Source organism: Equus przewalskii, chromosome 14 (assembly GCF_037783145.1).
Source record: "Equus przewalskii isolate Varuska chromosome 14, EquPr2, whole genome shotgun sequence".
In the NCBI taxonomy this organism is placed as follows: domain Eukaryota; kingdom Metazoa; phylum Chordata; class Mammalia; order Perissodactyla; family Equidae; genus Equus; species Equus przewalskii.
Window position 1 is genome coordinate 18075633 of NC_091844.1, and position 71619 is coordinate 18147251.

The 71619-nt window shown below is 44.6% G+C and overlaps 1 protein-coding gene across 5 annotated transcripts; it reads left to right on the forward strand.

Moving 5' to 3' along the window:
* Positions 1-8981: 8981 nt before the first annotated feature.
* ST3GAL5 (ST3 beta-galactoside alpha-2,3-sialyltransferase 5) lies at positions 8982-56019 on the forward strand. 5 transcript variants are annotated; one of them, XM_008529260.2, is made up of 7 exons: positions 8982-9945; positions 34177-34300; positions 37168-37279; positions 44941-45284; positions 48838-49024; positions 50275-50433; positions 54780-56019. In XM_008529260.2, exons 2-7 carry the CDS (start codon positions 34179-34181, stop codon positions 55023-55025), a joined length of 1170 nt encoding a protein of 389 aa, XP_008527482.2. In that variant the 5' UTR covers positions 8982-9945; positions 34177-34178; the 3' UTR covers positions 55026-56019. The 5 variants fall into 5 exon arrangements, with proteins under 5 accessions (XP_008527482.2, XP_070429801.1, XP_070429800.1 ...); XM_070573700.1 differs by having other exon boundaries at positions 9238-9949; XM_070573699.1 differs by lacking the exon at positions 8982-9945 and adding an exon at positions 10293-10491.
* Positions 56020-71619: the final 15600 nt, after the last annotated feature.

Consider the following 71619-nt stretch of genomic DNA (forward strand, 5'->3'; position numbering starts at 1 on the left):
GATTGTTCTTCCTCTTCTTGAAAGTTAAAAAAAACCCACAAGGCTATCAAAAGACATGAGCAGGAACCTTCGCAGCCTCACTATTTGTTATAGTCTCCAACTTGAAACAACCCAAATGTCCATCACGGGGATAAAAGAATTGTGATATAACCATATTATGCAGCAATGAAAATGAACAAATTTAAGCTGCTTGTGGCAACAAGGATGAAACTCACAAACCCAACAGTGAGTGAAAGGAGTCAGACGCAGAGAGTTCATACTGTAGGATTTCTTTCACATAAAGTTCAAAAACAGGCTAAACAAACCTAAGGAGTGGAAGTCAGAAGAGTGGCTACAATCTCAGGGGGAGGATGAGGATGGCGACCAGGAGCAGCCATGAGGCAGGTTGGGAAGATAGGCAAAGCTCTGTTTCTTGACATGGTGTGTTCACTTACAGATAATTCATTGAGCTATACCTTCATGATTTTTGAACTTTTTGGTAGATCTCATCTTTAAGTAAAATATTTTAAGTGAATAGAAAACGGAAAGGTGTGACTTTTCCTTGTTTACCCTAGTGAAATGGCCACAAAGGATGAAGTGCCCCTCTGGGCTATGCAGACATGACATGTCCCTGATGATCAAAGGCTTGGTTACCTCTTCCATTTCCACCAACTCCCTTCCCCCACTCCCCTCTACTTCCATTCTTAGCAGAACTCCTGCCATCCACAAACATTGCACAGATGCCCACGGGATTGGCAAAACAGTGCTCTTATCTTCTAAGTCTGGTTATGCCTGGTTGACTAGGTGACTGATATTAGTTGGTGTTCCCTCCTCCTCCTAGTTGATAGTAGAACTCTAGACCCTATGTGGTGCCAGGAAAATGGGTCAGGGGCCTGTTCCTTGGCCCATGATTGGTGTCGTTGTTACCATTTACGTTTACGTCTGGTTCTGGACATTTGTTATTCCAGGGTCCCCAGAGATGCCACACATAGCCCAGCCATGGTCTGACCACAGTACCTCCAGCTTTCCGCACAGCTGTGTCATTTAGTGGTCAGTACCTGGGCATCCATGGACATTCCTATAAAAGGTTCTCCACCTCCTGGGGTATTTTTGAGGAACTGGCGATAGGTCTCAGCCTCTCTAGGAGGCCATCCAACATAGCTTGGGCAAGGGAAACCCAAATCCCTAGGGTACAGGCATCCTGAGCAGGTGGAGGGAGGAGACAATACCTCCACTTCTTTAAGAATGAGACTAGGGGGAGGGGGAAGAACAGAGCTAATTTCTTATCAGGTTATTTGCCCTAACCTCTAAAGCAAGGCAATAGGGTCCATCCTATGGAATGTTCACAGAAGACGAAGTCCCTGCCTGCAAGGACTCGACAGCCTAGCCGGGAATATAAAAGAACCCTTGAGTTAAAAAAAAAAAAAAAAAAGAAAGCAAACCTGACCAGACAAGGTAATTTTGAAGAGGCAGCAGAGATGCAGGGCTGACCTCTTAGGCTGATTTTGCACACTCCATCATACTACGTTTCCGCTTCATCACCTATATCGGTACAGAGGTCATAGACCTTCAGGCCCTCCGTGTGGAAGTTTCATTGCACCCATGCAGTGTCCATCTGCCCTGCAATTAAAAATAAATAAATAAATTTGTTGCTAACTTTTTAAAACGGAGAGAATTGACCTACAAATCCCGATTTCTAGCCTCTCTGGAAAAATCTGATGATCTAGCAACACAGGGTGCTCAATTCCCACACAGCAGCGATTCCCAAGAACTGAGCAGTGACTGTCCCCTTTAGATGAGGCTCTCCAGGGGCACCCCATAGTCCCCACCTATGGTCCCCACTTCCTATTGTCTCACAGCCTACTTCACTCATTTAAGTGACCTGCTTGGTGCCCCCAGGCATCTAATCTTATCCTGTTTTAAGATAAAAATTTAATATCTCCCTCCTGTCAGGAGAACAAAGTCCAGACACCTTAGGCTGGTAAGTCTTTCAAAATCTGGACCCAATCGCATCTTCCATTGCTTCCCTACACACGTTTTTCTCCAAATATTAGGGTCCACATGAATGATTGTCCCGGTTTTGTGCATTTAGCTGGTTGTGTTCTCAGAATCAAGTTTCATGTTTCAACTCTTTGGCTTGTGCTTTGATTGACACTCTGCTCTGGCATCTTAGACCTTCCAAGATCACCTTCCTCATCTCTAACCAACATCCTTGAGAAGTCCTCTTACTCAGGGTGTGATCATCGGTTTCTGTTGTCAGAAAATGTTTTCCGTTTGCCCTTGATCTTGAAAGATGATTTCCTTATTTATACAATTCTAGGTTGACAGTTATATTCTCCCAGAACTTTGTAGATACTATTTCCCTGCCTTCTGGCAACTTCCAGCATAATTACTATATCTCCGTAGATAATCTGTCTTGACCGTCTGGTTGCTTTTAAGATTTTCTTTGTATCTCTAGTGTTTTGCGGTTTCACTGTGATGTGTCTAGGATTTCTGTTAATTTTCTTGCTTATGGTTTGTTGGGGTTTGTGATGCTGAGGATTGTGTTTTTCAACAATTCTGGAATAATTTTCAGTCATGATTTCTTCCTTTAATGCCTCTGTATCATTTTCTCTATTTTTTTCTTTTTGGAAATCTGCTTAGGCATGTGCTAGACTTCACTCATTCTATCCTTCATGTCTCTTAATCTCATTAAGTTTTTCCTATAACTCTTTTCTCTTGGTGTTGCCTTTTAGGTAATGTGTTTGTATCTATCATTTAATTCACCGGTTATATCTTTATCTGTCTCTTCTATCATTTGACCTGTTGTAATTGATAGTCTGAGTTATAATTGACAGTCTCCTGCTTTTATTTCTTAGTCATACTTTCAATACCTTCTTTTATTTCCATAAACATATTGAACAAACTTATTTGATATTTTGAATCTCCTAATTCCGTTCTCTGCGGGTTTTGTGGGTCTGAGTCTTCATTTTATCATTTCTGCTGACACTCACGTGGCTTGTTTCCTTGTGCGTATTGGGATATTATAAATTGCAAACTCAAATTCCTTGGAACTTTGTGGGCATTATCTTAGGCTTGAGTCTAAAGAGCAGGTCCCTAGAGGTGATTTTCTTCTTACAAGTGCCTAAGAGTGCTACCAACCTAGAACCACTTTAAAAGGTTTTTGGTCACAAAGGTGATAAAAATTCCAGCCCCAAACCTGCATGAGTGTGGGCTTTTGCTTGAGAATTCTCAGGGGAAACATTTTTCTTTATTTTGGTTCTACCCTGAACTAAAATCAGATATCTTGAGGCAAATAACCATCTATTACAAGAATCCTACTGTTTCTCTGGGGAGCAAGATCTGACTACACCCACTGAAATTTCCACCCTTTGAGGGTTCTGGGCGTGCATAAGGCTCTCCATTCCAATCTCACATTCTGCTTCAGTCTAGGTTTTGTCCCCGACCTCTAGCCCCAGCCTGGTTGTCCCGTTGGCCAGAGTTAACAGATGGCCCCAAGGAAAACTTTGGCTCCTGCTCACCTGTCTAGATTCATGCTTTCTCGTAGTTTCTGCCTCAGAGGGGTTTCCTTCCATTCCTGCCAGCTCAGCCTTGCTGTAAAAACAGGCTTTGAATCATTTCCCCAGCAATTTAGGGATTTTTGACTTGGTGGATTTCTCCAGAATCCACACTGCCATGTTGCTGGAAACATGGCACTCATTTTTCTATCGTCATTTTCCAGCAGTCTCCCAGAATCCTTTGCTCATCCTATTTCCTCTATCTTCCTCATCTTCTCCATTTGTTAAATCCTATTGTGGTAGGCAGAATTCTAAGATGGCTCCCCAGATTCCTAATCTCTGGTGTATGCACACTTTCTGGTGGTTATTCAACCAAACACTAATCTAGGTGTTGCTGTGAAGCGATTTTACAGATATAGTTAACATCCCTAATCAGTTGATCTTAAAATAAGGAGTTGTCTGGGTGGCCCTGACCTAATCACATGAGGTTTTTAAAAGCAGAGAGTTTTGTCTGATGGGGAGCAGAAGAGAAAGCAATGGAGCTGTGCTCTGGCTGGCCTGGAAGAAAGCAAACATCCATGATGCGAACTTCCCATGGGGCCACTTGGCAAGGAGCTGCGGGCAGCCCCTAGGAGCTCAGGATGGTCCTTGGCCAACAGCTAGCAAAAAAATTGAGGAATTCAACCCTGCAACTGCAAGGAAATAAATTCTGCCAAAAACCAGTGAGCCTGAGTGAGGACCCCGAGCCCACACGAGAAATGCCGCCCTGGCCAACACTTTGATTTCAGTCATTTGAGACCCTGAGCAGAGAATCCAGTCACACTGTACCTGGACTTAGACTGTGAGATAACAAATTCGTGTTGTTTTCATCCACTAAATGTGTGGTATTTTGTTACACAGCAATAGAAAACGAATACAGCCCCAAACTGATATCCCCACCAATACAGCTACCTTATCCTTCAAAGTCAAATTCAAGTTTCATCCCTCCAAAAAGTGTCCTTGAGCCCTGAGGCAGGTCCAGCTGTGGCCTCTTTGATGCTCCCATGGCTTTTTGTTAATGGTTCTTCTCTTACATCTAGTTGTGTTACTGGTTTTGTTTTTTCTCTTGTTTAAAAGTGTATTTCTCTTCAGTTAGATCATTTGGGCCTTCAGGGCGGGGACCACATCTTAGGTGGGCTCTGGAGTCTGATGGCCTGTGTTCAAATCCTGGCTTTGCTTCTTCGGAGCCATGTGACCTTGGGCAGGTTATTTCATTTCCCTAAGCTTCTCCAAGCCTCAACTTCCTTAGGTAAGATATGCAAATAAGAAGACCCTACCTCAAAGGGGTGTTGTGAAGACAAAATGAATCATGTAAAGCACTTAGCATCATGCCTGGCACATAATAGGCCCTCAGCAAATGTTTGTGCAATGACTATTTGGTGACGGATGGACAGAATGAGGGCCTGTAGACATGCCTGCATCTATCAATACGTGCCCCACAACTTCCAGAAGGATTCAGTCCAGGCGGAAGTGTCTTCTCCACCTGAGCTGCCCTCTGCCAGCCGACAGCCTTCCCCAGAGGTTTCTGTAACGTCTCTTTCCCTCCTTTGTTTGTTTGATTCCTGCTTCTCCCGTGATTGCTCACAGGAAACATTCCTAGAAAAACCTCAAGGGACAGACTCCCTTTGTGCTTCAGCGCAGCAGACAGAGTCTGCGTTCTGTTGGCTGCAGCTGTGCTCCAGCCCCTGGGGACTGAGGGTGGGGCGGCACCTCAGAAGGACACGGATGGGAGTTGAACAGACGGTAAAGCCTACCAGGAGAAACAGACCAAGACAACGCCTGGGCTGGAACCCCGACAACAAGGTGGTGGAAGGGGGCGAGGGATTCTCGACCCCCCACCTCACACACATCCTTAGTCTTGGCTGCTACAACTCATTTCCCTACTTTCCTTCCGGCCACCTACAAAATAGTCACATCAGCATCACTCCTAACAGCTTCAGAGATGCCAGGCCCTGGGGAAGGCCCAGCTTCTGTCTTGGTGTCAGATGAGAGCCATTTGGCAGGAGAAAAGAAACAGGCCATCTGGAGAGGCCTCACAGACCTCAGTAAGTTGAACCAATGACTCCCCTCATTTCTATTTATTGTAAAAAACAACATTATTACAACATGAAAGGACATTTCTTAAAAAAAGAAGAAAAGATTACTCATGATCACACCACCCTCACACCACATCTGTTTTCTTTTTCCAAGTTTGCTTCCAGTTTTGGGCCACATGATAGAAGTTTGCAAACAATCTATGTCCTCTTTTTTGTTTTCACTTAATATTATATCTTAAGCCCTTTCCAGTGTTGCCATAATCTTCACATTTGCCTCTCTTGTATAAACTGCAAATATTCCAGCCAATTTGATTGAGGCATAATTAATGATGCCTTAACGCTTGGGGATCTTGCTTATCCCTTTGAATCTTTGAGGTTGGCTCCTGGCAAAGCTGTAAATGAAAGGAAGTTTGTTTTCTGGGCCCATGTGTATCCTTTACAGATCTTCTTTCTTCCCTGCTGGCAATTTGAGCCCAAGAGTTTTTTTGCCATGAGAACAACCTGCTCTCTGATCCCCACCTGCTTTCTAAGGTTGTTCCTCCATTCAGCGGGCTATTAAAAAATAATAACATAGTTTTATGTTTGCCTCAATATAAAAGCAATATGTGCTCATGTTGTCCAACTTGAGAAATACACAAAAGCAAAAGGACATAAAAAATCTGCTATAATCTTGCTATTCAGCATCACATGCCACTGTTCCTTATTGCTCTTAAAAGTGTTTTTTGGCACTTTTCATCCCACTTGCCTGTGCTAGGCCGTTTTCCCCCCAGACCCTGCTCTGCCTTCCAACTTCACTTTAGAAGCTAACTTTCATTGCAATGATGAAGGCTGAATGAGTAAACCCTAGAAAGTATAGTATCCTGAGGCCTCAGACACCTGTTTAGGAAAAAAACATGAACAAACTGGACATAATGCGTCGATTGAGGCACCTGAGCTTGGCTAGTGTAACCCACAGTGGAATTCATTGGATCATAAAACTGGAATGTACAGAGGTAGGATGGGCTGCAGGGCTGGTTTGATCTAGCAGCTCAAAAATGTCATAAAGGAAATGCTTTCTTTCTAATCTTTCTCTCTACTTCCCACAGCATTATTTTCTTCACAAGCTAAGCTCTTCTGTGGTCTCAAAGGGCTGCCTTATCAGTATTGTCTGAAACTACTTACTGCCTGGTTCCTGTCTAGCAGGAAATAAGAGCATCTCTCTCTCACCATCCAATAAATTCCTGAGATTTCCTCTGATTGAATCAGTCTGCTTCCTATGGCCACCCATGAATCAATCCTAGCAGCAGGGAGGATGGCATGACTCTGGGTGGCTTATACCAGCAGGTCTCAAACTTTGGTCTCAAAACCCTTTTACATCCTTAAAAATTACTGAGGATCCCAAAGAATCTTTTTAATGGAGGCTTTATCTATTGATACTTGCCAAATTAGAATTTAAATACATTAAAAATAATAAAATAATTCCTTAAAAATCTTAAAATTACATGTTAACATAACATATTAATAAAAAAAATAAGTTTTCCAAAACAAAAAGATGGTGAGAAAAATGGCTTTTTTTTCTTTCTTTTCTTTTCTTTTTTTTTTTTTACATATTTACAACTCTAAGTCTGACTTAATATAAGACAGCTGGATTTACATATCTGCTTCTGGATCCCATCTGTTGCAAATTGTTTTGGCAAAGTACATGAAGAAACCTTGCTTCACGTCGATTCGTAACTGGAAAAGGGAAGAGTATTTTAATAGCCTTTTAAGATAATTGTATATATTCTTCTTTAATACTACACCAAAACTCTACAACATGTAATTGCTTAAAGGTCGTTGCGCTGTGGAATCTGAAATCTCATCTATAAATTTTTCATACTCTTAAATTAAAATCCATTGTCTGCCTTGCATTTAAAATGGATATTTTACCTACATACGATTTGGTGACATCACGCGTTAGCCATTTGGAAAATAGCGATTTACTGAGCAAATGCAGGTCTTCCAAATGTTGGCACATCATACATTATCCAATATCCAAAAATCACATGTATTAATATCACCATCAGAAAAGTCCTTAAATATTGAGAACTTGTCAAGCTGATCATGGTACAAGTTTTCCAAAATTCTAAATTTCTTTTGACACTGGGAATTTTTTCATCATTGGCAACAGTCAACTGCGTTCCTTGAAGAGAGAGGCTGACTTTGTTCATTTTCAAGAAAATTCCTACCAAATCCCAAGTCAAAATAACCATAATTTGACAGTTGTTTTCTCGAGTGAAAATGGTGTTCCATGAAAAAAAAACCCCAAAACAGCTAGTTCAGCTTACAACTGAAATGATCACCTAAGTCCTTTTCCTTAAACACCCATCACACCTCAGTTTGCAGCAAAAGTGTTTTCTGTGCAGTTTCCATTTTGTCATATAAAATATTACAAAGATGCTTACTCAAGGGTTGAGATTTTAACAAAGTAATAATTTTTTACTGCTCTATTAACAACATTCTTAAGTGAAGCTGCATTTTTTTTTACCACGAGTGTGTGAAGAATGTATATTACTACAGTTTGGTGCCACTACCTTGATTGGTGAAGGCACCAACAGTTTTGCACACCTTCGCTTTTGCACCATCAGTGAGAAAGGTAAATAACGTCTTAGATTATTATGAAATAATTTTGATGTCAGAGATGTCCTGAAAGGTCCTCAGGGAACCCCAGGGCTTTATGGATCGTACTTTGAGAACCACTAACTTAGAACAAGCAGAGCCCACTAGCAGAGCTAAGAGTGAGCCAAACTTACCTAAAAAGTATGCTGCATCACAGAGGGGGAGGGTGGGATGGACACCGGGGGCAACCACAATGCCTGCTGTCAGAATGATTTAAGGAACTGTAAAGAATTACAAAATTATAGTGACTGTCCCAGATTTACAAATCGTCTGACAGCTTTGCTACTCTGGGTCCAGAAGCTTTTCTGATACCAGCTTCTGACTTGCAGAGATACAGGTAAGGCTTTGAGATGTAGTGACTGATCCAATCTACTGTTTGGGGATCTCTGTCTTCATCCAGAACAGTAGCTAAGGCTGGCTCCACAGATAGTGAAAAGGATGTTTTAGGGCAGGGCTTATCTTATTGGACAAGTACGTCATCCTCTCTCCCCTCCAAATGTGAGTGGAGTGAATGAGGTAGTGGGTACAGGGTAAGCTAAACAGCTGCCCTGTTAGGGTGGGACAGGCAGCAGCTTCAAGCTCCCTTTCTTCCTCACCTTCACCTTACACCCACTCTTCCAAGCCAAGATACTGCTGACCCATATGCCAGCTGTAACGCTTTCAGGGCCTGGCTTTGTGGACAAGGAGTGTCTGGGAGAAAAGGCATAGAGCAGCCTAGGCAAGGAGACATGGAGTGTCTGGTCAAGCAGGCAGGCTTTGGGCTGGTCTCTGAGAGAGAGGGGGTGAGGCGCTCAGCATTCTCCTTGCAGCTGTCACTGCCTCAGCAGCTGCTCTGCCTGGCCAGCCTTGGCCAACCCACTGGATTTAGATCTCCCAGTGACAGCTTTTCCTCTAATATTTTCAAAATGCTCAATTGTCCTCACCTTAGAATAATACAGAAACATTTTATGTTTTATGTTCGCAAAGGCAAAATCCCTTTGCGAGGTGTGCAGGCAGAGTCCTCCCACTCTTTCCTTTCCAAGATTTACCTCCTGACTTTTGTCATCCAGATACGACATTTTTTCCAGTACCCCTACCCCACCAGGGGAAGAACACAGACATCTCCAAACTGTTTGGAGCTATGCACACCCTCTGGAAGCTGCTGCAAAGAAGACTGACAAGACTCTGGGTTTACTCAAATGTATTTGGCTCAGGGTCTGGGATCTGCTTTTTCATACCGGAACCTGCATCACAGATGCATGATCGTGATGCTGTTTTTCAACCAGAAATTCTGGAGGCAGACCAACTTCACCGACTTCACTCAAGAGTCAACAAGTCCTAAGGCACAGAAATATCACACGCACTTGGCCGTGTTGAAGAAATCACATCAGTGCTTTAAACTCTTTTTAATTCCTGAGTTTGGGGATTCACTAATGTTTATGCTTTTAAAAATTGTTTGACATTTTCTCTCCAGAATCAAGGGGGACTCGGGAGGCATGAAAATGGGCGCTCCAAGCGCAGATTCTGATCCTGGCTCTGCCACCAAATATTCCAACGATTTAGGGTAACTCACTTCTGCTCTTTGGGCTCCAATTACCCATCTGGGAAACTAATGGGTAATCAGCGCTGTCTCGCTTTTCTCCGACACGTGGAACAACAAAAGGCTTTTCTGCAAGTGCCCAGACACGCCCAGGCTGCTCTCTAACTGCCCTCGAGGGCGCCAGGAACTCCGGACCAGTGTCAGCCCGGGGGGCTGCTCCGGCGAGCGAAGTGCATACGTAAGTACGTAAAGCCCCTTCATTCCGGCTCCGCATCTACGAGCCTCTGCGCAGTAAAAGCCTACAACCGGTCTAAATACACCTTCCGTACCTTCCGCCATCTAACCGCACGCAGAGTTCGAGAGAGCTGGGGGCACTTGGGCCCCGCGCCCCAGCCGGCCCAACCCCCGGGGCGTCCCGCTGGGGGCGCTCTGCTCCCCGCTTCCCCAACCCAGCGGGGCGGCGGGTTGCGCGTCTCAGGAGCCGGGCCGCCGCGGGAGCCCCCGCGCGCTCCGATTGGTCTGTCGCGTCCTCGTGACGCGAGGCCCCGGCCCCTCCCCCGTCGTGGCCCCTCCTCCCCCCGCCTCCGCCTCCGCGCCGGCCGCGAAAGGTCCGGGACTGAATGGGAGCGAGCGCGGGACCGGGGGCGGGCGGGGGCGCGGGGCCCGGGACTGGTAGCCGGCCGGCGCCCCCTCCCTAGTATGCGGACGAAGGCGGCCGGCGGCGCGGAGCGGCGTCCCCTGCAGCCGCGGACCCAGGCGGCGGCGGCGGCACCTGCCGGCCGAGGTACGTGGCGCAGCCCCCTCCTCGGCGTAGCGGGGCTGGCGGGCTGGGGGCGGCGGCGGCCATCCTCCTGCCCTCCCCTGGCTGGGCCCGGAGGCTCCGCCCCAGCCCCCGCGGACAGCGCCCAGGGCTCGGCGCCCCCAGACGCGCCTCGCGGGGGCGCGGGCTGAGAGTCGTGGCCTCGGGGAGCGGGGCGCCGCGGCCCGCACCAGTGTGGACGCGGTGGAGTCGCAGGGGTAAACGGCCGGGATGTCGGGTGGCCGCAGTGGCCCCTTTCCCCCAGCTTTCCGCAGCGCCTCGGGGTTTAATTCATTGCTGGAAGCTTCCGAGCCAGCAGAGCCGAGTTAACTCATTTCCCCGGGACGGGATCGTGACACCCGCCACAGGGTAACTAACAGCTTCGGAAACTGTCTTTTGCATCCATTGAGACGGCGTGATCTGGTGTCTGTAGGTAGACATTTGCCAATGACCTTTCTTGCCCCCTCTCTGCGGCCAGCTTGCGGAAGAGACAGGTTTTGGTGACCTTTGGTTTCTGAATTGTAAGCAGTGACTTGACGTAGGTATGCATTCATTATGCTCCTTTAGTGAGTAACGCAAGGTTTTTGGAGAGCATCTCCGAGGAGCCGGGCAAAAAAGGAGAGGGGGCGTCCTACCTGTACTCCACACCAGCTAGGTGACCTTGGCCGACTGATTCCCCTGTGGGGCTCAGTCTCCTGGTCTGTACTTGGAGGAGTACAGACCTGCTGATGGCCCAGGTCTCGTCCAGGGACCTGGTTACGTGATTCTGGCCGCAAAATGTGTTTACAAATGAAAGGGGTCCTGCAGGATCGCTAGCTGACTTAAAAGACGAATTTTGTGTTCTCATGTCCTAATTAGTGTATATGGCCTTTGTTTAATTAAGTATCGTCCCTTTAAAAGGGAAAACGGTTTTGTGTCCTGTGCTTCATCTGGTACCCTTGGCTTGCCTGCTCCTGGTGCCAAGCAGGTGCTGGGTTTGGGGGTTACAAAGAGGAAGGAGACTCACCTCCTGCCCTCTGCTGTTTAGCTGAGCCCTCCTCATGGCTTCTGAGTGCTAATCCTCTTCCACAGAAGGATGCGTATCCTGAAACTGTGGAAGAGGAATCCATGTCTGTGGAGTGAAGGGGCACAGACTCAGAAACAGGGTGGGTTGTGGCTTCAGGTGTGTAATCCTGAAAGCTTGACAGTTTAGAAGAGTGTCATATTTCTAGTGGTAGAGCCAGGGATCACTCAAATTCCAAGCAATACATGGCCAAGGAGAGATTGATGTGAACTGGAAGAGCGCTAACCAGAATGTCCTGAGTCTTTTCACAGTCTGCCCATTAGAGGAGTGCTGCTGTTTCTGTAGGATGAAGTGAACCTTGGTTATGATTCGTAGCCATTTCTTCCTCTAGGGAAGAAAAGAAATGGGTGAAATGGGAAGGCGTGAAGGGGTTTATGGAAGGAAGAGAAAAGGCTGACAGGCATAAGTTCTAAAAGCTTGCGTTTATGACTGCGTGTTTTGAAAACGCTTATAATTTTGGCACAAACTGCCAAATTGTCACATGCTATCAAAATAGATTGGTGTTGAATTTTAAGGATCTATTCAAGGCAGAATAAGAACCAACCCTTTGTTCTTGGATTGGCCTCCTCCAGTTCTTCCCTGCTTCCCTAGCTGGGCTCTTTGGCAGCAGTGAGCGGAGTTTATCTAGCAGGTTGGCTCTTGTAAGGTGAACAGACAATAGCAAGAGGTGCGGGGTCCTCTGTGGGAGTCCCTCCCAGTGCTGGGGGGGCCCAGGGGCGTGTCTTGGAGACGGCAGTCCCTGGGAGAAGGGACGAGGCTCGCCTTCCACACCCTTCTAGCTCCTGAGGGGCGACTTAATCCGAGCTGCCTGTGGAGACGTGGAGGATTGAGGTTGCTCCCAGAGGTCATGCTCTGTGATTTTAGTCTAACTGGGAAACCTTGGCAGAAATAAGACAACTGGGAATGTTCACACATTAATGATGGTATGAACTCCGCAACTGCTGAAAGAGAAGCAAGGACCAGATCAGTGTGACTGACCTAAGTTAGCAAAGACTTCCAAAAGGGGAGTGAATCACTGGCTTGATGTGGGAGGAAGCCATGAATGTGGATCGGGACGTGTGAGCTCTCCATGGGGAGAGACCCACCTTAAGCACATGTGCAGAGAGGGAGCGAGGAAGACGTGTAAGGGAGTGGGAGAACAATGAGGTTAGAGGGTACAAGAATACTACCAGGCTTGTCTTGCCTGGAGAGCTTTTTTTTTTTTAAGTATAGCTTACCTAGTAGGAAAGTAGACACACCATAAGTATACCATTCAACACATTTTCCAAATGAAACGCACCCGTGCACTCAGCACTCAGATCAAGAAGCAAGAACTCCCCATGTGCTCCCTTCTAGTCAGTTCCTCCTGGAGGATGACCCCTGCCTGATCTCCCACGCCTGTATCAATGAAATCCTCCAGTGACCATCTTCCTTCCTTATGAGTTAGGTTTCTGAGATTCGCTCGTGCTGCCTGTCGTTATGGTGTATTCACTCTCATGGCTGATGTGGCCATTGGGTGAATAATATAACACATACAGTCCTGTGCCACGTAACGACGTTCCCGTCAATGACAGATGGCATATACAGTGGTGCTCCCATAAGATCAGTACCATATGCCCTAGGTGTGTGGTAGGCTATACCATCTAGGTTTGTGTAAGTATGCTCTGTGATGTTCGCACAACAACAAAGTTGCCAGCGACGCATTTCTCGGAACATATCCCTGTTAAGCGATGCATGACTGTATTTATCTGTTTACTATGGATGGACATTTGGGCAGTTTCCAGTATTTGGCTGTTACCAGCAATGTTGCTGTGACTGTTCTCCTACCTGTCTTTGGTATACATATATGCGTTTATGATGGGGGTGCACGCAGGGGTGTGATTGCTAGACCATGGGTGTGTGTATCCTCAGCTTTGGGAGCTACAGATGAAGCTATTGTATTCCAATTTGGAATAACTACATTGGTAGTTCCTTGCTACTCGGTGGTGAGTGCCGTGTTGACTTTTCACTGGGGAGACTGAGGCAGGAGTTCTACCAGGAGTCACGATCAGTTTCTACCTGGCTGTGCCCCGTATGTTGTCGGCACGTGCAGTCACCTCCAGGCCCTCGTCTTTCCTGGTCAAGCAGCCGGACAGACTGGACTGTGTGAGGAAGGCTTTAGCTCCAAGAGCCTCTGTTGTCTAGGGGGGTTTCTCTGGCCTCCCGGCTCTCCTTTGTCTCAGCTCCCACCCTTCTTGCTGCAAACACTCCTGGGAACCTCTCCTCCCTTAGCTTTCCTTACGTCGTGCTCTCTGTACTTGCTTCTACCTCCACCTGCCGTCCCTGCACCTCTGGATTTCTGCTTACAAAGTCCCCATGTCCTAGAGGAAAAGCCCGTTTCTTGTTTGGTCTTTTGAGGCCATACAAGACATTTTTGTTCTCCTCTTATGGCATGGAAAAGTATGCAGGATTAAGCTGTTGGATGGTTCGCCAGCTCCTGTACCCGTGAATTCTTCCTCTTTTCCCTTCAGGTTTTTAATATCTGGAATCATAATAGTTAAGTATCATATAATATGATTTGATTAATTCAGAGGGAAAAATTGATAAAAATAACAAAAATGGTCTACTTTGATGGAATAGTAGTTCTGTCTTTTGAATATTAAGGCTGTTTATAGGATTAAGTGTCATTTTCATAATTAAAGGCTTATATGTGTTGAGTTCAGAGCAGAAGCAGTTTTTCTACTACATGTGTAGAGAATGACTTCTTCCCTGGCCTGCCTCTCTCCTCAGCTTCTGCTTTTTCATCCTCTTTGGATTCTTTACCTCCTTTCTGTTGTTCACACACATCTTTGTTCCCTTCTAGACTCCAGCAGCAAGAGAGGAGGACAGTGTGTGGTACTTTAACAGGGCCTCCAATACTCTCCTCTCTTTGCTTGTCATTTTCTGCAATCAAGTCGTTATTCATCTCGGACTTGGTGGGTGATGCAGGCTTCTTGCTTTTCCTTCTTCTAGACCAGCACTGTTCAATGGAAATATAACCCAAGGCACACATATAATTTAAAATTTTCTAGTAGCTACATTTAAAAAATCAAAAAGAAACAGATGGATCAAAGTTTCAACTTCCCAGGAAGATAAAAACCTCTAAACTCTTACGCACCTAATAACATAGCTTCAAACTATATAAAGTAAAAACTGACAAAATGACAAAAAAAGTCCACAAATCTGCCATCATTTTTAGCATCACTCTTTCAATAACTGTTAGAACAAACTGACTAAAAACAAATAAGGGATTATTCCAACAAACAACACAGTAAGCTTGATCAAATTGATTATATAGAAAGCGTAGTCCCAGCAAATTAAGATTATACTTTTACAAAAATTGAGTATACACCAGGTCATAAAGTAAATCCTAACGTATTTAAAATAATCAGTATACAGACCAAGTTCTCTGAACACAATGCAACTAAATTATATATCAGTTTTAAAAGATAACTGGAAAAAAATTTGAAATTTTGAATTTTAAAATATTTAGATTTGAAAGATAAAGAAGTAATAATAATGAAAATATATATCATAACTTGTGAGATGAATTGTATCCTTAAGAAAAAACTTGTGGATGCAACTAAATTAGTATTTAGAGGGAAATAGCAGTCTTAATTGCTCATATTAGCATGAAAAAGCAAAAATTAATGATCTAATCTGCTAAATTAAGAAGTTAGGAACATATCAATTAAAATAGATCCAGTGAATTAGAAGGAAGGAAATTTTTAAAAGACAGGTGAAATTAATTTTAGTAATATATCGTAGTTAACTCAGTATGGCCCATGTGTTATGAAATCAATATAAAAATTGTTTGTGAGCTATTTTACATTCTTCTGTTTATACTAAGTCTTCAAAGCGTGGTATCTTACACTTATATAATAGAGCCCATCTCACTTTGGCCACATTTGAAGTCCTCAACAGCCACATACGGCTAGTGGCAACTGTGTTGGACAGCACAGCTCTAGGTCCTAGTCTGTACGTGTTGAGCTGGTTTGTCTCGATAAAGGAATATTCAGAGCTAAAACAGTAGTGGAGTTTAGTTATCTGCCAGGCAAATCTAGGATCATGGGAATCTAGCAGTTGGCAAAGAGACAGTGGGCTCTTCACTCTCCCCCACCCTCCCCAACGAACCCACGTGCTACAGAGCAGACGGGGGTCCAGCCCCGTGGCCGAGTGGTTAAGTTTGCATGCTCGGCGGCCCAGGGTTTCATGGGCTCAGATTTTGGACGTGGACCTAGCACCGCTCATCAAGCCATGTTGAGGCAGCATCCCACATGCCACAGCTAGAAGGATCCACAACTAAAAATATACAACTATGTACCAGGGGCCTTTTGGGAGAAGAAGGAAAAATAAAATCTTTAAAAAAAAAAAACATAGATGGGATGGAAAAAAAGGTAAATGCTGTACTGACTCACTTTATCCTCACCTGTTCTAGATGTGTTGTATATATCAGCTCATTTAATTTTTACAAAAGTCATGTTGAATTTGGTACCGTTATTATCCGCGTTTTACAGATGAGGATGTTGAGGATATTGAAGCTCTGAGAGGGTAAGAGACTCGAGGGGACGGAGTGGGATTCGGACTCAGGCAGGCTGGCCCAGAGGTGGTAGATGAGGCAGACGCATCCCTGCCTTTGCAGCATATGCTGCGTTCCCACCACCCCTCAGAATGGCTCCTGTCAAAATTCTCTCGAGAGGATTATCCGACGTGGCCGAGATGGCTCCGTGCCCTGGTCCAGGTTCGTGCATTCCTGGGCACACTGTCTTCACTCTCCTGGGTTTCCATAGCAGCCTCCTAACTAGTCTCACCTCCGAAGAGGACTTCCCCATCTGCAGCCCAGCCTCAAGAGAGGTCTCTCCAAAATTGAATTCCATTTAAACCCCTCAGTTGCTCCTTTTATCTTAGGATGAAATTTCAACCTATGGTGGCATGGCCTGCTTCCTGTTCCAGGCTCTCTCAGTACATTGTTCCCTCCTAGGCTGGGAACCCCAGGGAGTTCCAGGGAGTTCCCCTCGGACACTCCCGTCAGAGATTTCCCTGAGCTGCCTGCTGTCTTTGCTGGGGGGGGGGGGGCCAGGGAACCCCCACATGTCCTATTCATTCCTTCCTGGGGGAGCCAGAGCCTTTTCTAAGCCCCCTCCTGGCACACACACACACACACACACACGCACCCCAAATCTAAAACGTCTCGTAACACTCCCCTCATGTCCAATATAGAATAAGTTAAAAAGAAAAGCTATGAAAATAATTCCATTGGTGATAGAGCTACTTGTCTGATTTTTAAAATGAGTTTATAAGAGCTTTTTGAGGAAGAGACCATTTCTGTGCTGCCTATTGCTGTATCCCCAGGCGCATGCCCCGTGCCTGATTAAACCAGTCGTATGGATGGTAGGATGGCTGTTTGGGAGCCTGCCCAAATCTGCTTTCCCAAATTTTTGGAACAAAGAGTAAAAGGGATATGTGATTGGGGTGTAAAAGGACATTGTATGTTTTAGCCGTGCATCTTACAGACCTGAATACGCATCATTGGTTTTAGGAATCAAGCATGTTTAACTTGTTCTGAGCTCAGAGCGGCCCAAACGGAACTTTCCTTTGTCTTCTGTGTGTGTGCTCCCTCTCTCCTTCAGTCTCTGAACTGCCAGGGCCAGTCAGACTCCAGGTTGTCCCCAGGTACTGTCCCTCCAGTTCCTTTTCGAGGGTCTTTACCACTTTCTGATTTGGAGTTTTCTGTGATAATCTGGTTCTTTTGTTCGTATAGGACAACTGGGGTTATTGGATCGTGGATTATCACATAAACCGCCTGGCAAATCCTCCACGTTCCCTTCCCCATCCACCCAGCCACCTGCTCCCTGAGGAGTATTGCTGAGGTCCTGTTTGGTGAGGTCACTTCATAGTCCCAGCCCTTAAGAACCCATACCCTCACCCTTTCTTTTAGGGGGTGGGATCTTGGTTATTTTAGAATTTGCACATGTACTTTCCCATCACCTCATCCCCTGTGTTTCCCATTATACTCAAGTTTCGGGGAAGGTCCCCATGTTGGAGCCTGTTTATATTGGGCCCCAGAGTTGCTTTTGTTAACTAATTCTGACTTTCACTTTCTCTGTTAAGTATTAAATTCATCCCAAATACTTGTATTTCCTTTAGATTAAGAGTGAAATCTTCCATTCAAAAGGTAGCTGCTAGATTTTGCTTATTTGTGGCATTCGTGGGGTTACCACAGACTCATTCTCCTGTAGCGTCTTCTGCGTGTATCATTTGCTGTCACAGGACCCACCACCAGGAAGCTATCATGTAAGGTGTTTTGTTGAAGCTTGCAGGGGCGCTTTTCTCAGTTTACCCCAGTGTCATGTATTCCCTCTGGCCTCATCCTCTTTGAGGGGTACACCCACCTCTGCCATTAATCATCTCAGGGAATGGTGGAATGGTGGCAACCCGTGGAACCTTCTTGCATGCTCTTTTGTTTTCCACTAGCGACCTGAATTTGTTATGCAGGCTGGATCTCAGCTGGCTGGGTGCTATAAGAGCAGCCCCTGCCAGCTCCGTCACCAAGTTCTGTGGCATCTTTTTCCTCCATATCTCTTGGTTGGCCACCTTCTCAGCTTCATTGCTCGGGCTCAGCGCCCCCATCAGCACTGGCTGCAGTGATCTCAGTGGCCCCTTGCCCACGCTCTCCCTTGGCCTCCTTCATTCCAGTGTGAGCCCACCACCCCCCTGCTTAAGAACCACTTAGGGCTGCGCGACACCGCCTCCTTTGGGGCCAGTTTGGAGGACCTCGTTCCTTCTTAGCTGCATCTTATGCCATCTCCCCTAGGTCCCCTGTGGTCTGGCCTGAGCACACCCCTCTGGGCCTTTTGGCATGCCCTTCCTTCCATCTGGAATGCCTGCTCCTCTCTTCTTTCTCTCAAGTTTTGCCCAATCTTCAAGGACCCGTTTACACATCATCTCTTCGGGGAAGCCTCCCTCATTTCCTCTAAGGAGCTCGTGATTCCTTGCCCAGGGCGCTCCAGTGCCTCTCGTAGCGTTATTCTGGCACGGCATTATTGGATATTTCAGGTATTTAGATATTTTCACTTTCCCTCACTGGATTATTCATTTAAAGAGGAAAGGGGCTGTGTCTTATTTATCTTTATGTTCTCACTGCCTGGTGTATGGAAGGTGCTTATTAAGTGTTTATTTAAAAGATTATTAGGTGAACACAGCAAATTATACAATAGAGACCAGCCCTTCTTGGCTGGTGCTGTACGGGAGAATTAAGCCCCAGTACTCTAAGGCAACCATTGTATGTTATGAATTAACTTCTGTCCTATGCTTCTAGAATGATTCTAGTTACAGACCATCTTCGGGAGAAGTGAGAAAATAGACACTCAACTCCTTTTCTGTAGGACTTAATAATTCTTCAGTGGAACCCAGCTCAAAGAAGGCTGGTGTAGATGGTGTGATCCCAATCCTGATTAAGTACACATATGCAAAGAGAAAAGACCGACAGAGTATAGACAAGAATGGTAACAGTGGATATCTCTGTTAGTATAACAACAAGTTTGTGATTTCAAAGTGTTCTTTCTGCCTGTATATCATTTCTGAAGTTTCTAACTTTGTGATTGCAGAGTTTTAAAAAAATATTTCTTGAATAAAGCCAAATCGGAGTTCCTAAACCTGGTCATGCCTCAGTATAAGGCTGTGGAGAGTCAGAGTTTTTGTTCTTAAATATAGCTGCCTGCACCATGCCTCAGTGGACCAGGAATCACCACGCTGACCCCCTCAGCATTGCGCCTGGAGAATTGGGCTTCAGTGTTAGGGTGACTAGCTGTCTGCTCTCTGAACCTGGGTGTCTGTTTTTGCTGCCCCTGGACACCTTGTGAGTTGAAGAGCTGAGTGACCAGCAGGCGTGGCTCACTGTGAGAGAAGCTGGCATACTCCTGGATCCTTCTATATACTCTTAAAAGCAACTCTAAAGGTGTTTTTGTTTCTGTTTTCTTAATAGCTCGGAGAGAACGTAGCCTGGGGTTATTTGGATTAAGTCTGTGAGGCTCTCACGTGTTAATTCTTGCTCATCAACTACTGCTTCACCCAGCCCTGGTTTTTTCGCTGAAGTTTGACCTCGTTTGACATCACACAAAATTTTACCCTTACCCTGGCAAGGATCTACCAGGGGGGCTGAAACAAGTAGATTTTATGAGGAACAAGATATTCACTTAGTCTCCAAGTTTCTCCCATCAAGTTACTTATTAATTACGAAGGGAAAAGAGTAACTTGACGGTGGAGAAACCTGTCTTACACCATCTTAACCAGTCGATCCAGTTGCACATCACCTGTGCTGGGACAAACCAGCATCATGTGCCTTCTCAGGAAATGCATCGAGAAGGCGCAGCATCACTTCTGTGACAGTCCTGCCAAAAATGTGTGACTTGAATCTGATCATGAAGAAACAGGAAAACCTCAGTTGAAGAAATTCTACAAAATCGTTGGCCTGTACTTTTCAAAAAATGCCAAGGCCATGAAAGATAAATGAACTATTTCAGATTAAAAGAGGCTGGAAAGACTTGACAGCTGAATGCCCCATGTGATCTGGGACACGCGGTCCTGGTTTTGCTCTAAGGCTGTTATTAGGACTACTAGAGAAATTTGTATAAGGTCTTTAGTTTAGATAATAGTGTTGAAGCAACAATACCTTCCTGATTTTTATCACTATCCTGTGGTTGTGTAAGGGAATGTCGTTGTTTTCAGGAAATACTAAAATGTTTAGGGGTAAATGTCATCATGTCTTCAACTTACTTTCAAATGGTTAAAAAAGTAATATACGTGTTATCTAATAGAATGGCGAAGCAAATGTGGTAGAATGTTAGCAATTGGAGAGTCTGGGTGAAGGATCTACGGGAATTCTTTGTACTGTCTTGCAATCTTTTTTCTAAGTTTGAGATGATGTCAAAAAATAGAGTTTAAAAACTCAGAAGCCTGCTGGCCGTGGTGCTGCAGCCAGTCTAGCATCAGAAGCCTCAGGGGGCTTATCAGTGTCCGCCCTTCCTGTGGTCGCTGTCATTGAAGTCATTTCCCACAACACTGAGCTCTCTTCAGAGCTGGTTTTGCTTTCGCTGGCATCGGTAGAAAACAGGGTGGAGGACCGCTATTAGGGTGGCTTCGCCTGACTGGGAGGTTTCTCTCTTCAACTGCCTGTTGCTGCTGCCACTGTTCCCGGAGCCTTCATGCCTCCTGGTTGTCCTCCGGTACCTGGTCAACCAGCTCTGACCCACACATTTACCTGGTTTAGACTGGACCTACAGCGGTCCTGCACAAGAGGCTTCCCAGGCAGAATGTAACTTTGAAAATATATTGAAACGCAGTTCAGAGTTTTTATGCATCAGATCAGTGCCCTTCCCCAGCGAATTAGGCACAAGGTCCTCAGAGGGTGCCTTGTACCCAGAGCCTCGGCATTAGCCAGTTAAACATGGTCCTCTTTCCTGCCTTGATGGAACCTCAGTTGTGTGTTCTGGCAGAAATCCTGCGTCTACCATGTTCTGCATGAGGAGGGGGTGGTCCTTTTCCCGGCCACACTTCATTTTACCCATCTTAGGGCAGCCTTCTACACTCTGGCTGGAATCTCTCCTGTGGGGAGAGGGCGTCAAGGGCAGTTCTTGGATTCCAAAGGGAAGCTCTGAGCTGGGGCCTGGGGTGGTTTGTGGGTGGGTCTGCTTATAAGAATTTGCAGACAGGAGTTCCTGTGGAACTTCCCAGCCCCAGGGAGCAGAATCTGGTAAGAACAGTGGGGTAGCTTCTATTCCTCCTTGTCTTTCTCTTCTCGCTTCCCTTTCCCAGAATTTCCTGTCCTCCAACCCCTACTCCATTTTCTCCACTCTTGTGTCCCCTCACTCGTTCCTGTTTATCTGTTTAAATCCTCCCCTCTTCTTATTCAGGCTTCCTATTTCTCTCTCCTAAATGGCCATAATGTATTGGTGTCCGTTGAATGAGCTGAGTTTTATGTTTCCTGTTCTAACTTTGAAAAGTAGGTAAGTGAGACTCATAAAATTTTAGTGGAGAGAGGGGCAATAGAAATGTTCCCAGCCAACCCTGCTTTTTACGTGTTGGCAAACGTCCTCAAAGAGGTGAGTTGGCTGTGATCAAACAGTTGAGTATTTTATCTCTTTCCTCTTCTCTTAAAAAACAAAACGGAACCGATCCGGTTGCTCTTTTTTGTCCCATGGTGGTGGGTGGGACACTCATTTGGTTTTGTTTATCTCCCTTCTTCACCACATGCACACAGTGATGCTTGTTGGAGAAGGGATTCCCATCCCTGTTCTCCATGCTCCAGGTGTGCTCTGGACTCTGCCAACACCCCATGATTATGGTACCCGGATGCAGGGAAGGATCTGGTCTTCACATTTGCCTCCTGTCAGGACCATGCAGAACTTGGGTCAGCCTTTCTGTGGGAGTCTGGGTACAGGCCACTGAGCAGTGCAATCTTTTATTCGTGGGTTCATTTGTTCAACAAGTGTTTGGTAAGGGCCTTTTACGTGCTAGGTACTGTTTTAGGTTCCGAGGTTATAGCAGTGGATGAAATCGACAGAGTCCCTTCTCTAGGCATCTCATATTTTAGTAGGGAGAGCAGACAGGAGGCAAGTATGTATGTGTAGTAATGAGTGCGCTGAAGTAAAGCAGGAAAGTGAATTACAGGGCTGAGGGGTGCGATGCTGTTTTACAGAGGGTGGGCTTTCGAACAAAGACCAGAATCAAGATGGTGCGGGAGAGAGCTGTCTGGAGGAGGGGCAGAGGGAACTGCAAGTGGAGACCCTGAGGTGGGGGTGGGGGTGTGAGGGACCGCAGGAGGCCTGCCAGGCTGAAGGAGAGTGAGGGGGAGGGTGTGGGAGAGCAGTGGGGAGGAGGAAAGGGTTCTGGATCGACGCTGAAGAGTCGCTGCCCGCGTAACGTCTTTGTCACTTCAGTAAAATCTTGGAGAAATGCCATCTCTTGTGGCCCAGCATGTTCTGGTTTTGGAGAATGTTTGTGTATTCTGAGGGCTCAGAATTAATTGCCTTAATACTTTTAAACATGTAAAAAGCATGTAATTGAATGATAGTAATGATGTATTCTCAACCCTAGAGGAATACCAGTTGATTAGAAGCAGATTAAAAAGCGTACCTCCGAGTCCTTGAGGTGCTTGCGTCTTGGTTGATGGTCAAAATTAGTAGAGTGCAGACTGTGCATTCACAGAGCAACACTTTTATTTTTCGTTGCAGAAGACGAGTCCTCATAACTGCACAGTTTATAGGAAGATCTGAAAATCTTTACGCTAAAATCTGTTGTTAATTTCAGCTGTGAGAAGCTTGCTGGAGAACAGGGTTTCTCAAAGTGCCACACCCACGTAACTCAGGGGAACTGACTTAAGATGCACATTTGGCATCCTCACCTGGTCCTACCAGGCGGGAGATTGTGGGGATGAGGCTGGGAATCTGCAGACTTCACAGCCTCCTCCAGTGGTTCTTGTGCATGGTCAGGTTGGAGAATCACTCGCCGAGACCTTGAGACCTCGGTGGAGGCATTGATAATTTCAATTGAACAAATACTAGAAGACATCAGGAAATGATTGGATGTGGTCTCCACACCAGTGTTCTCATCAGCACTCTCTTTGTGCTTTTGATATCATGGATGAAATTTCACATTCCTAAAAGACAAATGAGATACTGCCTACCCAGTGGAAATAGGAAAGTACCGTGTAGTGGGGTTTTTCCCCTTTAGTTGTGGGAGTGGAATGAGATGGTTAAAGGTGCTCTGCTGGAGGTGTGTGGATCCAGGAATGAGTATTGTCCTCCCTGCCCCCACGCAAACCTGTGAACTTCACCTCTGTGGGGCTGGTGCTCTGCCTGGGCTGGTGTGTGAGTGCAGGCCTGTGCTTGTCTGTCTGTTCCCATACCTGTACAGGTGAGAACATGACCACATATCCTAAGAATCAAGATGTCTTGAGATTATGCAACCAGAACCAAGCATAGAAAAAGATTAGATACTGAGGCTCGAGTATCATCAATTTTCAGCCCACAGTGTTTGATTTTCAGTTTTTGCCTTGTTTAATTACCCTCGATACTTTAAAAATATGGGAATTGTGGAATTTTAATATGTACAATGACTTTATCCCATTGGGTAAAGTTGGGAGCGATTCTGTCCCCCAGGAGACATTTGGCAATGTTTGGAGACGATTCATATTGTCACAACTGGGAGCGAGGAGGAGGACCAGAGATGCTAACGGCATCTAGTGGGTACAGGCCAGGGATGTTGCAAAACATCCTACAATACACAGGACAGCCTTCTACAGCAAAGACTCACCCAGCCCAAAATGTCGATAGTGCCACAGTAGAGAAACCCTGCAAAAGATCAATTGAATGCCCCTTATCTGTGTTATATGTAAGGATTCAATGTGAACTTTCATATAAAAGGAGTTCCACAGATAAGACTAGTTTGAAATTAACTACCTAGTTTGTACAAGGATGGCAGTCAGCTTGGGTGGACAAAGGAGGACAGGCTGACTGCTGGAATCAGTAAAAGTAACATGTCGCCAATAGCCCTGTAAGCCACGAGTAAGGCCTTGGACTGGTGTCCTCTTGAGAATTTCTAACTAAACCGTTGTCCCCTCACCCCCAGCTTCCTTTCCCTTCCCTGTTGGGTGGGGGTAAAACAAAGCTTAGTGGAGAATTTCACTGGCACCAGCTGCTTCCCACCTTCTGGGTTCCCACCTTGCTGCTTTGTCCATGGATGGGCTCTGGCAAGATGGCCTAGGGGGTCAGCTCTCTGACCACACCGTGTCTGTGTCTGTGCTGGGTGTCAATGCCACGCTTCTGAACGGTCCCCTTTCTCCCACACCCTCCCCACACCGTTGTGTTACATTCCTGTTGTAGTTTCCCGGGGCCTTGGGTTTCTAGAAAGCAGGGACTCAATCCGTCATTTCTTTGTGTTATCACAGAGCGTAAAGGAGAAATCGATGAAATTAACTTTTAGAAATTACCCTTTTTTGTGTGTACAGTGAGGGTGCCCATATTACTTTTTTAGGTTAAAGGACTTTGAAATGTGTTGCTACTACTCTGTTGCTTTCTTAAGTAACTGAAATTTCAGAGTGCTATGAAACCCAGGCTTGGAGTTGTCACATCAAAGTTACAGATTTTGCTTAATATTTCCTTTTCTGATTTCCAGCAGTATGCCGTTTGCTTCTTCCTCTCCTCCCCAACCTCTCAAAGGCAGGCGGCTCTCCCTAAGGCTGGGAAGACTTTGCTCTTTGTTCTTCCCCTTGGGGATCTTGTCTCTTAGAGCAGCCCTGTCACCTTTATCCACATAGCCCCAGGCCCTTATCTGGCTGTAGCAGACCAACTGTTGACTATTAAAGAGCCCTGTCTCCTTCCTTACAGACAGAACCCTAATTTTGTTTGGGGAAGCAACCTGCCCAGCTTGTAAAAAGTTCCTGGCTAACCTTGCAGCTCGGTAGCCACGTGATGTAGTTCTGACTAAAGAGACATAAATGGAAGTCTGTCAGGGATTCCCAGGAAAGTTCGCCCTCTCCTCACAGAGGTGCCTCCCCTTACTTTCTGTCTCATCCCTCTTCTCCCTCCTGCCTGGCATGTGATGCCATGGATTCTGTCGCGCAGCCACGTGCACCCCCTGACTGATGCTGCAGCTCAGATCTCTCCCAAGGTCCCCAAGCCTGGCTTTTGAGCCATGCATGGGATTTATCAACGTGATGGCTCGCAGGCATTTGGGACTCAGGAAGGCCGAACTGACCTGATAGCTCCACAGCTTTCCCTCCTCCTGTGACCTCTCTCTGCACTTGAGTTGTCTTCCTCTCCCCATGACTGCCCCTGTCAATTTGCTGAGGCCTGTAGGGTCTGCTGCTGAGAGCACGTGGCAGCCTCTCACCAGCCTGCCGCCTCAGGCTCGCCACCCTGCTCCTCTGCTGTCCTGCTGCTCCCCCAATGGTTTTCCTCCACATTATTTTGTGACCCCTCCTGAACAAAATCCTCAAGGGCTTCTCCTGCTCGTTCGTGACCTTCTGCCATCTTCCATATGTTGACCTTGCTGACTTAATGGCCTGTCTTGTGTCAGGTTCCTTAGAAGCAGAGCCTGAAACAGGAATTTGAGGGCTCCTGGCTTATGCAGAGAGCTGCCAGGAGAAAGGGAGTGAGGGAGGAGGGGGGCAGAGGAGGGAGCCAAGCAAAGCTGTGGTCTCAGCTGATCCCCCAGGGAACTCTGGAGCTTGAATTGCTCTCCCAGGGTAATCCTGCCTGGAGGCAAGAGTCATTGCCCTGTCTGTCAATCATTGGCTGGGGACGGAAGGCAAATCTACAGAGAAGGGGGCAGCTGTGTGCTCTTAGCAGTCAGCTCAGCCAGATTCAGCACCAGCCCTGGCATCCAACAGGACCACAGTATTACCCTTAACTCCTGCCTGTACCCCCACCCCCACCCCGTGCCACACTTTCTCACCTGTACCCAGTCATTTGCTGTTCCCCAAACTCACAGGCCTCTGGGCTTTGCTTATTCCGTTCCTTCTTCCCACAGTGTGTGCCTTCCCTCCTCACCCAGCTCCTCTTTGTTGCCCCCCACGCCATGCTGTAGCTGTTGTGCATTCTCCTCAGCACTACCACGTGGTTAATCTGCGTGCACCCCAAGGCTGTCTTCTCCCTGAGGGCAGGCTTTCTGCCCTGTCTTCTGTTCTCCTTTATCAAGTGGAGTTCTTCATCTAAAACACAAAACCCCAAACATGATTTGAGTGACCATTTTCTCAACTTTCCCATAGACGGTATAGTATGCCAGTCTAGGAGAGAAGTTAATTGGTACCACACTGTGTATGTTTTAGGGCTTACCTCCCTTGGACGTGCTGAGGAAGCCTGGTGCTGGGATGGACATTTTGTTGAGCCTGAGGCCACGTTTTCAACTGCCTCTTGGGTGTCTTTCTTAAATTCAGCACATCATCATCGCTAAAGTATGAAAATTGACATCCATTCCTACTTCTTTCCATAATTCGGACCCACATTTATCTTTGCATGCTTCTTTTCATCACTAGTCTTCCTTTTATCATTTTTCAATAGATGTCTGTCCTTGTCCCCTCCTCTTCCTCCTCGCTGGGGATGGCCTCAGGCTCCCCTTCCACCTGGACAGCAGCGAGCACCCAGTCTCCTGCCTCAGTGTCCCCAGGCAGCCTAGTGTGCGGCAGACCAGTCCTCCTCTCCTGCTTTGAAGTCCTTCTGCGCTCAGAAACCTCCCACCTTAAAAGCCATGCTCATCTGGCTGCCGTATTAACATCTCCGCTGTACCTGCTCACCTTCCCAGACAGTCCACTCCACCCTTGTTGATTTATTCACTGCTTTCTCAACCAGATTTTTGTTTATAATAAACTGTGCCTTGATGTGCCTTCATTATTAAAACAAAAATAAAAAACCCTTCACGTATATGCATAGCCACCTGTTGTCCCAAGACCTACCCTTCCTCAGCACCCTAGGTGGAGGACACGGGCGTGGACGTGGATAGCTGTGGGTTGGAACTCTCAGCTCCTTATCCATGTGTGACCTTTGGCGGGTTAAATGGGTAGCAGTCCAGCGAAGCGGGTGTTGTTAGGATTTAGTGATACCGCGTGTAGGCTTATTCCTCCCAGTGAGTATTCATGCCCCACCCACTTGCACCAGTGGTTGTCTGGCCAGTTAATGTGACACTTCATCGTGTGCTGCTTTGTGGCATCTATTCTACCCTTGTCTGAATGGTTAATTTTGGAAATGTTAGTGGCAGTTCTACGAATGGACTGAACGCCCAGCCTGCCCTCATATTTCTTCATCAGGGCCTTAAGAAGAATGATGTCTTCATCAGGCATACAAGCATTTAAGAAGAATCCGTTACATTTTTATATGTGAGAGAAATACGTATTTTGAAAGCCAGGCCTTTCTGCATAAAGATGGTTAGTGCAGCCGCATGTGGAGGCTCTTACCCCGGCAGTCTGAGTGAGGAGAGGGTCACATGTATGAGCTCTGAGACCCTCACACTTAGGAGGACATGGTCGGGGACAAACTGCCTGTGAAGGAGACAGAGAAGGAGATCTGGGAGGGTGCCACAGGGCAGAAGACGGGCAGGCCCTTGGTGATGGCCTGCCAACAAAGTCCTTGGAGGAGTGCCTGGAGCCACCATCACCTCCGAAACCCTCATAAGAAGCTGAGTATTTATTCAATAAATATATATTAGATGCCTATTATGCACTGTGCATAACAGATGTAAGATGCAATAAATATGTAAGAGATGCCTCTTGGGCACTGTGAATTCAGTGGTGAGCAAAGCAAAGACCCCTGCTTCCGTCGAGTCTACGTTCTGGTGGCAGAGAGGAGACAAGAGACAAATGTATATTAAAAAGAAAAAAATGATGACTAACACATCTCATGATGATAAGTGTTAGAAAGAGAAAATAAAAGCAGTGCAAATAGGAACATCCGTATAAGCAGTTTTAGTAAGTGGAACATACCTGTAGTAGTTTATTATTCTGACATAAGCATTCTTCATGTTATGTAAATTAATTGAGTGGAGTAGAGGGTCCAGATCACTAGAATGAATACAGTCTGTGTGCGCATGCACACCGTTGGCTGAGGCGTGGCTTTAGTTCGGGGAGATGTTTGTGACATGCTGCTTCTCCAGCTCACGCTGCAGTGCCAGCCCAGATCAGGTGAGGGTGAGTCGTCTGAAGCAAGAGGGCCTCTGTCATCCTTCCTTTGTCCATTAATTCACTCACCAGCTTTTTGGAAGCCCCCTTGTGCTCAGGTAGAGCTGGACATGAGGCTTCCACAAACGGGGGTGCCTCAGTCTCCGCTCCCAAGGCAAATGGGACTTGAGTGTCAACGTTCTTCATTTTGCTTCTCCTTAAACATTTTTTTCCAGCTCAAGAAACCACCCCAAAATATAGTAACTTAGTTTCTACTTTTTCATCCTCAAATGCTTGATTTATGAGAATTTGTCCCTAACACACTAAAGAGTTAATTCAGGGTTCCTAGAAATATTTTTTGCTTGGGTAGTTTTCAAATAGCTTTTCATCATATCATAAGGACTTTTCCCCCTAGAAGGAAAACATCTTTAATTTTTCAGAAATAAAAGTAGTAATGTACAGAATTCAGGTAGTATAAAAAGGAATACAAAATGAGAAATTCAATTACGCACAGTTGCGCCCCCTGTTGATAGCATATAGATATACCTTCTTCTAGATGTCTTTATGCCTGTGTGCACCTATGGATATGTAAACAGTCTTCTTCTACATTCTGATAATTTTTGTTAGTTAAAAGTGTAATCACCTCTGAAGTTAATGGTGTACACTTACTAGTTAACAAAACATGCCCATGTTTCAATGTTAATGTAAGTGAACTTGTAATCACAACCCGTCCTCAACCAAACAAAACACTGGAGACGAAAGAAATGAGTGAAAACAGTGCAGAGGGTGCAGGGTGAGCACGACTGTAAACTGGCGACCCCAGTTCTCCAAGGGAGCATGCTCAGGCCGCCCGGCGGCACGTCAGCTACGCGTCAGTGAAGATGACCCACGCTGGCCTCCTTTTGCGATGTTGAGGGGTGTGGAATCCAGATGGTCACTTGTAAGTTGGAAGAATACCTTCCGAGCCCAAGTAGGAGGATTCAGTGAAACTCTGTGGCAAGTCACATTCTGATAGCTTGAGTGGCTACATCCTGGAACATGATTATATGTATATACACATACATTTTTACAAAACTGCTTTTTTCTAACAGTATCTTTCAGTGTCAGTAATGTGTGTACCCCATACCTTAAGCTGGTGCTTCTCAAACTTTAATGGCATATGAATCCCCTGATTCAGCAAGTCTGGGGGGCCTGAGACTCCGCATTTCTAACCTGCTCCCGGTGATGCTGAGGCTGTGATGCTAGATTCCACTTCGCGTAGCAAGGCTTTAAGGACTGCAGAGTATTCCACGTGGTTTGCACCATAATTTACCAACAATTCCCTGCTGTTGGGCATTTTAGATGTTTCAGTAGAGCTTATGTTTTATTAATCTTTGCTATTATAACTTCTGTTAACATTCAGTTTTAATCTTAAATATTATCATGAAAATACATTTATTTTTTTGGAAGTTTATCTTGTTTGATGACAGACCATGGGCATGTAATGCACATTCTGTTCAGTGTGAGACATTTCTTAAGGGCCTGCTGTGTGCTAAGCCCTGTCCTCGCTGTTGGGGATACCAAGATGAACAAAGTTCTGTCCAGGTGACTGAAGCTCAGTCCTCCGGGTGCTTGCAAAAAGGGAGAGGAGACCTAAAATGTACACAGAAAATCTGAGTTCATTGTGGTAAACAGAGATGGGGAAGTGCCCATGGACGGCTGTGGGGTTGAAAGATAGAGGGAGGAGGGTTTAAGGATGAAAAGTGGTTCACCAGGCAGATTGTTGGGAGGGATTCCTGCTGGGCTTCCAGACTGAGGGTGCATGATGTGCAAAGGCCCTGAGGCAGCAATGTGGTACATCCAGGTTTCTGACAGTACTTCTTTGTGGCAAGATTGTGACAGACGAGTTTGTCACCTGGAGTCATAGAATTACTGAGATGAGCTGGGAAGCATTAAGTGGATACATATTTTAGAAAGATGGCTTTAAGCGGGTGGATTTGAGACAGGGGATTCCAGGTAAGTGACCTCCACTAAGGGAATGTCAGTGGGCATGGGAAGTTCCAGAAGGTGTGATTGAGAGGCCCTGGGGATTGGTTGGGGCTGGGAATGGAAGCGAGGAGTCTGAGGTTGACCTGCAGGTTTTGTTTTGGAGGCTGAGTGGATGGTGCCGCTACCAAATAATGTAGGGAATAGAGGAAAATGCCAGGTTCTGCGTAGTAATGTTGTTTGAGGTGAAGACGGTGGGCAGGTCTTGAGATACACAGGTCTGAGCTTGCGTGAGCAGTCTGCAGAGAGCTGGAGTTGGAGTCTGCTCCCTTGCGGAGGTGAGTAAAAGGCAGGTGGTGAAATCCTGCAGTGAATACGTGTGGAGCTAGGAGGGGGAGACCAGGCCCTGGAGTCATAAGATGTGCACGTGGGAGTTTAGGATTGTCGAGGTCGTCAGGGACGGATGGTTCCAAGGCATGCCAGGCATGGTGTGCGGACTGAGGAAGGCAGACAGACCCAGGCTGGGAGCGGCTTGGCGGTCACAGGGAGCGGTGGCAGCGGGCAGAAGAGGCAGTGGAGGAAGCTGAGCGTGTAGAGAATCTGCAGGTTTAGAAGGGGGTTGGGGGAGAGAGACCTGACCCAGGGGGAGGCCATGAGGAGCTTTGGGGAGATGTTGCTTCTCCAAAGATACCCAGGAGGGGAACAGAATGAACAAAAGAAGGGAGTCTGTGATGGGGCTAGAGGCGAAGCCCGTGGCTAGAAGTGAGGGTCACCAGAGGACGGCAAGTGCCTTAAAGCCCTGCCTGATGAGTTGTGTAAATGAGACTGGGAGCCCGAAACTTCCCTTTATGTGAAGTAATAGTCACAACAACTGGCACTTACATAGTGCTTCTGTGCCACCCCTCTTCCCTGGATTAATCCTGTGAGGTAGGTAAGACCATTATCCCCATTTTACAGATGAGGAAACAGCGACAGGAGTTGTGGTAACTTGCCCAAAGCTTCACAGCTGGTAGGTGGAGGAGCTGAGCCAGGTGTCGGCTGGATGCTGTTATCTCATACCACAGCCCTATGCTGCATAACGACATTTCAGTCAATGAAGGACCGCGTATATGACGGTGGCCCCATGAGATTAGTGCCATACAGCCTAGGTGTGTGGTAGACTGTACCATCTAGGTTCCTGTAAGTACACTCTAGGATCTTCTCACCAGGATGAAATCGCTTAACGATGCTTTTCTCAGAAAGTGTCCCCATCGTTGAGTGACACATGACTGTACGTCTCCTGAGATCCTCTCCAGTGTGATTAGGAAAAAACAAAACACAACTTTCTTTTTGAGCATTTGAATGGATTGTGTGAGCGTGTTATATGGCAGTGATGGGGAGAACAAGAAGGAGGTCAGGACTGTAGCCCCTCCTGTTACCCCCAGAGTCTGCCCGTTTCCTTGCTTGATTCCACTTTCCTGAAAGTGGCAGAAGAGAGTCATCTGATGTGCCAGTCAGTGTCCAGCAGGGAACCAGAAACCACGCAGATACTTCAGGCAGAGAGGGCTCTCATGCAGGGAATTGATTACAAAGGTGATGGCAGGCCACCGTGAAAAAGACGTGTTAGCCAGAGATCAGGAAGCTGCTGTCACCCGGGCTGAAGCTCGTGCTTGTCACAAATTTGCTGGTGGTGCCGTCACTTCTGTTGAGTAGAAACCTAGGATGCTGGCTGCCCGCCGCTGCTGCCAGAGTCACGTGCAGTCGCCCTCCGTCACCTGCTAGTCTTGCTGCCCCGTCAGCAGCCCCACCGAATTAGGGGAGTGGAAAGGCTGCTCCTTTCTTCTTGTCTCCGGTCTTCCACCAGGACGTCCCACAATCACAACTTAACAGGAAGCCAGCCAGCAGAGGGACTGGAAATGTAGTGTACAGGCTTCCAGCCTGAGTGGCAGAGGGACTAGACAGAGGGGCCGAGTAGAGCTGAGAGGCAACAGGGCTGTCATTGCACCAGCAGTAAGCGGAGGGGAAACCCGGCTTCTTTCTGATACCACAATCAGCTTTGTTCTCTGGAGGCCCAGTTTGGTGAGAGTTGAGTGTCATTCTGGTCATAAAAACAGAGACGTCTTAGAAACTTCAATTGTACATACATATTGGTTATAGGTAGCCTCCTGGTTCCCACCACGTCACTGACCATGTATTTAAGTAACCACGAAGCTGTGGTGTTTGAAAATGTTCCAGGGTCTCAGTTGTTCTAACTTCTCATTTAGGAATTCAGTAGATTCTTCAGCAGCAGTTTACTGGTGAAGTCCTTGGCACTCTAACTACTCAGATAGAGCGATACAAATCTCTCAGAATTCTTGCACTCTAGTGCTACACAGTTAGAATTGGAGTGGAGGGAGAGATTGTTTACAGTAGCAGGAAAAGTAAATACTTGAATGTCAGTTTGATAAAGGATTTTTTCCAAAGAAAATGGCACAACCCTAATGGGGGAAGTGAAGTGAATAATGAGATAAAGCTTCTTCCTGGCTGACAGACTAAGCTTAGTAAAGACGTTGTTTCTTAAATTAACATATAAATTTATCATAATGGCAATAGATGCCTATATTTGTAGAGAAATGACTTTGCTCTTAATTAACAATTGCTTAAACAAGACAGAAGTTTATTTCTCCGTCATATAACAGTCCAGAGGCAGGCAGCCTGAGGTGGAATGACAGCTCTGTCCTGGGGTTGTCCAGGGACCCAGGCCCCTTCTCTGTTGTTGCTCCACCATCCCTTGTGATGTGCCCTCTGTGTGGTCCAAAGTGGCTCTTCATGTGTCAGTATTTCAGCCAGCAGGAAGGGGAATAAAGGAGAAAGGGGAGTGTGCCAAAGAATGCACCCTGGAAGTTGTACAGTTCACTTTTGCTCACATTCCGTTGGCTGGAACTTAGTCATGAGGCCACACCCAGCTCCAAGGGAGGCTGGGAAATGTAGTCTTTATTCTGGGAGGCCATCTGCCCAGCCAAAAACCTAGAGTTCTATTAAGTTGAGAGGAAGAGGGAAACTGATTCAGGGGGAAACATAGCTATTTCTACTAGCATATTCCTGGGAATATTACTTAGAAAATATGAGAGTAAAATTAATTCTAAAGAATAAGTGAGCAAGCATACCTGAGAATATAAGAAATATATTTTCTTAAAGAAAAATTTCTTTTAAAATAGCCCAATTTTTTTTTCCTAAGTGTAACACTTTTCTTCTGTTTTGAATGTAATACTTTTTTAAAAAACTTTTTTGTTACAGAAAACTTCAAATATACAGAAGAAGGACAGTATCAAGAATTGTGTAATGAGCCCAATGTACCCATTGTCCAGCTTCGACAGTTATCAGTTTAAAATTAGTCTTGTCTCATCTATTCCCCCCAACACTTGTCCCCTTCCTGATTTTTTTGAAGCGGATCTCATTTCTGCTGTTTCATCTATAAATAGTTCTGTATGTATCTCTAAAAGATAAAGCCTCTTTAAAAAAAAAAATTCAACTTTTTATTTTGCAATAATTGTAGATTCACATGCAGTTGTAAGAAATAAGACAGAGAGATCCCATGTACCCTTTAGTCAGTTTCCCCCAATGGTGGCATCTTGCAGAACCATAGTTCACTGTCATAGCTGGGTTATTGACACAGGTACAGTCAAGAGACAGAATATTTCCGTCACCACAAGGACCCCTCATGTTGCCCTTCTCTAGCGACATCCACCACCCCCTCCATAACTCCTGACCACTACTAATCTGTTCTCTATTTCTATAAATTTGTCATTTCAAGAATGTTATATAAATGGAATCATACAATATGTAATCTTTTAGCATTGGCTCAGCGTGGTTGCCTCTAGATTCATTGACATTGTAGTGTGCATCAGTAGTTCATTCCTTTTCCTTGCTGAGTAGTATTCCATGGTATGGATGTACCACATAAAGGCTCTTCAGAAACATAATCTGCCTAACTCTTCCCTCTTTTTCCTCCTCTTATCCTCTTCTCCTCTCTTCACAGCAATGCCAAGTGAGTATAACTGTGTGAAACTGAGAAGCGATTGCTCAAGACCCTCCCTGCAATGGTACACCCGAGCTCAAAACAAGATGAGAAGACCCAACTTGTTATTAAAAGACATCCTCAAGTAAGTATGAACCCTTGGGCATAAGATCCGCCTGATTTGGGTCAATTGTGTAGAACTTAGAGAAAAATGAAAAATTCAAGGAGGGCCCTAAAGCTGGCTCTCATGCTTGGTCATAGGCTCATTTAAAGGCACATCTGAGTAAAGATTCAGTGCACAGGTGCCAGGGCTTCATGCATCACACTGTCCGTGGGAATAGCGCAGTGCCCAGCCAGGGAGCCGCTCAGGTTCTGCGCCTGAGCTTCAAGGCCCACGAGGGCAGCTCGTCCTGCCATGGTTGAACAAAAGAGGGCTTTTCTCCTTAGCTATTTTAAGTTAATCTAAAACTCTGCTTAATTAAGGTCCCCTACAGACATTTGAATAACATTAAATATTGAACACGAAAAAGGATGACCAGTGTTTCCGCCAGGTCACCCTTACATCCTAATAAGTGGTAGAATGGTTAAAGGAGGAGCTTGTCAGTTTTATTTGGTACCAGCCAAACCAAGTTGAAAACTACCCTTTTTTCATGTCTAAAGATAGAAATCCAACCATGAAGTCTGGTCTCCTGTCTCACTTTACTGATGTAGGAGGTAGAGAAGGAGAAAGGTGGGGAAAGGAAACGTGCATTAATGAACACTTGAATCATTTCCATCTCCTTCTGTCATCAGCCAGTGTTTACTGAGGCCTGCCCATGCTGTGTGCTGGGTGCTGGCCGCATGGCAGCAAACGAGATGGACCTGGGCCCCGTGCAGCTCAGTGTGGGCCAGACAGACTGGCCGCCAGGAATTACAGCACAGCTCCATCGATGCTGTAGATGCTGGGCCTGCTTCTAACGCCCTTTCTCCTTCCTTTTTTTTTCTTTTTTTATAGTTTTTTTTTTTTAAAAGATTTTTTATTTTTTCCTTTTTCTCCCCAAAGCCCCCCGGTACATAGTTGTACATTCTTCGTTGTGGGTCCTTCTAGCTGTGGCATGTGGGACGCCACCTCAGCATGGTTTGACGAGCAGTGCCATGTCCGTGTCCAGGACACGAACCAACAAAACACTGGGCCGCCTGCAGCGGAGCGCACGAACTCAACCACTCAGCCACGGGGCCAGCCCCGTTCCTTTTTTTTTCTTAATAATCAAAATGAGGGAATTATTACATGCACTGAATGTAATACCTTTTCTGGGGGCTGGAGAGAGGAACGGGCAATACTACATTCAGAAGATTCAAAATTCAAAAGATGTGAAAGGTACCCAGTAAGACATCTCCCCAGCCTTGCTCTCCACATTTCCCCTCCTGCTTAAAGAAAATCTATATTACCAGTCTTGTGTGTATAAGAAATTGTGTGTGTGTGTACATGCATGTGTGCATATATTCTCACCCTGCCCACTCCCTGGTTTTTCACACAAATGGTAGCATCCTATTCCTTTAACCTTGTACTCAATCCCAGGGGAAAATTAAGATGCTTCTCCAGGTTTTCATGAGGGAGCCCATTGAAATGAGATTCAAGAAGTCTTGAAAACACTTCCCAGCAATATTTTCTTGTATCATCATCCTCAAATATTAAGGAATATTTAGTATCTGTTGTGTACAATATGCTATATTTTTCTTAACTGCCCTTTTCTTTGGAAAATATATTTATTTCCTCCTTAAGATTATTCCTTAACTTTGTTTTTTTCAATAACACAAATTATTTAAAGCAGTGGTTCTTAAACTTTGGTTTAAACTTCTTTTTTTAACTTTTAGTTTGTCAGTATCACTTGGGGAGCTTATTAAAAATGAGATTTCTAGGGACTGGCCTGGTGGTGCAGCGGTTAAATTCGCATGTTCTGCTTTGGCAGCCTGGGGTTCACCGGTTCAGATCCCAGGCGCAGACCAATACACCACTTATCAAGCCATGCTGTGGCAGGCGTCCCACATATAAAGTAGAGGAAGATGGGCATGGATGTTAGTTCAGGGCCAGTCTTCCTCAGAAAAACAAGGAGGATTGGTGGCAGATGTTAGTTCAGGGCTAATCTTCCTCAAAAAAAAAAAAAGATTTCCAGAACCAGGACTAGACTCAATTCTTTTCCCCCAATCCTCTGTGTGTGCATGTGTGTTTTAAAGTGTGTAATAGTGTGAATTTATCAAATCTTTAAAAGCACTTTTTGTATTTAAGGGTGACGGGTGGTACTGTCTCACCTCAGTCAGCCTTGTTTCTGGACACTTCTAATTCTTGAGAGGAATGATGAGTAGATTGTTTATTTTGCTTTTAGGACGCAGTATTTTTCCCCTCATTTTTTTTTATTGTAGTAGAATACACAACATAGAATTTACCATCTTAACCATTTCTAAGTGTACGGTTCAGTCATATTAAGTACATTCACACTGTTGTGCGACCATCACACCATCCGTCTCCAGAACTCTTTCCTCTTGTAAAACTGATGCTGTGTACCCATTATAAACACTAATTCCCCGTTCCCCCTCCCACTGGCCCTTGGCAACCACTGTTCTACTTACTGTCTCTCATTTTGGATGCTCTGTGTACTTCGTGTAAGTGGAATCGTACAATATGTGAAGGACAGTATTTAAAGTTGCAGAAAACTGAAGCTGAGATTCTGTAGTTCACAGTCGATTGTTTTTTCAACAATCTGCATTGTGATTCAGATTTTATGATGATAACTTTGGGAAGAAAGTTTATTCTGTGTTTGCTTGTGACAAAGACAGTCATAACTAACTAATTTGACTTGTCAAGAAAGTAAGAAATGGTGCCTTAAATTGACCGCTGAGGTCAACTTTAAAGACTGTACTCTTATCCTGCACGGCAGGCAAACTCAGCTGGGGTTAGGTTTTTACTTATTCCACACGGTCTCTCTTGATTATCGCTTGCCTGCATCATTATACCTAACTGATTTTTTTTTCCAGGTGTACGTTGCTTGTGTTTGGAGTGTGGATCCTGTATATCCTCAAGTTAAATTATGCTACTGAAGAATGTGACATGAAAAAAATGCCTTATGTGGACCCTGACCGTGTAAAGGTTAGATACTCCATGGCTATGGTTTAAATGAAAACATTTCCAAGCATACACTTAAATGGTATTATCATCTCTAAAGTGTTATAAATAAATGTTCATGTAAGTTCTAAACAGAGTGGAAAACACTTAATCTTAGCACTCCAAAACGCAGATCAGAGACAACTCCCCTCACAAAATAACCTACTCTCCCTCCCTCCCTCCTTCGCCTCTCTTTCATCCCTGCTCTTTCCCTCTTTCTTTCTCTCACATCTTTATTGAGGTGTAATTCACACATCATAAAACCCACCCATTTAAAGCATACAGTGCAATGATTTTAGTATATTTACAGAGTTGTGCAATCGTCACCATGATCTAAGTTTAGGACATTCTCATCGCCTCCCCTAAAAAACTCCATATCCATTAGCAGTCACTCCATTCCCGCCTCCCCACAAGTCCTAGGCAACCGCTAACCTATTCTGTGTCCCTATGGATTTGCCTATTCTGGACATTGCATATAAATGGAGTCATACATTATGTGGTCTTTTATGACTGGCTTCTTTCACTTAGCATGTTTTCAGGGTTTACCCATGTTGTAGCATGTATCAGTACTGCATTCCTTTTTATTGCCAAATAAATTCGTTGTGTGGATATACCACCTTTTTGTTTATCTGTTCATCCATTGATAGACATTTGACTTGTTTCCGCTTTTGGGCTGTTATGAATAATGTTGCTGTGAACATGTGTGTAAGTATTTGTTTGAGTACCTCTTTCCAGTTCTTTTAGAAACCTAGGAGTGTAATTGCTGGGTCATATAGTAACTCTGTGTTTAACTTTTTGAAGAACTGTCAAACTATTTTCCAAAATGGTTGTATTATTTTACATTCCCATGAAGTAGAGTATGAACATTCAGTTTCTCCACATCCCTGTCAACACTTGTTAGTCCTTTTTATTGTGGCCATCCTAGGAGGTGGGAAGTGGTATCTCATTATGATTTTGATTTGCATTTTCCTGATAACTAATGATGTTGAACATCTTTTCATGTGCTCATGTCCATTTGTATATCTTCTGAGGAGAAATGTCTATTTAAATTCTTTGCCCATTTTTTAATTGGGTTATTTGTCTTTTTATTGAGTTGTAAGAGTCCTTTATGTATTCTGGATACCAGTCCCTTGTCAGATATATGATTTGAAGTATTTTCTCCCATTCTGTGGGTTATTTTTTCACTTTCTTGATGGTATCGTTTTCAGCACGAAAGTTTCTAATTTTGATGAAATACAGCTTATCTATTTTTTCTTTTGTCACTTGTGCTTTTGACGTCCTATCTAAGAAACCATTGCCTAGTTGTATGTTTTCTTCTAAGAGTTTTATAGTTTCAGCTCTTAAATTTAGGTCTTTGATCCAGTTGAGTTAGTTTTTGTATATGGTGTGAGGTTGGGGTCCAACCTCATTCTTCCACACGTGGCTCTCTGGTTGTTCTGGCACCATTTGTTGAGAAGACTTTCTCCTTTGCTGCATTCTTTCTTACTTCTCCACCTGGAGCCCTTCCCTCCTTTTGCCTCCCTGTTACTCATCTTTTAAATCAAATCTCAGCTCAGGAGTTACCTTTTCTAAGAAGCCTTCTCTGATCATCCATCTCTCTGTCTTCTGGAAGCCCCTTCATCCCTTAATCCTAACACTTGTCACTGTAGTATTTTAACAGTTTGTCTTCCCCCCTTGTGCTCCAGGCAAGTCCTTGGGAGACAGGGGTGATGTGCTAACCTTTTACACCAATTAATATTCCCTTATGTATATTACACTCTAGAGGGACTGGGGCTTTTACTTGAACCACAGCATGGTATCTCATCCTTGAATGCCAGATTGTACAGAAAATCCACAGTTAAATAACAGGCAATTCTTTGAGTACTTTCAGTAATGTACGTTAAGTTTACTGTCCCTTTGAGGAGTAGGACAGATGCCTCCTCTTCAACTCTTCATACCTACCAGTAGCCAGAGAAAAGCTCTAACCATGGACTGTGAGTCCTCATTTAGGCTGATGGGGCCAGCTTTGAAACCTGAATTCACTGCTAGACCAATAACAGCCTCTCATGGGGCTACTGCCTTGCCCTGATTGGCTGCAGTGAGGATGGCTGACCAATCCCTGACAAGGGCCGATGGGGGTACTGGGTGGGTGGATCTGTCTCCTAAGCCTCAATCCCTGTACACACAAGGGATGACAGCTGCCTGAACAAAACTGTGGTTCCCTCAGAGGAAGAAGCAGGAAATGGAGACCGAGGAGGCAGCCCATGTGACCGCCACATCAGCCCAATTCTGAAAGTTTCTAAAAGATCATTGTTTTTTCCAGTTATAAAAATAACACCCAAAATTCAAATAATACAGAAATGAATAAACTAGAAAGTCCCCTGTAATCTGTGGGGAGAGCGAGAGGAATAGGGGGCAGGGATGTAAATCAAACATGTTTGTAAAAGTCCCAGTCAGTTCAGAGATTAATCAAGAAGAAAGTGAAAGCTGCCATAACCATGGTGGAATTAGGGGGCTTTTATTCCAGTACTTGAGGCTTTTTTTAAGTGGCTTTTACTTATTTATTTACTTATTTATTTTTTGCTGAGAAGATTCACCCTAAGCTAACATCTGTACCAATTGTCCTCTACTTTTTAGTATGTGGGTGCTGCCACAGCATGGCCACTAACAGAGCAGTGTAGGTCCACTCCCGGGAACTGAACCTGACTGCCAAAGCAGAGCATGCTGAACTTAACCACCAGGCCACCAGGGGTGACCCTTCAGTAGCTTTTTAACATTTTTGACCCTGTTAAAATGCCCCACTTTTCACAATGGTCCTGACGGGACATCTCGCTTCATTCCAAGCAGAGGAAACAGTGTGTGCCAAAAACACATGCCTCAGAAGGCTTTGCAGATTAGAACAGCAAGAGTCTGATGTCATGGAAGATTTAGGGGCGGGGTGGGGGGGGGGGAGATAGCAGGATATGAGACTGAAACCAAGACAGGGCCAGAGAATGAAAGGCCTTGAATGCAGCACTAAGCAGCCCCTAAATTTGATACCTGGTTGTGCATCATTAAAGCAGGAACAGAAACTGCCTGAAGTCCCCAGAATAGAAGAAATGGCTCAGGAAGCCAGCCCGTGTGGTCCTGGTGTTCTGATGCCTGCGGAGTTCAGTATGAGCTCTCGGTAGCGAAAACTCTGTCTCCAGGCTGTTGGTGGAGGTCCAGCCTTCCCGCCTGGAGCACTTGGGCAGATGTGAATTATGTGGATGTGTATTGGCAGAAGAGGGTCTCAAAGCCAGAGGTTGGTGTCCTGTTAGCTTTAACTACATTCAGCAACTCGCAGTGTTGGTGGGACCCTGCGAGCCTAATGGACGCTAAGCGCTGTCTGGTGGCCCTGGCCCTGGCCTAGTTGAATGCAGCAGCAGACATGTGGTCGTGCTGGTTGTGGGTTTTGTATTTTCTTTTTAAAGATGTCCCGTAACATGCCGTTTGTTAAACAAGACTGCCCGTGGTCTCTGCGGGGATGTTTGGACTCTTGGACAGTGTGGTTCAGAAGTGAAATTGCAATTAAAAGGCATTTGAGGAGAGGAGAGGGCGCACGTTCGTTTCAGTTTGGGTTTGGGCCCCGTGGCAGCAGGAATTTAAACGTGGCCCTCTCTCTTCTCAGAAAGCTGGGGCCACGTACTGCCCTGGGGACTGCATTCTGTGCTCTGTGGTTAATTATGGCCAAATGTATGTCTTCTCTCAGACTCTGCAGACCTGTACCACATAGTTAAAGTAAGCACACTAACCCCGGGCTGAGTTAGTAAGTTAGTCCAGGCATTCGCACCTCCAAAATGATCCTTTTCTCTCCTTGGTAGGGCCCCCCTCTTTCCCCAGACCATCCTTGAATGCCGTAGAGACAGGAAACTAAACCTTGACCTAGAGTTAAATGCTTTAACCAAGATTACTCTCCTGGTTAAGCAGGTCTGCAGCTGGGTGCGGCATCCAGATCTTCTGACTGTCTTTTCTAAACAGTGATGAAATGCACGTGCAGTAGGATTTCACCCCTTGTAAGCACACAGTTTGCTGAGCGTTAGTCAGTATATACGGTTACACCACCATCACCACAATCCCATTTTAGAACACGTTACCACCCACGTTAGTTTCCCCTGCCTCTTAGTAATCAATCCCCATCCTCACTTCCAGCCCCAGGCAGCCGCTGGCTGGTTGAGTTTTTACTGTGGTATTTATTCTTGCTGCAACTTGGCCATGCCGATTTTTCTTTTAACCAGGTAGGTGTTATAGACAGCTAACTTTAGTGTGAGTTAAAGGCAGCAGTAACTTTGCCCACAGGTGCTGTTCTTATATGATGGCATTCAAGCCTTCGGAGGTTTCAGGCACTGTGCAAAATGCGGTGGCCGTCACAGCAGCCCTGTGAGGCAGAGACCGGGACCGGAGTTCACCAACATGGAAACGGAAGTTCCGAAAGGTGGCTCACGCGCTCGGTTCCGGTGGGCCCTGGCTGAGTTGGGCTCCTGGCCAGGTTTGGTTAGCCCCAGACTGGAAGTGCTTCTTCAGCGTGAGTGCTGTGCACTGTCCTGGATCTGAATGAATGAATAAACGAATAAATGAATAAGTAAGAAATTGCCTTTTACTAAGAATTATGCCACTTACCTATATTTCTGAGAGGAACTATCCTAAAAATTATGGAGTAAACATGCAAGTGGAGATTTTGCCAAGGAAAATTACTTGGATTCTTTTTTTTAATACTCTTCCGTGAATTTTCACGTTGTCGTTTTCCATGGCAAATGGCCGCGGCATTGAAGGTCGAAACCACCAGGTGTCTGTTTATTTTTGGTTATGGGCAACCAGGAAGCTCAGTCTGGAAGACTTGAAAACTGAAGCCCTCATTTTCATGCCTTGACTTGAGAGAAGTGGGAGTTGCTGTATCTCTGAGAGAGTCACCAGGGCCCTGCGTCCCGGTGGTCCTCCCCCGGGTGGGTGCCATCCAGCGCCCTCCACCACCTTCCTCACATGCCTGCTTTGGCTTCCAGCTCTGGAGCTGTCTGCGGCAGAGCAGAGGAAAGTCACATGCTCCTCTGTTCCTCACTGCCTGAGGCATTTTTCTCCTGAGCTTTGAAGCGTAGAAGAGGGGGGAGGGAGGCCCAGACAGTTTCTGGTCAGGAAGAAATGATCCTGGGGTCTTTCTCATGGCTTGTTACACATCTTTAAAAGAGTTGAAATGAAAGAAAAGGAATTGCTGTGGATTTAGACTTTTCCAGCGGCTTTTAGAACATTCATTGCGCACGCTGTGGGTAAGGCACAGGCGAGGTCACAATCAGGGTGATTACGAAGCCTTGTGCTCTGCTCACAGTCTAGAAAATTAAGTTTGAAGCCTGAGATGGAACTCTTTGCCAGAATGGAAGTGGAATGAAATCTCACTCCTTCCAAATGAGACTCCTAAAGAGAAAATTTGGCAGCTCAGGAGCCTCATGCACCGGTCTGCGGCTGGGTCACCTCCCTCTCTTTCCGGTCATGAGTCAGTCACTAAGCAGCTCTGGGTTTCCTTTGGCGCTTCCCAGATGTTCCTCTGTCCGAGGAGATTTGTAAAACCCGAGCGTGGGATGTCATTCTATAGTGAAGAATTGGACTTTTTGTTCTCTAAAAATTGCTGTTCGTAACCTTCAGGCCTAGAGTCTGCAGACAAATGTGTAGCGTGTGGGTGGCCCCTCTCTTTGCCTGCCCACTCCATTGGGCGTTAAGTGCCTGCTGGGTGCAGAGTGTCGTGGGCTTGGCAGGCCTGGTCAGGGGCTGCTGGGGTCATGGCCAGGTCCTTGCTGGGCTTTCCCACTGATTGCTCGTGAAGATGCCGTTCGTTTTCAAACTCTTGTTCTCAGTGGTAGTGATTGTGTGCTGCTCTCTGTAGGCAGAGGCTGTGGTTTTAGGAGTTTGGAAAATAATCAGACCCAGTTAGCATGCCAGCTCAGCCCTCTTACTGGTTGTGCCAGCTTGAGCTCACAAAGTGAAGATACTAACGGCCATCCTGTAAGGTGTCAGGTGTCGTGATGGTGAACTGAAACAGTGTCTGTGCATCTGCAGCATTATCCTCTGAGGCTCAAAGAATCCCAGTTCCCCTTTTCAGAAATGGGGCCAGATCCTCAAGATGTAGACAGTGTGCTCTTCCTGGGTACTAACAACTTTTCGAAGCTGTAATTTAAGAAGAAGAGAGAGGGTTCTGCTATAATAAGATGTGTTCCTACAAAAAAAATTTATTATACAAAAATAACAAGGCTTTGAGGAAAAATATAATTGATGCATTTAAAACATATACAACAATAATAATCCTCATAATAGTACTGACACAGTTCAAAAGACATGTTTGAGGGCCAGCCCCAGTGTCCTAGTGGTTAAGTTCAGTGCGCTCCGCTTCAGCAGCCTGCGTTGAGTTCGCTGGGCGTTGATCTACACTGTTCTGTTAGCAGTCATGCTGTGCTGGTGGCCTACATGCTAAATAATAGAGGATGATTGGCACGTATGATAGCTCAGGCTGAGTCTTCCTCAGCAAAAAAAAAAAAAAAAAAAGAGAGAGAGAGACATGTTTGAGCCTAAAAATAAATATCCTAGTAAATATAGGTCTTCACACACACACGTGTGTGTGAAGATACTTGGTGGGAAGAGGTGTAAGGCAGAGCCACAGCTGCTGAATGTGGAGATGAGGACAAAAAGCACAGTGATGAGGGAGGACTTCCTGCCGAGTGGTTCTGAGGCAGCCTTTGGCCAGACTGAGCCGAGAGGAAGACTGTGGGGCGAATGGGCATTTGTACCACGTTCCTCCGCGGCTTGCTGTGTTCAGCTGGGCTAGTGTACTTGGCGTTCAACAGCCCTTCCTTGTTGATGCAAAACATTAACATGCCGGGAACATTGTATACAAAACGAAGGCAAGCTCTATGTTGATATGACATTGTGCCTGGTTACATTTAGAGTAATTTGCATTCCAGACTGTATGAGGCTCATTACCCCAACTGATAAATAAGTCTGTTGCTCATCCTGCTGGATAGGAGCCTGAAATAGGAAATCTTTTTTTAATTGTGGTAAAAGACACATGACATAAAATTTGCCGTCTTACCCATTTTTAAATGTGCTGTTAAGTATTTTCACGTTGTTGGAAAACAGTTATCTAGAACTTTTTCATCTTGGAAAACTGAAACTCTATACCCATTAAACAATAGCTTCCCATTTTCTCCACCCCTAGTACCTAGTCCCCACCAGTCTACTTTCTGTTTCTGTGAATTTGACTACTTTAGATACCTTATATAAGTGGAATCATACAGTATTTGTCTTTTTGTGACCAGCTTATTTCACCTAGTATATTCTCCTCAGGGCTTATCCATGTTGTAGCATGTGACAGGATTTTATGGAACATGAAATCTTAAATACCTCAAAAGATGTTTTTTACCCCAAATTTATTTGAATGTGTAACAAAGCAAATATTCTTGTTGAGTTTATCTCCTTGTCGCGTGATTCTCCCAGGTTATTTTCTTACAGTTTCTAGCATCAGTGAACTTTTAAAAGCAAATGTTAAAACACAATAATCAACAAGGGAGCAGCTCCATCAGACGTCACAGGGCAATGTGTCATCCGTAAAAGTTTATTTCTCAGGCCTGCAAGTCTTTTAAACTCAGATTGGTGTGATTCCATTCCAGAGAGCTCAGAAATATGCTCAGCAAGTCTTGCAAGAGGAGTGCCGGCCCAAATTTGCAAAGCAGTCGATGGCGCGGTTGTTTGAGCACAGGTACAGCATGGACTTACCGCCTTTCGTGCAGAAGGCTCCCCAGGGGAATGACGCCGAGTACCGGTATGATCCTCCCTTTGGCTTCCGGAAGTTCTCCAGTAAAGTCCAGACCCTCTTGGAAATACTGCCTGAGCACGACTTCCCTGAACACTTGAAAGCGAAGACTTGTAGGCGGTGTGTGGTTATTGGAAGCGGCGGGATACTCCACGGGCTAGAACTGGGCCGAGCCCTGAACCAGTTCGATGTTGTGATCAGGTACATTGGTTTTAAAACCAGCCTCTCTCCTCTGAGCTAAGTTCACTGCTGTTGGTCACTGCGGCTCCAGGGACAGTGAGGGACACAGGCAGCCCTGCATGTCCCTGCCTCAGGGGACTTACTGATTGAGAAGGTGAAACTGAGACGTGAAATGATTGCATGCCCCAAACTGCTGTCATTTGGCAAAACGTTTTCAGAGGAGGTGAGGTTTGGGAGGATGGGCTGATTCAGATAAGCCAGCAGAGGAGGAAGACTGTGCTGGGGAGGGCCGAGAGCACGTGGGGGGAGGTTGAGTCAGGGGGGCCTGGCTTCTGGGAGCAGGGCGGGGTGTGGTGAGCCTGGAAGACAGCACTGGTGGGGACCTCGAGAGCACACAGAGGACTTTGAATGCCACGTAACAGACAATAGACAGTCATCCTAGTTTCTTTTTGCTTTAGCTGGCTAAAAATTGTTTTTCTGTTATAAAAATAAAATATGTTCATTCTTGAAAATTAAAAAAATACAGAAAAATATAAGGAAGAAAATAACCACTCATAGCACAAATAACCAACCACTCTCAATTTGCTGTATGTTTTCAACTTTTGTTATATGTGCACACTGAGTCCGTTTATCTTTCTTATAAAGGATTTTGCTTTTTTAACTTAATATCATGAACAGTTTCTGAGGTCATGAAATATTCTTGGAAAACTAACTTTACTGAGTGCTTAATATTCCTTTCAATGAGGATATCGTAAGTTATTTAGCTGCTCTCCCATTGCTGAACGTTCAGAACGCTTCCAGTGTCTTTGTTATTGTGAAAATGCTTTCATATTCTCATGCAGATGTCTTTATGTACCTGTGTGATTATTTCTTTGGAAATCATTCCAAGAAGTCCTAGAATAATTGACTTAAAGGTATTTGAGTGTTTTTAAGGCTCTTGCTACACTTTAGTAAACTGTCCCTATCTGAAGGGTGTGCAGGACCAGGAGCGTGATGAGTCGAGTCTTAATTAAACTTGTTCAGCAGTGCTGTGTGAGTTTGATTGAAGGCAGGAGAGAATAGGGATGAGAGCCTGGTTGAGAGGTGGCAATCAGGGCACGTGGTGTGTGGGCGTGGTGTAAGAGGGAGAATGTGGAAATAGAGGCTGAGGATCTAATCTGAGAGGTATATTGAGAAAATAAATCACAGGACTTTCTGACAGTTTGACAGTTAATGTCAGGGGACACTAAGAGTTCTAGTCTGAGGGTCTAAGACATTCTTGGAACGGCTATCAGTAAGAGGGTAGTTGAACATCTCTGGTTGGTGCGGGAGGATGACAAGATCCCTTTCAGATATTTTGAGACTAAAAGTGAGGATATGTTCACAGAATGCCTTTGTCCCCACTAGCTGTGATCTCAGCCAAGTTTCCTGACTGTGCTGGGCCTCCGTGTCCTCCCCGGTAGATGGAGGCAGTGACAGTACCTCCCTTATAGGGTTACTGTGAAGACAAGATGAGTTAACACACGGAAGACACTTAGGTCAGTGTCAGGCTTGTAGTAGATGCTCAATAAATACTAGCAGCCACTTTTGGAGAATGTGTAGAAGGGCGGGGACCAAGGAGGAGAGGGCAGGGGGTATAGGGTGTTTGTAGGAAAGAACTAGACTTCTGTAAGGCCAAGAGATAGCAGAAACAGCTAAGAACAGAGTTTTAAGGCAAAAGGGGTGCCATGGGCCCAGTGGCCAGAGAGCAGGGGTGGTGTGAAGTGAGACGGTGGGAGTGGGGTCAGAGCTGCAGGGGTTGTAGAAGTTGGGGTGAAGGCAGATGTAACCACTGCCTTTCACTGGGCGCTTTCTGTGCCGGGCACTGTGTCACGTGCTTTAGGTGTTCTCCTTCTTTGGGGAAGCCTTCACTGTTAGCCCCTGTCATGGATGAGGACACAGAGGCACCACAGGGCCCAGGGTCCAGGCCACACCCCAGCATTCCAAATGCAGGATTTTGAGCTCCCGGAACCTCAACCCTCGCCCTGTGTGAGCACCTGAACGACCTGTGCTCAGGCAGCCCCCGGGGAGGCAGTCAGGACCCCATGCCCGTCTGTGGTGTGAGACTGGGATACGGGAGAAGAGGTGAGAAACCAGGGGCTGACAGTGCACACTCAGATGCGGTGGAAGAGAAGGGCGGCCTTGAGCTGGCTGGGAGGAACGGTGGGATTTCGCTCTTCAGGGAGGAGGCAGGCAGGGGCCCCGGGTGAGGAGCCCCACCGGGCAGGAGGAGGGAGGGGCCCTGGGAGAGTGGGACGGGGCTGAGAGTGTGGCGAGTCAGACTGGGGAGCATGGACTTCATGCATAGGCACGAGAGGCCCCTGAGCACTGGGGACAGAGGAATGGTGACTTAGCCTGATTCTGAGAGAGATCGGGTAAGAAACTTTCTTGGGTAACTTTTAGGTTTAAAGCAATTCCAGACTTAACAAAAAAGTTGCAAGAATAGTACCAAGAACTCCCATTCGCCTTTCTCCCAGATTCCCCAACTGATAACACTTTATCACTTTGGCTTTATAATTTTCTCTCTATGTATATTATTATTCTTTTCTGAACCCTTTGCGAGTTAGTTGCAAATATGAAGCCCCTTTACCCCTAAATACTTGAGTGTGCGTTTCCTAAGAGCAAGGACATTCTATTATAGAACCACAGAGCCATATTCGGATTTAGGAAGTTAACGCTGATACAGTGCAGACCTTACTCCAGTCCTTACTCAGATTTCAGCAGTTATCCCAATACTGTCCTGTATTAAGAAAAAAAAAGGAAAGAAGAAAAATAATAACTGGTCCAGGATCATGTCTTGCGTTTAATTGTTCTGTCTAGTAACATCTTTTTCATAATCCGGGGATCAAGTATCTGAGATTTAGAAGAGGAAGATCAGTGAAATAGAAAAGAAAGGTTAAGTACAGATGGGATAAAATAGATGAAAAACCAAACAGACTTTTTTGAGATTCTGAAACTGTGTAACTGGGTGAGTGGTATCACTGTTGAAAGAGTTCTTAGCATTTTCCCCAAAACAGCCACCCTGATAAAGCCTTTATTCATCTAACAGTTGTAAGTGCCCCCAGTTCTGCTTGCACTTGGGCCCAGTGCCCTCCCCAGTCCCCACCCTGTCCCTGTAACTGAGGTCGGTGTCTGCCTTGCTCTGGTTTCTAGATTCTTCTTTCTGATTACCTTTTTGAAATTCTGGCAAGAACCACCAATATCCGAGCACAATGGGCAGCTCTCAGGGAAACAGTGCTGGTACCCAGAGAAAGCCCACAGTGAATATGTTTGAGTTGGCTTAAAATGACAGGACTAGACGGAATTGCTCGATATTCAAAGATTAGATATGGGCGTCCCTCGTGGACTGAAGACAGCGTTCATCAAATGCCTGGAAAGGGCAGATCTCTGAGGAACGGTGACGAGGCTGCTGGGAGGGACACCCTACCCCCAGCCGCGTACGCATTCCCAGTCCTAAAAAAATTGTGGGGAACACGATGCAGGCATTTTGTGTAATGTGTTAAAGTCGTTGCTGACTTGCTTTGTCCATTTACCTTTGTCTTTTTTATTTAAATAGGTTAAACAATGCACCAGTTGAAGGGTATTCAGAGCATGTTGGAAATAAAACTACTATAAGGATGACTTATCCAGAGGGTGCGCCACTGTCCGACCTTGAATATTATTCCAATGACCTGTTTGTTGCTGTTTTATTTAAGAGTGTTGACTTCAACTGGCTTCAAGCAGTGGTAAAAAATGAAACTCTGGTAAGCACTAGAAATTCAGCTATCAAACATCCTTCATAAGAAGTGAAGGGATCTCTAATTGTAATTACAGACTTTTATTTTTAAACAAACACAGTGGAATGCATACTTTTGTGTTGACTTTCAAATAACGACTCCCTTTGTAGAAACCCCTCACGACTCCTCCTGGGAATTGCTTTCAGAACTTGATTGAGTCACATGTGAAAATTGTGATCATTACTTAGTGGAATATCAAGTTTGCGACCAAAATTGCTATGATTGAGGTTGATCACCCATGTTATTCACCAGGCTTAAACTTACATGGCTTCTGGCTATTTCTAGAAGTTAGATTTATGTGGATGAATATAAGCCATTATTGAGGATATTCAAAAGAATATACATACAATCTCTGAGGAATATTCTCCAAACATGTTTTAATTGGTGGTGTTCTTATTGGAGTTTAATTCACAGCATTCCAGAGGGCAAATGTGGAGGAGATGGCCCTTACTTTATCATATTGTCTGTCTTTACAATAATCGATCACAGTTGTTTATAGTCCCACCCATTATGTTGAAATAAATTTCGGAGGTCAACTGTCGAGGAGTATGTGCGCAGTTATATACACCTGCACAAACTGGTTGTCTGCAAAATTAGTAGGACATATTAAACTTTTCATAGAAGCTTCACGTGATGGACAATTTGCCATGGTCTCCAAAAGCTTGATTCTGTAAACGTTATCATGGTCTTCTGGATTTTGCTATTGGGTAGAAGTTGTTCCAGTTGGAAGATGAAGCACATATGAAATGACTTGCAGTCAGTTACCAAGAGACTTCACAGGACTAGGAAATAGAGTAAGTGAAGAGAGGATGCAGGTGAGGGCCTGACCAGAAGGGCTCTCACAGCACTTAACACCTTGAATTGGATCTATGTGCTTGGTCTTCCCTGGGCAACATGGTGGCTTTTGATCCTAAAAAGGCTTACCATCTTAGGTCATTCCCTGTGAAATTTCTTCCCCAAACAAACGAGAGCTGCTTCTGCACCTCCTCTCCTTGTCCAGTGCCGCATTCATAAATCGGGCCCTTCAGAGTTGCTTTTTTTGAGTTGAGGTACTGGGTTTGCATAGATCTGTGACTTTGTTGCAGAATGCCGTGCCCAAACACACATGGGGTCACACCCATGGCTTTGGCCTGATTAGGGGGAGATACATTCTCACCCTGCACTGATAAGAGAACTTTATTAAATACCCCTAATGATTGCGTGCTTTCTTTCCTTAGCCATTCTGGGTGCAACTCTTCTTTTGGAAGCAGGTGGCGGAAAAAATCCCACTACAGCCAAAACATTTCAGGATCTTGAATCCAGTTATTATCAAAGAGACTGCCTTTGACATCCTTCAATACTCAGAGCCTCAGTCGAGGTTCTGGGGCCGAGATAAGGTATTTTTGTTGCTACTGAAAGTTAACTGTTCTTCTCTGTGTTGGAAGGGAGACATCTGTACACATTTTCCTTGGGCTCAGCTGTATACCCAGAAGCATCTTCCAGTGGAGAAACCTGGTCACTGACGAGATGCTCCCTGTGTGTATCTCTGTACGCTGCATCTTGACTGCTGGGCTCCTCCTTGTTTAACTGGCCTGCCCCCTGGTGACTCGTCTCGTTAGTATAGTCAGTACATAGCACGTGGGTCGCTGAGATCTCGTTTAGGGTATTCTTGCTCCGGGACTCCATATGACTAACTGCAGGACGCTGAAAGGCACTTTGGTGGTCTGAAAAGTCCTTTGCGTTTTAACTCTGTGGGCTGCTCCGGTGAGAACTGACATCTGTCATCACTTTATAGGTGATGGTAAATAAAGTCAGCAGTCCTTTTCAGTTGATGCCTGGGTCCCACCCAGATATTCTGATTTGATTGGTCTGTGCTGTGGTCTGTACGTTGGGATTTTCAAAGTTCCCTAGGGAATTTTATTTTGCAGCCTTTTGAGGACCTTTGTCCTATAGGCTGTTCCCTGCTGGAGATTCTTTACCTGCAATTAGCCTGTGCTGTCACCAGGGGGTGGAGATGCCTTCATTGCCTGGTTCTTCATGATGTGAATAGCTAAACCTGTTTCTTTAAAACTTTATTTTAAAAGCAGTGGAAATTGTTCTTAAAATTTTAAGCAAAACCTCTATATATAGGGGCCAGCCTGGTGGCATAGTGGTTAAGTTCGTATGCTCTGCTTTGGTGGCCCAGGGTTTGCAATTTCAGATCCTGGCTGCAGACCTACACATGCCTTGTCAAGCCATGCTGTGGGGGCATCCCACATACGAACTAGAGGAAGACTGGCACAGATGTTAGCTCAGGGACAATCTTCCTCACCAGACAAACCAACCAACCAACCTCTCTATATAAAGGAAAGCAAGGAATTTTGTGTTGGGGGCGGGGGGTCACTGCTCATACTAGGGGCCTGAGATATGTCCTAGGAGCGGGGGCTGGTCAGGGTCGCAATTTGCAAACACTCAGCTAGACTCTTAGGTGTCATCAACCACTAGGCAGATTAGCACGTTCTTCTATTTGCCCTATGAGTCAAATTCTAATTGAAAAGATTCTTTAAAACAATTGTGTAAATTTTAAAGGAAGAATTCTGTGGTTATTAATGAAAACAAACACCTAAATAGGTTCCTTGAAAGCAAAAACCTAGTTCTTTACTGTGATCAGCTAAATCCAGCTCTGGCTCCAGCGCAGGCTTGAATACCCAGCTCCACTGAAGCGTTTCTCAGAGCTGAAGCTCTTCGCTAAGCAGGCCGTCGTCTTCCTCAGGGACTCGGCCCCCTCGGGTGCTTTCCTGCCTCTCCAGCTGTGGGCACCCCGTGAGGACCACGTAGTTTCTGCCCATTGCTGGACCATGTCCAGGGCCAGTTTTCCAGTTGGAGGTGGTGCGTTTTCCCTCTCAGAGGAGAGTGGCTCGACCCCTCCCAGCCACCATCAGGGCCTGTGACTAGGATCATTTTTCAGCTTGCTTCAGCTCCTCTCCCACATGGAAGCATGTGGGGTCCCCCAGACTGTAGGCTACTTTTAACCTAACTGTTGGCATCACTTTTTACAAAACAGTTAAAAGAAAAAGACTTAAACAGACTTTGGCAAGATTCTTTAAGTTATAAAGAGGTTTCACTATAAATATACTTAAGTATCTTTCAGTGTCCTTAGATTTCTGTATCCTTTAAACTGCCCTGTTTCCTTATTAAATTCCATAGAATTTTTTTTAAACACAGGCAAATGCCCATTTGTTGGTTTTGTAGGTAGATTTTATTTAAAAAGTAACCTTTAAAAAATAGATTTAACCACAAAATATGAAATTGCTGAGTGGGAAAGTTAGAATACCAGTTAAGTGGGGGAAATTTATATGTATGACAGAGGTTACACTCTCAAAGTACAAAGAGATCTTATTAAATCAAAAATAAAAATATAAGCCAATAAAAAAATGGGGAAAAGATATAAACAGACATTTCACGAAAGAAATTAATACAGCCAAGAAATACATGATAAAATGTTCAACTTCACCAATTACCAAGTAAAGCAAATTCGAGCCACAATGACATTTTTTGCTTGTTTTCTTAGGAAAGATGTAAAAGCTTGATAATGTTCTTGTTTGGCAGGGAGGTAGATAGAATTATAAGTTGGTACTTTTTCTGGAAGGTAGTTTGGCAGCATATATTAATTTTAAATATGAGTAGTCTTTGACCCAGCAATTTGACTCCAAAAATTTTGTTATGGGGAAATCAGAGAAATATGCAAGGCTGTGCTAGGATGTTCTCTGTGGCATTAATAGTGAAGAACTAAAAACCGCCTGAGCCTCCATCAGCAGGGGATTGTTTAGACATCTTACGGTATAGTTGGTACAATATCGTGTGACTGTTCAGGATGAAGAAAAACTAGTGGATATGATAGCACCTCCACAATATATTAAGCAAGAAAATCAAGTTACAGAACACGTATATAATCCCATTTTTGTTTAAAAATAAAAATGTATCTATAGATGCAGAGGAAAAAGCTTAGAAATAAACACCAAACTGTGAAGAATGCCCTTCTCTGGAGGGTGAGTCTATAGACGTTTTCTTTCTGCTTTATAATCCATTTATTACTTGAATTGAATACTTGTTTATTTCTATAATGGATAAAATGATGTTTTTCTTTTGGATAAAAACAGTAACTTAAAAGATGACTTCTGGTCTGAAATTGCGTTGTCAGAAACCTCATGCATATGCCCTTCCAGCAGAGAGGGAGTCTGTGGGTGATGAGGTGTCATCTTTGGGCGTATGTTCTGGAGATAACATGCTTTGGGTAGTTTCTGATAGTTTTGCCATGTGAAGGGTTGATTTCATGTACTCCTTCTGCAAACACTGACGGACTGTCCCAGATGTGCTGGGTGCCGAGCTGGCCACAGGTGGAGAAGACACGACACTGCCTTCGGGTCCTAGGGCTGAACAGGAGGAAGGCTTCCTTTGGGTTGATTTCTCTTAGTTTCTATTTCCAAACATGCAGATTGACTGTTGAGTTCCTTTTTAGCAAGTGAGCTTGGCTTTGAGAGGTAGACGCAACACACTGAGGAGCAGGCAGCGGTTTTGAAGGAACGGTGGGTTCAGTCGAGGCTGCCTAATCCCACCTTAATCTGTGAACTCTGAAGGGTTCACTCTTGTTCCAGTTTACAGAGAAGGGCAGTTGTTTCTGGCAGCCACCGACTTAGCTAAGATGAACAGAGGCGGTCCACTTGCACATGAAGAGCTCCACAAGAGTCTCGATGAGTAATGCGCAGCAGCCTTCAGCGAGGGCTGGGACGGCTGCGGGCTTTCTGTCTTCCTCTCTGCGTGTGCACTGCCTTCACCCAGGACTGGCATGGAGAGCCAGAAAGCACGAGTCCAGATGTGCAAGTGGCAAGACATGGGACATGAGGAGGGAGTAGTGAGACAGTCAGAATCCAGAATGGTCTGGCCATTTGGTGCTCTAGGCCAAAGGCAGTAGGCTACGTTTTGGACGGAACAAATGTGAAAGCCCTTAATTTGGGCCTAAAAATGTATTTGCCCAAACAGAGAGTGAGCAGAAGTGTTTCTAGCCTAGCAGCTGTACATGTGAAAATGGCCTGGAGGTGTTATTGCCAGAAAAGCAAATGGGGCTCTTAAGTGGGACGTGGCTTCAGGCAAGGGGTGAACACAGTCTTCAGTGGTGGAGCTGAGGCCGCTCTGTTCTCACACAGAGCCCGTCCACGGGAGCTAGCCAGGAAGGGGCAGGCTCCAGAACCCATGTCCCGAGAAGGACTGTGGAAGGTCCTGGGGCTGCTTATCCCGGAGCAGACCTTGTAGATGTTTGTCATGTGAGAGAGGAAATGGGCTTGTTTTGCAATTCTGGTCATCACTCATAGGACCAGTGAGCAGAAGTTTCAGAAAGAACACCTTTTAGCTTGGTACAAGAAGAACTTCAGGTGGTGTTTGAAAAGTGTTCCCGTTACAGGCTAGTTTTAGAGTCTAGGGACTTGGATGGGAAGTCAGACTTTAAAATTCTGTGGCCACAACTAGAAGGACGTGCAACTAAGATATACAACTATGTACCAGGGGGATTTGGGGAGATAAAGCAGGAAAAAAAAAAAAAGATTGGCCACAGTTGTTAGCTCAGGTGCCAATCTTTTTAAAAAAAAAAATTCTGTGATGTGTAAAATTGCAGCCCCCAATGCACCGTTTATCACTTGCATAGCATGTAGTGTGCTATTTGAAAGCACTGAATTGTGCTAAGACTTTTTTTGCCTTTTGTCTGTTTCAGAACGTCCCCACCATTGGCATCATTGCTGTTGTCTTGGCCACACATCTGTGCGATGAAGTCAGTTTGGCAGGCTTTGGATATGACCTCAGTGAACCCAAAAGACCTTTGCATTACTTTGACAACCTCTGCATGTCTGCCATGAACTTTCAGACCATGCATAATGTGACGACGGAGACCACGTTCCTTCTCAAGCTGGTCAAAGAGGGCGTGGTGCGGGATCTCAGCGGGGGCATCAATCCATTGTGAATTCTGAACACAGAAAAACCTCACTTGAAAATGCAACTCTGACTCAGAGGGCTGTTTCTCATAGCCTCCTTGATGCATTTCATCCTTCAAAGACTTTGAAGTGCAGCTGGTGTTTGTAACTTTTAATTTAAAAAACACGAACAGTTTAGCTCTTCCCACTTTTTTCCCCCTATTTATTTGAGTCCGTGTTTTTTGCACAGAATTTTGTAAGTTAACTTTGAGAATTGAATTGGAAGGACTTTTCAAAGAGAGTTGTATGTAACGATATTTTGTTGTATTTTAAGAAAGTTATTTAATTTGTGAAAACTCTGTCCAGGTCTACTGCACACGGAACACCAGGGCATTCAGTGGAGAGAGAAGGGAGCTTGCTCCTTAGGTGCTCTGAAGGCCTGATTCTGGTTCTCTGCGTCTCGTTTGGTGGGACAGATGTGGGAGGCACTTCCAGGATGACGTGCTCAGTAGCTAAACCGCTGGTACTGGGTTGGCCGTGCTGCTGTGTGAGGCCTGGGCCGCTCGGAGAAGTTCACAGTCCCTCTGCTGGCCTGCCTTCTGCCAGAAGACTTGCTGGAATCAACCAGGGGAGCTGTCCTGGAGGTCCCTGATCAGGGAGGGACACAGAAGACATTTTCTGTGTCCTCTGAATATGACGAAGCCTCGCTGGGCTGCAGAAGCCACTGTCTTCCCTGCAGTGATGACAACTCTTGAATGTCTCTTGAGAGTTTTTAACTACCCTTTCAAAGCACTTAAATGTTAATCTAAGGTATTCCACTGTCTGTCTGAGGTGGCTTATAAAAGGTAGGACAAAACCTCTCTTATCCAGAGTCGTAGAAGAACAAACCCTTTCCAAGAGAAATCGCCTTTTCTGAAACACTGAAAGGAAATCCTCCCAGTGTTATAAATAGCCTATTAAAAATTTTTTTGGAATTCCTGCCTGGCAGTGCGTACCAGGCAGTGTGCACTGGTCAAAAAAAAAAGAATAAAAGCTTTTGAGGAACTCACAGTCTAGTTAATTTGAGCACTTTTTTTTTTTTTTTTTTTAAAGAAAATAGGTCTCTAAGTCTACCTGAAGTGTCCTTCCTGGATGCTGCTAGGTGGAGCTCCCTGTGGGTGCCTCATGAGGATGGAGAGTGAAGGGAGCCTTATCCTGCAAGGGGCTGCATCCCAGACACCTGCGAACTCTTCTGGAGAGGTGTTGGTGGCGGTGACTTCCTCCCAGAGAACAGGCTCCTTCTAGCTTCTGTCTCTTAGTTGCTCTAGTCTGCTGTCAGAAGATCTGCCGCTGTTTTGCTCCCTCCCTGTTCTCCCTCTGCATTGAACTGCTGCCCCCTGCCTCAGTTTCTCCTTTCCCTTAACTGCTGCAGCCCCCATGCAGCGTTGCCTCCCAGCCCATTCTGATGTCTTCCACGCCTGCCGCCGCCTCGGCTTATCAGGGCCAGGAGCCAGGTCACAGCAATCAGAGTCCCTTGGCTCTCCAGGTCTCTGGGGTCAAGCTCAGAGTAGCCGGCGTAGCAAAATAGTATTTCTTTGGTTTTTGTCTTAAAATTTTCTATAGGTTTTGCTTTCTGCTTTATAAGATACTGTTTGTTTAAGAGAATATGCTTTAAAATTCTCACCAAATGACTGAGTTTTGAAAATTGAGAGCTGGGAAGATGGTCCATAGCTGTCCTGTGACTCAGGTGGGGCCAGGCCTACTCGGCACATCTCCATCCCTCCTCCTTCAGGGGCTGCTTACTTTATTTTTTAAAAGCCAGGGTTTGAAACTTCCTCAGACAACTTTCCCAAAGTTGTGAGCATTTCCTCACGGGTTCCTGTGGCCTCATGTCCCACCTCCTTGCCCAGCGGCTGGGGCGTGTGTGGCTTAGTGCCCAGCACTTGGTCAGCTTTCAGCACATGTCAGGCCTGGTGCCATCTCCACCCCGCCTCCTCCGTCCATCCTGTTTTGCATCCTTACATTGCTTTACCCATGCCTCTCGACTGTTAATTACTAGCAGGCCGTACGTGCCCTGAATGAATAGAAAGTTATATTTTCTTCAGACCTTTAATAGAGTCCACCAGCCAATCAGGGTTGCTCAGAGACCGTCTTCGGGAACTTAGCGCTCCGGTGGTTACCTGTTGAAAGTTCCTTCTTTGCTTCACAGCTACTGCCGGTGACCCCAACCCACCCACCCCCAGCTTTTCTGGGAATAGACCTCGAGGTGCTCCAGGTGCCACAGGCTGATCTCCAGCCATGAGGTTTCACCACCGCTCTCCAACTTTGTACAGCTTTATAGGCACACGCGCACAGCTCTCCTACGTCGTTGTAATCATTGGTTTTGAGGCAACTTAGGACGACTTATACACGTTGTGTATTTTAACATACTTCTTCCTGGAACTTTGAGCTGTAGAAAATTTCTTCGAGTTTTAAGGCTTTTTTTGTTTTTGTTTTTGTTTTCCCCTACAGAGAGCCTATTCTCTCCAGAAACCTAGGCTGGCCTTAGAAAAATGATTTGGTACTGGAGTGAGTATCCCTGATGATGCATCTCGTGTTTTTAGGCAAAGCTAAATTAGAATCTTCTAGACAACTTTGTGTACTCTGGGTGTTACCTTGCTTTCTTCGTTGCTCCTTTTGTGTCACACCAGTTTTTTCATTTCCCGAGAATGTGTTAATAAGGCAGTGACAATGTCTATTTCCACAAATTTGGGGCGGGCTCATCATTTATTGGACCCATTAGTTAAGTTGTCAAACCGGCCTTTTGACTGGCCTGCTTTTGTTGAACAATGACCTCTTGGCCATCAGCGGTCAGTCTACTTTGTGTGGCAGACAGAGACTTAGTTATAGAAGAGAAAAGCAATGGTCACACCCTCATCTCCCCAGGTTATTACAGATTTCTAAAACCAAGGACCACTTTGTTTTGGCTGCATTCTAACCCCAGTGCTTTGGAACTTGATATCAAAGGGATTGTTGAATTTGCCTTATTACTGTCTCAAGAACCTTTTAAACGAGCATTGTAGGAAGATTAAGAAATGATAACTTATTCTCCTCCTTGGCACAACATCCAAGTGTGGGTTGTTTTTTCATCTTTTCTTTGGGACACTCCAGTTAAGTCCATTCCAAAGAAGAAAAGGAAGAGTTCCTGTTACTCAGCTGAGTTCCCCTTAGAAGGAAGTGAGCTTTTAGACTGTGGCACCGGGGCCTTCCTTTCGTTCACACACGTGGTGACAAAATGCTTCCCTCCAAGAAAGGACCCTGTGTTTGCTGCCCGTGGGATCAATGCCCTCTTCCCAGGCACTGGCTCTGCTCGAACGCCCCGATGACAACACACTCAGCTCCCAGACTATAGCGCCGACAACAAAGGGAAGCAGGTCCCAGTATGTAGAGCGCACCGGAAAACCCAGCTCTCCGTGCCCTTTCCCTGGAGGTCAAGACACCCTTGGCCCAAACTTCTGAGTGTTTATTCTCTCCTTCCCACTTCCCAAGGTCGCTTTAGCATGGATTTGTGTTCTCAAAACATGGTATTTGCCTGTATTTACCTACAACGAACACTCAATATAAGACCGAAGTAAAGGGGGCCAGCCTGGTGGCACAGTGGTTAAGTTCGTACGTTCTGCCTCTCGGTGGCCTGGGGTTCGCCGGTTCGAATCCCGGGTGCGGACATGCCACCGCTTGGCACACCATGCTGTGGTAGGCATCCCACGTATAAAGAAGAGGAAGATGAGCACAGATGTTAGCTCAGGGCCAGGCTTCCTCAGCAAAAAAGAGGAGGACTAGCAGGAGTTAGCTCAAGGCTAATCTTCCTCAAAAAAAAAAAAGTTAAAAAAAAAGACTGAAGTAAATTGGGAAGGAGAACTATTCATTAAACATACACACGCAAATTTTATTGACTAGAAATTAATGTTCCCCAAAAGGAAATTGCAGTCTTAGTAGGTTAACTTTATTGTTGGAATGATTAGCTTTGACTAACTCCCAAGATTTAAGTTTCAACCTATTTAGCAGAGAAGAAAAGTTACGGTGCAACAAGTGTAAATAACATGCTATGAAATTTCATCCTAACTTTTTCAAAAGCAGGTCCTTCCAAAGAGCTGTCAGTAAACCATGTAGGAAGGAAGTCAAGTTTATAGATTCTCTTCTGTCTGGAAGATGTGAGATGTCAAGCTTTGCGATGGTGTCAGGCTGCCATCTAAGATTTGGCAGATGTGGCTGTTATAACCTTTGTGTAGCTGAAAATGTAACAAAGAGAATTTTCAGAAAATGTAAACATTAAAGAAACTGACTATTCAGTAGACACCTTGTAGCAGCAAGACTAATAATTGACGGTACACTAAAAATTTGTAACTTCTAAAAGAGCCATGTATTTCCACTCTACCCTCTGTTAACCTGGCTTATGTTTTTTGACTTATTGAAGAAAATCAGTACCAAAAAATTTGATATTAAAAATGATGAATTCATTCAAAATGTTGGTTAAGTCCTTGAAATGAAAGACCAGTCTAAATTACCACACAGTAATGTGAATGTGACAGATGACTAACAACCGAGCATATGCAATGAGGCCAGTCAAGGGTGATTAAAAACAGTAGTCAAACCCAAAAATATGGTCATGCATCATTTTGTGATGGGGATACATTCTGAGAAACACATCGTTGTGTGAACATCATGGAGTGTACATACACAAACAGTGGTGCAGTCTACCACACACCTAGCTGTGTGGTACTAATCTTATGGAGCCACAATCAGATATGAGATCCATTGTTGACAAAAACATCATTATGGAGCTCATGGCTGTAGTTTCACATCCACCGTTACCCATAACCTATCAGGCTGGCTCATTTGAGGTGGGAAGAAATTGACTATCAGCCCTGAAGCAGTGAGAACTCAAGAGTCCATCTGTAACTAAGTTGTCAACTCTCTAGTGATAGAATTTTTTTTTTTTAAAGATTTTATTTTTTACTTTTTCTCCCCAAAGCCCCCCGGTACATAGTTGTATATTCTTTGTTGTGGGTCCTTCTAGTTGTGGCATGTGGGACGCTGACTCAGCATGGTTTAATGAGCAGTGCCATGTCCGCACCCAGGATTCGAACCAACAAAACACTGGGCCGCCTGCAGCGGAGCGCGCGAACTTAACCACTCGGCCACGGGGCCAGCCCCTCTAGTGATAGAATTTTATGCTTCATTTCCTCTATAGCACCCATGAGAAGGCCTTGCCTATTGTAGGCACTAAATTAACTTGTTTTGATTTTATATCTTCGATGGAATTTAAAGATGGGCAGCTGATGGTCTAAGATTGAATGTAACAGAGAGCTCTTGGGTCTAGAAGCTGGGTTAAGGGAGTCTTAGGCTAAGAGGAATGGAATACAAATAACTAAAGCAATGAATGAACAGTCACTTTTTCTATATGTAGTTGTCCTAATGGTTTAAATGATAGTTTAAAAGAATATGTCAAAAGCCGAATAGCACATGAGAAACCAAGAAACAGGTTTTTAAAAGCTAACCGAAGGTATGTCTACCTATTTTTAGAATAAAAATTAGCATTTGAAGTTCAAAAAAAAAAAGGTGAATATCCTGTTTAATGGCTGCATACATACATTCATTTCATACATTTTGGAAAACCAACTTATTGCTGAAGTTTCCAAAATACGTATATACCTTATCTTTTTGAAGACCTGCCAGGGTGTTATCAAGCTATGGGTTGGGGTTTCAAAGCTCCTGCACCAAAGGCTCTGTGTTTTCTTTTCAAGGCAGTCATAGCGAGTTTATTACATGCAATTTGGAGACTAAGATAATATACCTCTATTGTATCTACATGTTCGCGCTTTTTTTTTTTTTTTTTTGCTATACATAGTTTACTCAATAAAGATTACTTTTAAAAGACGGTAATTACTAAAGCTCTGATCATTTTGCATTGTGCAGCCCCGTCCTTAAAATAATGGTGGACGGAAGACCTTCTGACTGTAAGGTTTTGTTCTGGAGCTGCTTGCTGTTCCAGTGTGATGTTCAGTATGAAGGGTGAGTGAGCTTCAACATACACACACACACACACACACACACACACACACACACACTCACCAAACAAGCAAAATGAGACTCTAAACCAAGAATCTTGTGCTAAAATGAAAGTAGCCTTTCCCTCCCCATCTTTTGCCTGTGGCTCATCTAAGTCAATTTTCTCTGCAAACTTGATCTCAATTTAAGAACTCAGTATACTCTTTGATCCCAAGGCGTGAGCTCAGGAGAGGTCAGAAGGGATAGACCCTCTGTCCTCTTGCTAACCTCCCCTACTGTCCCAACACGGCCACCACCAGTCCCACAGAAGACTGACAGGGAATGAGGAACCATCTGGTCCAACCTCTTGCTTCACGGACGAGCATTTTCATTAGGGTTCATGCACATTAGCCTGGCACCCCTCATCTGCAAGGGGTGGGCTGTCTCAGTTCCGATTACATCGTCCAATTACAGGTCAAATGTCCTGATTTTGAATTTGGACAATATAATGACCATACTCATTGCTTTATATACTTATTCCTACGGACCTATTTTGTGTTTTTTAAAGTATTTATCCCTAGACGTTTGGAATCCCAAGACGTTCGGAAGGAGTTCTCCTGACCACTTCCATCTCAGCCTGCAGCTACTTAAAATCTCTCTAGAATTTTCCTCAAACCTCTCTCTATAAAGAGCCAATCCTGAGTTTCTTCCCCTCTCCCTTCTCTCTGCCCTCCCCATCCCCTGCTCACATCCTGTACTGAATATTGATTTACCTTCCCTCCAACTAGAAAGAGTCCTTCCTCTTCAGGAAGTGGGCAAAATTGGGCTGGCGACTGAGGAGATTCTGGTGGAGAGCAAGGAGCCATATTCAAAGAGCACAGCTTTGTTCTATTTGTCAGATGTCAAAACTTCCTGCAGAAACAAAGGACTGTCCAATTTTTATTGTCCAATTCTGAATACTCCTGAAAAAAGATTTTTAAATCTTATATAATATTGGGAAGATTTTTGATTACTGTTTCAATTTCTGTACTTGTGATTGGTCTATTCAGATTCTCTATTTCTTCTTGATTCAGTTTTGGGAGGTTGTATGAGTCTAAGAATTTATCCATTTCTTCTAGGTTATCCAATCTGTTGGTATATAGTTTTTCATAGTATTCTCTTATAATCCTTTGTATTTCTGTGGTATCCATTGTAATTTCTCCTCTTTCATTTCTAATTTTATTTATTTGAGACTTCTCTTTTTTTAGTGAGTCTGGCTAAGTGTTTGTCAATTTTGTTTATCTTCTCAAAGAACCAGGTTTTACTTTTGTTGATCCTTTCTACTGTTTTTAGTCTCTATTTCACTTATTCCTGTTCTAATTTTTATTACTTCCCTCCTTCTACCAACTTTGGACTTTGTTCTTATTTTTATAGTTCTGTTAGGTATAGTTTAAGATTATTTATTTGAGGTTTTTCAAGTTTGTTGAGGTGGGCATGTATTGCTATAAATTTCCCTCTTAGTATCTCTTTTGCTGCATCCCATAAGAGTTGGTATGTTATATTTTCATTTTCATTTGTCTCCAAGTATTTTTTTAAATTTGTCCTTTGATTTCTTCATTGATCCACTCGTTGTTCAGCAGCACATTGTTTAGTCTGCATATATTTGTGACTTTCCTGGCTTTTTTCTTGTAGTTGATTTCTAGTTTCATAGCATTATGGTAGGAAAAGATGCTTGATCTGAGTTCAATCTTCTTAAATTTATTAAGGCTTGTCTTGTTTCCCAGCATATGGTCTGTCTTTGAGAATGTTCCATGTGCACTTAGAAGAATGTGTGTTTTGCTCTTTTTGGATGGAATGTTCTACATATATCTATTAAATCCATCTGGTCTAGTGTTTCATTTAAGGCCACTGTTTCCTTGTTGACTTTCTGTCTGGATGATCTATACATTAATGTAAGTGGGGTTTGAAGGTCCCCTACTATTATTGTGTTGCTGTCAATTTCTCACTTTAGGTCTGTTAGTAGTTGCTTTATATACTTTAGTGCTCTTGTGTTAGGTGGATATATGTTCACAAATGTTATTTCCTCTTGCTGGAATGTCCCTTTTTCATCATTACATACTGCCCCTCTTTGTCTCTCATTGCCTTTTTTTCTTGAAGTCTGCTTTGTCTAAGTATGGCAGCACCTGCTTTCTTTTTCTTGCCATTTGCTTGGTTTATCATCTTCCATCCCTTCACTATGTGCCTATGTTTGTCTTTAGAACTGAGATGTGTTTCCTGGAGGCAGCATATTATTGGGTCTTGCTTTTTAATCCATCCAGCCACTCTTTGTCTTTTCATTGGAGAATTCAATCCATTTACATTCAGAGCGATTATTGATATATCAGGCCTTAATACTGCCATTTTATCTCTTGTTTTCCAGTTGTTCTATATTTCCATTGTTTCTCTTCCCTTGTATTTCTGACTGCCATTTCATTTTAGTGGTTTTCTGTGTGGGTTTTCTCAGTTTTCTGTTTATTTATGATTTGTGGCTCTATTCTGATTCTTTGTTTAGTGGTTACCATGACATTTGTATAAAAGATCTCATAGATAAGATAGTCCATTTTCTGATAGCTTCTTACCTCCATTAGCCTAAGCATCTTCCATCCTCTCCTCTTCCCCTTCCGAATTACTGTTGTCACAAATTATTCTTTCTTGTGTTGTGAGTTTGTTAGTAAATTGAAGTATTTATAGATATTTCTGATGCTTTCCTTCCCTTTATCTTTTATGTTATAATTAAGTGTTTGCTAACCTGTTCTCATAGTTAGCTTCAATTTTCTGATTTGTCTGTCTATTTATCTCCTTGCTCAAAGCTTTGTAAACTTTTGCCTTTTTGTTTCAGGTTGGAGGGATTCCTCCATCATTTCTTATAAGAGAGGTCTAGTGGTGATGAACTCGCTCAGATTTTGTTTATCTGGGAGACCTTTTATTCCTCCATGTATCTTAAGGATAGTTTCACTGGATAGAGTATTCTTGGCTGAAAGTTTTTGTCTTTGAGTATTTTGAATACATCATTCCATTCTCTCCTAGCCTGTAAGGTTTCTGCTGAGAAATCCACTGAAAGCCTGATAAGAGTTCCTTTGTAGGTTATTTTCTTCTACCTTACTGCCCTTAATTTTTTTCTTTATCATTGACTTTTTGCCAGTTTTAATATTATATGCCTTGGAGAAGGTCTTTTTGCACTGATGTAAATAGTTCTACTGGCTTCATGTATTTGTAAGTCTAGTTCTTTCCCCAGGTTTTGGAAGTTCTCAGCTATTATTTCTTTCAACAAGCTCTCTGCTCCTTTCTCCCACTCTTATCCCTCTTGAATACCTATAATCCTTATGTTGCTTTTCCCAATTGAGTTGGATATTTCTTGAAGAATTTCTTCACTTTTTAAAAATCTTAGTTCTCTCTCCTCCTCTACAGGAAGGATTTCTGTATTTCTGTCCTCAAATTCACAAATTCTTTCCTCCATAACATCGGCTCTATTTTTTATGGTTGCTAGATTTTTCTTTTTAAATCTCATTGTGTTCTTCATGTCCAGAATTTCTGTTTTTTTATTTTAAGTTTCAATCTCTTTGGTGAAGTATTCCTTCTTCTCATTAATTTTATTCCTGAGCTCATTGAACTGTCTTTCTGAGTTTTCTTCTAACTCATTGAGTTTCTTTATGACAACTATTTTGAATTCTCTATCATTTAGATTGTAAATTTCTGTGACTTCAAGATTGGTTTCCAGAGACTTGTCATTTTCCTTCTGCTCTGAAGTGTTACTATTGTTCTTTTTTTTTTTTTTAAGATTTTATTTTTCCTTTTTCTCCCAAAGCCCCCAGGTACATAGTTGTGCATTTTTAGTTGTGGGTCCTTCTAGTTGTGCCATGTGGGACGCTGCCTCAGCATGGCCTGATGAGTGGTGCCATGTCCACGCCCAGGATTCGAACCAGTGAAACCCTGGGCCACCGAAGCAGAGTGAGCAAACTTAACCACTCAGCCACAGGGCCAGCCCCAGAGGTTGCTCCTGCCTGGTTTCGAACTGGAGACCTTTCGCATGTGAGGCAAATGTGATAACCACTACACTACAGAAACAAAGGGTCTTCATGTTGTTTGATGACTTCATCCTTTGCCAGTGTATTTGTGGTAGTATCAGGTCTCAGATTCCAATTGCCACCATTGGCGGGGAACAGGAACTGTGTTTTCTGATCCTACGCCATCTGCTGGAAGTTGTGCAGGTAGGGCTACTCTGTGTTTGCCCAGGCTGGCCACAGCCACTCTGCAGGTTGCACTCATGTGGGCAGGGCCTCTGCACTGGGTGGGCAGGTCGGGCACCATAAGCAGAGCCTCTGGGCTCAGCAGGGGATTGGCTGAGCTGCTGCATGCTAGGCAGGAGGGGTGCCTACCCAGGGGCTGAGCTGCCACTCAGTGGGTCCCATGGGCTGCTCTGCTCCACAGGCAGGGCACCTTCTGGGTGGGCAGGGTGCCTTCTCACCTGCACTATGCTCAGTGGGCAGGTATCTTCATGGGGCTGAGCTGCCACTGCTTGGTGTAGAGTGTTCCCACCGGTGGGGCCACCACAGCACAGTGGGCTCTCCTGTGGACTGGGCTGCAACTCTGACAGCATTTTCACAGGCTGAGCTGTCCCCACCTCCTCTTTCAGTCATGCCTGGCTGCTTTGTGAGGATCCCTGACCTGGCTTGCTGCCGCTGGGGAGGAGGAGGGGTGTGCTCACCTAGTTTCACTGCCTCCTGGGGACTCAGTCCTCCCACCTTCAGATGTATAGCTGCATGGATCTCTCAGACATCCTATTGTGCTGTGCAGGGAGTCCTCTGTTGGTTAATGCATGTCCATTTAGTTGTATTTTGAAGAGGAGAGACTAAGCGAATGACTCACTGCACCATGATGCTGACATCACTGTCTTTAGCCTTATTAAGTCTCTATGTAAATAAAGAGATAAATGACCTCCTTTGTGTAAACAAAATTGCATTTGGCAGCCCTGCAGATGTCCAGCCTATCCATTGAGGAAAATCCAAAGCCTCTATTAACACACACTGATGCAACTTTATTATAACAGAGTAAGGAGAGGGAAATATTTTAAAGTGTTGGTCCTATGGGCCAACTGCCCAAAGTTGCTGTGTCCACAGCTATGGGATGGCAGGTGCTGGTCCACCATCAGCTTTGTGGGTTTCTCCATGTTGCTGCCACTGCCTGGCTCAAGAGTTGTTTGGCCCCAACTCTGGGCGAGCTCTGAGCAGGTCAGAACAAAGGCCATGCTGAGACCTACATGCTCCAGATGCACCCCTACATTTTCCAAAACTTGGAACTGAAATTGGACCCAACAATATCTTTACTTTCAAACACACTACAATATAGCAGGTCTTAGGATATGGAAGTGAGACTAACAGTGGGAGCTCTTCTGTAGGACGCTCGATTCCGTGGCTCTGGCTAAACTTCTGGTAGACCATTCTGCTCTGCATCCCTTTTGTTCAAAACAACTGATGCTCTGCCCACAAAGCCAGGCAGATCCTCTCGACTGTATCTCAGTACCCAGCAGGGCTGTCTTAAAGATACTGTCCTGTGGCACCGGGCACCAGCTCCTCTCCTGCTCTGCCAACATGGCCACCCTTAGTCCCGATAGGCTTCAGAGAGCTATGGATGGACTCTGATGGACAGGCTGCGAGCAAAATAGACCCTGTCCTACAATGCTGGAGTTCAGTCTAGAGGGTAAAAGATGTTAAAGAAGTAAACACGACAAAGGTAGGTGTTAGAGTGAAGGAGACGTGCACCACAGAGTGAGTGTATGGGGATGTCAGGGAAGCCAACCTGAGGCCCAAGCGGTGGTCAGAGGGGGAGATGGGGGTTGGGAAGAGAGCTCCTGGAAGAGTAAACAGATCTTCTAAGGTGCAGAGAGGACACAGCAGACAAGCTTTATCGGATCAAACCCAAGAGGCAAGTGTCTGCTCAGGGTACGGCTTCTAGAGGAACGAAGCCCAGCAGGCCAGACTAAGGTGAACACTGGGGTAAAGAGCATTCTGGAGTCACTAGTGGTATGAATAGGAGGAGTGTATATATATATATATATATACACATTATATTATATATATACTCTTAATGTATATATATTATATTAATGTATATATATGCACACCGTATATCCAACTTATAATATCCACACTATATTAATGTGTATATATATATATATACAATATATCCAACTTATACTGAAAAACACCGTTGTGGCTGCAGGTGGAAGGAGAGTGGGGGTTGGGGGAAGTGGGGACTGGAGACAGAGAATGGATGAGAGAACCAAGGAAGGTGATTTCACTGTGGGCAAGCCTGAAAAGGGGTTGGTGCTGGAGGTCTGGGCCTGGGGGGCATCACGACCCTCCAGTTGCCTTCTGACCCAGGATCCTGCCAGCCACTTTTCTGGATCTGTCTGTGGAGGGTGACTGGAGAGAGAGCCTGGGACAGGAACCAGGGGGCAAGGAGGTAGGCCTACCTCTGCCAAGACACTCATATGTGCTCTGGGGTAAGTCACAGCCCCTCTCTGGCCGTCTCATCTGTTAAACAGGGCATTGGCGGGGCCCCAGCACACACTGATTTGTCTTTAATAAAAAGAAAACCTCCAATGCTCAAAGGAGTGGCCGTTAGGTGGGCCACAGTGTCGCCTAGTGGCCGTTAGGTGTGTGCACAGCTCTCAGAGCCCGGGGCTTCCAAGGGCCCCCAGTGCAGCCAGTGGACCCATTTCTCTGCAGCATCAGGCCTGCTGGCTCTCACACCCTCTTCAGCTGCTGGGGCACTTCCCTCCTTCCTGCACTGTCTCCGGCCACTTCTCCTCCGGACTCCCCTTCCTCTCCCCATGCCTCTGCCCTTGATCTTCTTTTCATCTCACTGTAATCTCTTCCTGGGTGATCATCCACTCCCATGGGTCAAACTACCTGCTTTGATAGCTTCTTTTTGTTCCCATACCCAGGTTTGCAGTAGGGCATCCCCATCAAGTCTCCAGAGCCCCAGCCCAGCATGTCCACCTCCTTTAGGACATCGCCTCCTCCTCGCTTAGCATGGACCTCAGACTCCAAAGGCGGAAAATGCTGTGCCTCACGCCAGAGCTCTTCCACTGAACGACTCAGTTTCTGATAGGCACCGTCTCACAGGTACTACAACTCAGAGTCCTGTCCAATTGCTGGCAGGTCAGGTGGATTCTCCCTCTGGAGTGTCTCTTACACCCCACTTTGTCACTTGTTAAATGGACGGTTTGGAAGAATGAGCCTCCGGGAGGCAATGGGGCTCCTATTGACCCTGCAGTGCCCAGCTCTGCCTGGACATTTCCTTGATCTGCTGGCCCTGCCTACCCACAGCCCCTGGCTCCTATGTCTGCCATCAGTAAGAAACCCAACTTGTGTTTTTTCTTCATAGTACAAATAACACATGTCCACTGGAGATATATCTAAACATACATACTCACAGAAGGACAAAAATAAGAACATCAAAACTACCCCTGTTTCTATACTGAGGTATGCACTATTAAGAATTTAAAATATTTTCTCCCAGTGTGTTTTTTCTATGCATGTACATGTATATAATTAGACAGAATGATTGTAGGTAGCTTAGATTTTACAAAAATAATCATATTGGCCATACTTCTCTGTAATATTCTCCTCCACCTTTAATATCTGTGTTAATTCGTGTATATCTACCTCATCCTTTTTATGACTATGTTTGAATATACCATGATTTAGTAACCCAATGCCCTAAGAAATACCGTTAGGTTGTTTTAACTTTTATATTATAAATAATATATATTTGAATTCTTGTTAGATAATTTTCTTAGGATAAATTCCTAGTAATAGGATTACTAGGCCAAAGGAACATATGTTTTCAGAAACTCTTGGTGCGTATTGTCAAGCTGCCCTCCAAAATAGTCCTACTAATTTATAGTCCCCTCAACCATGCAGGGAAGTGTCTGTTTACACGTGGCCTTGACAATTCTGGGTATTATTACTTCTCTTTTTTGATAATTTGATAAAAAAAAGAAGTATTCTTTTGAGTTGAATATCTTTGACTACAAGTGAGGCTCAATATTTTTATGTTAGTTGACCATTTATAATTTTTAAGTAAATTGCCTATTGTTCTTCGCACATTTTTTCTGCATGAGTGTTCATTTTTTCCTAATAATTTCATAAGAACTCTTTATATGTTAAAAATAAATTCTTTGATCCCACTTCTGCAATGAAAGCATGAGGAGCTCCACAAAGCCCCTCCCTCCCCGGTGAAACAAGCAAAATTGATGAAAACTGTTTTAAAAAGTTTATATCTGGAAATTGTTCTAAGAGCAAACAGCAAATAAAGAAACATTTATTCAAGAAAACCTACTAAAACTTGGTAAGAATAGCAAGAGTATGTGGTATTTGAGCCACCACCCTTTCTCTCCTTTCCCACCCCCAACCATCTCAGCTTGATGGAAGCTCCATTCCAGGTGGGTATGGCTAAGAAGACAGGGTTCCTCTTCCCTCAGCAACTGATCATGAGTTATCCTGTCTCACCAGCAGGGACAGGCCACTAGCATTCCTTGTCCTCTCCAACTGAAAATTGAAGAAGTGAGTGTGGCCAAGAGGTTGGGGATTCCTTTCCTCCACCCATAGAATGGAAGTGTATCCCAGGAATGGAAGGCCAAGAATACTGGGTTCCCCATCACCCTCAACCCAGCTCACTCATTCCATGCTGTGGTTTCATGGCAGGCTGATAGAACTGAGGGGAGAAATTGACAATTCAAAAATAATACCCCACTTTCAATCTTGGATAGAACAACTGGGTGAAAATTGACAAGAAAATGAAAGACTTGAGCTACGCTCTACACAAACTAGGCTCAGCAGAAGTCTGTGGAACACTCCATCCAACAGCAGCAGAATACACATTTTTCTCAAGCCCACCTGGAGTACTCTCCAGGATAAAACATACACTGGGACATAAAACGAGCCTTAATAAACTTAAAAGGATTGAAATGGTAAAAAGAATGTTCTCCAATCACAGTGTTATGAAATTAGAAATTAGTAAAAGAAAGAAATTAGGGAAATTCACAAGGATGTGGAAATTAAATGACACACTGCTAAGTAACCAAAGAGTCAAAGAAAAAATCATATGGGGAATTAGAAAATACTTTGAAATTAATCAAAATGAAGACACAGCGTACCAAAATTTATGGGATGCAGCTAAGGCAGCGCTTAGAAGGAAATTTATAGCTGTACATGCCTACATTAAAAAAGAAGATCTCAAAGGGCAGCCCTGGTGGCCTAGTGGTTCAGTTCAGTGTGCTCCACTTTGGCAGCTTGGGTTCAGTTTCCAGGCATGGACCTATACTGCTTTCTTAGCAGTCATGCTGTGCTGGTGGCCCACATACTAAAAAATAGAGGAAGATTGGCACGGATGTTAGCTCAGGGTGAATCTTTCTCAGGAAAAAAAAAATGATCTCAAATAAACAAGCTAACTTTCCACCTTAAGACACTGGAAAAAGAAGAGCTAACTAAACTCAAAGCAAGCAAAAGGAGGGAAATTATAAGCATTAGAGTAGAAATTAATGAAATAGAGAATAGAAATATAATAGGATCAACAAAACCAAAAGTTGGTTTTTTGAAAAGATCAACAAAATTGACATTTAGCTAATTTAATCAAGAGAATAGAGAATAGTCAAATTACTAAATTCAAAAATAAATGAGGAGACATTAATACTGACTTTACAGAAATAAAAAGAATCATAAGGTGCTACTATGAACAACTGTATGCCAATAAATTAGATAATGGATGAAATGGAAAAACTCCTAGAAAGACACAAGCTATTAAAACTAACTCAAGAAAAATTAAAAATCTGAATAGACCCATAACAAGTGAAGAGATCAAATTAGTAATTAATCAATAACCTTCTCACAAAGAGAGCCCGGGACCAGATGGCTTCACTGGTGAAGTCTACCAAACACTTAAAGAATAAATATCAGTTCTTCGCAAACTCTTCCAGAACAGAAGAGATCACTTCCCAGCTTACTCTATGAGACCATTAACACCCTGATACCAAAACCAGAAAAGTCATCACAAGAAAACTACACAGCAATATCTCTTATGAATATAGATGCATAAACCCTCAACAAAATGCTAGCAAATTGAATCCAGCAATATATAAAGAACTATACACCATGACCAACGGTTTATCCCCGGAATGCAAGGTTGGTTTAACATCTCAAAATCTATTTTTGCAATACATTATATCAATAGATTAAAAAACAAAACTCACATGATCATCTCAATAGACGGGTGGGGTGGGGCATTTGACAAAATCTAACATCTTTTCATGGTAAAAACACTCAACAAATTAGGAATAGAAGGAACTTCTTCAACCTGATAAAGGGCATCTATGAAAAGACCACAGCTAAGGAGTTTTTACTTAATGGTGAAAGATTAAATGCTTTCCCCTAAAGATTAAGAACAAGACAAGGATGGAGCCAGCCCAGTGGCATAGTGGTTAAGTTTACGCACTCTGCTTCAGCAGCCTGGGGTTCACTGGTTCAGAGTCCCAGCACAGACTAGCACTGCTCATCAAGCCATGCTGTGGTGGCATCCCATGTAAAATAAAGGAAGACTGAAATAGATTTTAGCTCA

Coding starts and splice junctions, on each gene's coding strand:
- ST3GAL5 (XM_070573699.1), top strand. CDS start 10,407: ATGCGGACGAAGGCGGCCGGCGGCGCGGAGCGGCGTCCCCTGCAGCCG. Junction 37,280..44,940: donor TGGACCCTGACCGTGTAAAG/GTTAGATACTCC, acceptor ATTCCATTCCAG/AGAGCTCAGAAATATGCTCA. Junction 49,025..50,274: donor TGGTAAAAAATGAAACTCTG/GTAAGCACTAGA, acceptor TTCTTTCCTTAG/CCATTCTGGGTGCAACTCTT.